Source organism: Cetorhinus maximus, chromosome 36 (assembly GCF_964194155.1).
Source record: "Cetorhinus maximus chromosome 36, sCetMax3.hap1.1, whole genome shotgun sequence".
Taxonomy (NCBI): Eukaryota; Metazoa; Chordata; class Chondrichthyes; order Lamniformes; family Cetorhinidae; genus Cetorhinus; species Cetorhinus maximus.
In genome coordinates this window covers 5,942,302-6,012,291 of record NC_135914.1, presented here as the reverse complement: position 1 = coordinate 6,012,291, position 69,990 = coordinate 5,942,302, and the positions used below count along the sequence as shown (strand labels likewise).

Sequence of the window (69,990 nt, the reverse complement as noted above, 5' to 3'; positions counted from 1 at the left end):
AACAGATACAAGAAGGAGACAGAAGAGCTGAAGAATCGGCTGAACGTAGCTAAAGAGGCTTCGAAAGCAAAAGCCGAAGAACTTTCCGAGACGCTGGTCGATAATGAAGTCACGGGGAGCTCAACGACTGAATTAAGACAAGTTGAGATTGCAGTTGAGAGAAGTCTGGCTCACAGTGAAGTCAAAAAAAAAGGCCAAGACTAAACTCTGTAGGTAGGAAGAAGACAGAAAGAAAGAAGGTTCGAAAAAGACAATAAAAGGTGGGAATGAAAAAGTTAACAACGTGACAATGCAAAAACAATAACAATACAACATGAAACAACGTATGAAGACAGAAATGGAGAAGCGACGTCTTCGTACAGTATTACATCTTAAATGTGTACTGGAGAACTTCAAACAGGGGCACGTTCAGAGATGTGGCACTAATGGTGCATTTATTATTTCTCAGAAGAAAATCAGCCTCCTCAAGGACTTCTGCAAACCTGTTTGCCCTGAAAGGGATGATAGAATGCCCCTTGAAGATCAAATAGAACTGGTGTCAAATTCACTGTGGGACCGGTTCGAAGGAGCTGCCCAAATGGTGGCCCACAGCACCTATAAACACTTGAAGGAGGCAATAAGCAAATAATTGAACTGTGCCTACTTTGATAGTGTTCCAGTCCCTCACAATGGGTTTGCTGGGTGATGATGCTGAAGATAACTTCAAATAGAGACAAGTTACTTCCAAGGCCTTCTCTGGAAAGGATTCTGTAGACAAATATGAAGAAGTAACTCATAATCTGGAATTTGCCAAGGAGCTTCAGAAAGCCTTTGTTGCACTCAGCCAAGAGCTGCTCAAAACAGAAAAGAAAACGCAACGACTGGAGGATGAGGCACGTCTTCGAGTAAGTCTAAGCCTGATACTTCCCAATTCGGAGGGAAAGGTGGAGATAAGTCAAGGGAACCAAAAAAGCGACTCATGATTTGCAAAGTCGTGGGCGACAATTTCCTTTTGGAGAAGCCGTGTATGTAAAGAATTTTGGTGGAGGACCGAAGTGGTTACCTGGTAAAGTCAGCTCTGTGAGCGGACCATTGTCATGCCACGTGGAAGTGGATGGTGGATCACCCATAAGCATGTGGATCATTTAAGAAGAAGGGAGATACCCCAACAAAATGATGTTCCACTTGTAACCGTTGCTGAACCTGTGGTTCCTGTTGAAGTTGCTCAACCAAAGATAGACATGCCCGATGTCTCTGTCCGAACGGAAGACGCTGAACTGCCTGTGCCTGCACTAGGGGCCATCAAGCTACGAATTAAACTGTAGGTCTTTCTCCCACAAATACTCAGGAGAATCGCTCTCCTCTTTTCCTCCACCCGTGATTTCGCTGGCTTGAAAGCAGAACACAAGATATTCTATACATTGAGACCAGTCATCTTGTGGCTGGCTTAAAGGGATTGATTCTGTCAAACTGTGGCATCTTGGATGAGTATATCTCCCTTTTTAATTATCTTAGATATTCACAATCGCTGGGCGAGGTACAGCACCGGAGCTGATTTATTGTCATCGCCAGTTTGTTATCAAACTGATTTTCCAGGCAACTTTTCTTGGTGGACACATTTAACTTTATTTACAAGGCAGCAACAGCAGCTACACTTGTGCATCAAACTCCATAACTAAAGAAGAATGCTGTCCTAGAGGTTCCCCATGCTCATTGGTTTACACAGATCATGTGATCTTACAGCACAGGATTATTCTTAAAGCTACAGTCCGAAGTTTATCAGAACTACAATGACTACAGCCTCCTTTCTTCCTCCCCTCCCTCCAGCTTGCTATCACATTATTCCAGTTTAAATGACCTTCTCTCTTTCTCCTTTCCCCAGGCTGAGGAACGGATTTTGAAGAAGGTGCGGAGAAAGATCCGGAATAAGCAGTCAGCACAAGAAAGTCGGAGGAGGAAGAAGGAATACATTGATGGGTTAGAGAGCAGGTGAGGGGTAAAGACAGGATCAGGCAAGGGAAGGGGTTCAGAGAGCGAGTGAGGGGACCTGGTCTCCACTGACTTTATTTTTATTCATTCATGGGATGTGGGTGTCGCTGGCTGGGCCCTGCATTTACTGTCCATCCCTGATTGTCCTTGAGAAGGTGGTGGGTGAGCTGCCTTCTTGAACCGCTGCAGTCCCTGTGGTGTAGGTACACCCACAGTGCTGTTAGGGAGGAAGTTCCAGGCTTTTGACCCAACGACAGAGCAGGGCACTGGAGGGTGAGATTGCCATTGTCGTTCCCGGTGCCAAGGTTGATTCCGGGTGGTCCGTCCGGTTTCATTCCCTCTTGACTTTCTAGTGGTTTGATACAATTGCTTGGCCATTTCAGAGGGGCAGTTAAGAGTTAACCACGTTGCTGTGGGTCTGGAGTCACGTGTAGGCCAGACTGGGTAAGGACGGCAGATTTCCTGCCCTAAAGGGGCACGAGTGAACCAGATGGGTTTTTACAACAGTTCACAATGTTCCATGGTCATCAACAGACATTTAGTTCCAGATTTTTTTTTATTGATTGAATTCAGATTCCACCACCTGCCTTGGTGGGACTCAAAGCCGTATCCGCGGAGCATTACGCTGGGTCCCTGGATGATTAGTGACAATACCACTTTGCTACTCCCTCCTCACTGTGTTCTAACACACTCTATCTCCCTCTCTTCCCTCAGGGTTGCTGCCTGTACAGCACAAAACCAGGAGCTTCAGAAACAAATGCTACAGCTCGAACATCACAATGTGTGAGTGTCCATCATGGCCACTTCCTCAAGTCAGCACTATCACTGGGGTCTTCGTCAGTACTGACCCTCCGACAGTGCGGCACTCCCTCAGTGCTGACCCTCCGACAGTGCGGCGCTCCCTCAGTACTGACCCTCCGACAGTGCGGCGCTCCCTCAGTACTGACCCTCCGACAGTGCAGCACTCCCTCAGTACTGACCCTCCGACAGTGCGGCGCTCCCTCAGTACTGACCCTCCGACAGTGCGGCGCTCCCTTAGTACTGACCCTCCGACAGTGCGGCACTCCCTCAGTGCTGACCCTCCGACACTGCGGCGCTCCCTCAGTGCTGACCCTCCGACAGTGCGGCGCTCCCTCAGTACTGACCCTCCGACAGTGCGGCGCTCCCTCAGTACTGACCCTCCGACAGTGCGGCGCTCCCTCAGTACTGACCCTCCGACAGTGCGGCGCTCCCTCAGTACTGACCCTCCGACAGTGCGGCGCTCCCTCAGCACTGACCCTCCGACAGTGCGGCGCTCCCTCAGTACTGACCCTCCGACAGTGCGGCGCTCCCTCAGTACTGACCCTCCGACAGTGCGGCACTCCCTCAGTACTGACCCTCCGACGGTGCGGCGCTCCCTCAGTACTGACCCTCCGACGGTGCGGCGCTCCCTCAGCACTGACCCTCCGACAGTGCGGCACTCCCTCAGTACTGACCCTCCCACAGTGCGGCGCTCCCTCAGTACTGACCCTCCGACAGTGCGGCGCTCCCTCAGTACTGACCCTCCGACAGTGCGGCGCTCCCTCAGTACTGACCCTCCGACAGTGCGGCGCTCCCTCAGTACTGACCCTCCGACAGTGCGGCACTCCCTCAGTACTGACCCTCCGACAGTGCGGCGCTCCCTCAGTACTGACCCTCCGACAGTGCGGCGCTCCCTCAGCACTGACCCTCCGACAGTGCGGCACTCCCTCAGTACTGACCCTCCCACAGTGCGGCGCTCCCTCAGTACTGACCCTCCGACAGTGCGGCGCTCCCTCAGTACTGACCCTCCGACAGTGCGGCGCTCCCTCAGTACTGACCCTCCGACAGTGCGGCGCTCCCTCAGTACTGACCCTCCGACAGTGCGGCACTCCCTCAGTACTGACCCTCCGACAGTGCGGCGCTCCCTCAGTACTGACCCTCCGACAGTGCGGCGCTCCCTCAGTACTGACCCTCCGACAGTGTGGCCCTCCCTCAGTACTGACCCTCTAGTTAATATCTGACATTTTGTATCTTTAGGTCTCTGCTAACTCAGCTACGTAGGTTACAGTCTCTGATTAAAGAGACTTCGAACAAGGCAGCACAGACCAGTACCTGCATCATGGTGAGTATCCGACAATGAAGGCAGTGCTGGGCGGTACACAGCAGGATCCCACAGGCTCAATGCTGCTGGATGAGCTCAGTGACCTCGGTCACCCTGGGACAATGATAGGTGCTGAACAAGGCAGGCTTCCTTTCACAGCTATCCAGAGTGCGGCAAACACCCCTTCCTGCTACAGAGTCTGAGGTGCCTGGCGAGGATCGGATTGCTCTGGGCACTGATTCCCCACACGGGCATCTGGCACCCACTATCAATGTTAACTGGTGAAGAATGAGTGTGCCCAGTCCTCACTCGCCCAGTGTTAATGCACAGGTTGCTGAGCAGTGTTTCTCTTCGATTTACCCCCACCCCCACCACCAACCAACCGGTGGCACTGAGGCAAATTTTACACTGAGCAGCATTCGGCAAATTGGCAGAGTGTTCGGGGATGACACCAGGGCCCCCCGCTCCTTCACCATCTGAACTATCGGGATTGAACCATAACCCTCACACAGAGAAGGGCGCGTCCCTGGGGTGTCAGCTCCCAGCCACGGGACGAGATATTATATCGGCTGACCACAAGCTCAGTCAAAGAGGTCGATTTTAGGGAGCAGAGAGAGAGGGAGGCAGAGAGGTTGAGGGAGGAAATTCCAGCACTCAGGGCCCCAGACAGCTGAAGGCACAGCCGCCAATGGCAGAGGGATTGGAATCGGGGTCTGGGCAAGAGGCCAGAATTGGAGGAGCACCGAGACCTCGGAGGGGTGTAGGGGCTGGAGGAGGTTACAGAGATAGGGAGGGGTGTAGGGGCTGGAGGAGGATACAGAGTTAGGGAGGGGTGTAGGGGCTGGAGGAGGTTACAGAGTTAGGGAGGGGTGTAGGGGCTGGAGGAGGTTACAGAGATAGCGGGGGCTGGAGGAGGTTACAGAGATAGGGAGGGGTGTAGGGGCTGCAGGAGGTTACAGAGATAGGGAGGGATGTAGGGGCTGGAGGAGGTTACAGTGATAGGGAGGGGTGTAGGGGCTGGAGGAGGTTACAGAGATAGGGAGCGGTGTAGGGGCTGGAGGAGGTTACAGAGATAGGGAGGGGTGTAGGGGCTGGAGGAGGTTACAGAGATAGGGAGGGATGTAGGGGCTGGAGGAGGTTACAGAGATAGGGAGGGGTGTAGGGGCTGGAGGAGGTTACAGAGATAGGGAGGGGTGTCGGGGCTGGAGGAGGTTACAGAGATAGGGAGGGGTGTAAGTGCTGGAGGAGGTTACAGAGATAGGGAGGGGTGTAGGGGCTGGAGGAGGTTACAGAGATAGGGAGGGGTGTAGGGTCTGGAGGAGGTTACAGAGATCGGAGGGTTATAGGCTGGAGAGGTGTGGCTGTGGAGGGATTTGAAATCAAGGATGAGAATGATTAGAATGACGAGGTTGGACTGAGAGTAAACGGTCAGTTTGCACAGGGTTAATGGGTAAAGGGAGTTTGGTTTGAGTTTGGATGAGCTGTTTTATGCAGAGAGGGTGAGAGATGGAACGAGCTGTTGTTGATGGGTCAGAAGCCCTGGTCAGACTGGAGACTGAGCTTGTGAATGATCTGCTTCAAGCTGATCCTGTGCAGTTCGAGGTATAAACCAAAGCTGTAATATTTCTGAGCTTCAATTCGAGTACTGTGTCTAAATGTGTGCGAATCTCAGTCAGACAGCACTTACTCTCTCTGTTTACAATCCCACTGCCACAGATTATGACTTTCTCCCTGATGCTGCTGATTATGCCCAGTTACAACCTGATCCGCTTGGAGACTCCAACCAATCAGCAGGGATACAAACCCACTGGAGGTACAGTATTTAGACATGGTGACATCCTGCTCTGTCTCACTGGATTAGCAACAGTGGATTGTGCTGGAGGCAGTCTGTACAGGCGCCCTCATTACTGACCCTCCGACAGTGCGGCACTCCCTCAGTACTGACCCTCCGACAGTGCGGCATTCCCTCAGCACTGACCCTCCGACAGTGCAGCACTCATTCAGTGCTGACCCTCCGACAGTGCGGCACTCATTCAGTGCTGACCCTCCGACAGTGCGGCACTCATTCAGTGCTGACCCTCCGACAGTGCGGCACTCATTCAGTGCTGACCCTCCGACAGTGCGGCGCTCCCTCAGTGCTGACCCTCCGACAGTGCAGCACTCATTCAGTGCTGACCCTCCGACAGTGCGGCGCTCCCTCAGTGCTGACCCTCCGACAGTGCGGCGCTCCCTCAGTACTGACCCTCCGACAGTGCGGCACTCCCTCAGTACTGACCCTCCGACAGTGCGGCATTCCCTCAGCACTGACCCTCCGACAGTGCGGCACTCATTCAGTGCTGACCCTCCGACAGTGCGGCGCTCCCTCAGTGCTGACCCTCCGACAGTGCGGCGCTCCCTCAGTACTGACCCTCCGACAGTGCGGCACTCCCTCAGTACTGACCCTCCGACAGTGCTGCTCTCCCTCAGTACTGACCCTCCGACAGTGCGGCACTCCCTCAGTACTGACCCTCCGACAGTGCGGCGCTCCCTCAGTACTGACCCTCCGACAGTGCGGCATTCCCTCAGTACTGACCCTCCGACAGTGCGGCACTCCCTCAGTACTGACCCTCCGACAGTGCGGCACTCCCTCAGTGCTGACCCTCCGACAGTGCGGCGCTCCCTCAGTGCTGACCCTCCGACAGTGCGGCGCTCCCTCAATGCTGACCCTCCGACAGTGCTGCACTCCCTCAGTACTGACCCTCCGACAGTGCGGCACTCCCTCAGTACTGACCCTCCGACAGTGCGGCGCTCCCTCAGTACTGACCCTCCGACAGTGCGGCACTCCCTCAGTACTGACCCTCCGACAGTGCGGCACTCCCTCAGTACTGACCCTCCGACAGTGCGGCGCTCCCTCAGTACTGACCCTCCGACAGTGCGGCACTCCCTCAGTACTGACCCTCCGACAGTGCGGCACTCCCTCAGTACTGACCCTCCGACAGTGCGGCGCTCCCTCAGTACTGACCCTCCGACAGTGCGGCGCTCCCTCAGTACTGCTGTATTTCGTGCTCAGGTCTTTGGGGAGCATCTCTGAAGAGCTGTTTGTGTCCGTGGTTCCAGTAGCTCAGCAACCGTCAGCCCCTTAGAAAGGAACAGGGGAAGGCCTTTTGGCCCCACTAACCTGTTCTGCCCCTTATGGAGACAGTGGTGGTACTCCACCTGCCGCTTTGGTTCTGTAACCCTCAATACTGTTCCCCAACAAAAGTTCAGCAGATGAAGTGAAGAACGGGAATAAGAGTAGCAAATTAAGGAACTGTTCTGTGAGGTTCGAGCTTTGTTATCCCTGCACAGTCACATTCCCGGTTTCTTCCCATTTTGTTCCTCTCAGTTATTTCCAGGACAATCCTAACAGAACAGGAATCGTCCCGGATATCGGAACTTGCTGAGAACTCTCTCTCTGATGTCCTGGGATCTGTAGAGGGGCAGGAAGAAGCTGCCCCATTGGCTGACAGCCTGAGGCCCAACTCCCAAGACGGGCCAGTTAGCAAAGGGAGCCAGTCAGGTCCCCTGCTCGGGGCCCGGGTTCCTCCAGTTAGCCACCTGGAAGCTTCAGACCTCCGGAAAACCAGCAAGAATTCGTCGTCTGGACGACAGGAGGATTCGTCCGGCTCTGGCACTCCCACCCCGAGCCCTGACCTGCCCCATGGTCACTCCCCGACCCCCAGCTCACCACAGGCGGACCAGCAATCTGAGACTGCGAAATCTGGCCGTGCGGATGAGATGTGAAACGGGCTTCTCCATCTTTCAGACCTAAAGTAGGGCAACTGCGCCCCTGCCTCAGGATCAGTTGCCTCTGTCCCTGTGTGAGGTACAGGCCACCGAGTGACCCCTTTGTGTGAGGGACAGAGGCACCGAGTGACCCTCTGTGTGAGGGACAGAGGCACCGAGTGGACCAGTCAGTGGGGTATCAGCCACTGATGACACCGAACTCTAACCCCCACCCCGACTCCCAGACACTTCATCTACACCTTGTCCCGTCTTGATGGGACAGGCTGCTGATTGGACACTGTACATTTCTTCTATTGGTCTGGTATTTCTCATTAATGAGGTTTGTAAATAGTCCTTCATAAAAATCCAAACATCCTCTCTCTCTCTCTCACTCCATGTGTGCGTGAGAGTGTGAGTGAGTGAGTGTTTGTGAGAGTGAGTGAGTGTGTGTGTGAGAGAGTGTGTTTTGTGTATGTGTGAGAGAGTGAGTGCGTGTGAGAGACTGAGTGAGTGTGTGTGCGATGGAATGAGTGTATGTGAGAGTGTGTGTGTATATGTGTGTTTGTGAGAGTGTGTGAGAGAGTATGTATAAGTGTGTGTATGTCTGAGAGTGTGCGTGTGTGTATGAGTGTGCGTGTCTGTGAGTATGAGAGTGTGTATGAGTGTGTGTGTGTGAGTGTGAGAGTGTGTGTGTCTGAGTGTGTGAGATTATGTATGACTGTGTGTCTGAGTGAGTGTGTGTGTCTGAGTGTGTGTGTCTGAGTGTGAGAGTGTGTGTATGAGTGTGTGTGTCTGTGAGTGTGAGAGTGTGTGTGTCAGAGTGAGTGTGTGTGTATATATGTGTGTCTATGAGAGTGTGTGAGAGAGTATGTATGAGTGTGTGTGAGTGAGTGTGTGTGTGTGACAGAATATCTCTCTCTGCATCTATATATATCTGTATCTGTTCTAGAATGCTGTTTACATGAAATAAATTGTTTTGACATGTATATAAAAGCAAGCTCTGCAGTTCCTGAAGGAAGTTGGCAGTATTTTTTTAATATAATGTCATGATTTATTTGGTTCCTGGTATCTGAAAGCTGCTTCCAGCCCTAGCTGTCTTCACCATCTGTGCAAGAGGCAGCACCAGTCCTAACTTCGAGAGCAAGGGGAGAGTGTGATCTGCTTCCTGAAGGAGCTCTGCTAGATTCTTCACAGTACAAGATACACAAAGTAAACCAAGAGTGGTAGAAAAATCAAGAGGTGAATGGGAGGGAGGAACGTACAACAATCACGATCACTGGAGGAAGAGTACTAGGGAAACTAACGGGACTAAATGCTGACAAGTCCCCTGGACCTGGTGGCCTGTATCCTTGGGTTTTAAAGGAAGGATCTGTCAAGAAGTGGTTGTAATCTTCCAAAATTCCCTAGATTCCAGAAAGGTCCCAGCAGGTTGGAAAACCTCAAATGCGACACCTCTATTCAAGAAGGGAGGGAGACAAAAAGCAGGAAGCTATAAGCCAGTTAGCCTACCTGGAAGGGAAAAACAGTATAAACTGGGAATTATGAGTACTGGTCCAAACCATAATTTCCTTCTGGGTAATGTCAGTCATCGGGAAAATGTAATAATCCATCATTAAGGAGGTAGTAGCAGGACATTCAAAGTCACAAGACAATTGGGCAGAGTCAACATGGTTTTGTGAAAGGGGAATAAATTTGTTATTTTGAGGATGTAACAAGCAGGGTGACCAAATGAACACGTGGCTGGAGAAATGGTGTAGCCGGGAGGGATTCAGATTCTTTAGGCACTGGGACCGGCTCTGGGGAAGGTGGGTCCTGTACAAACCGGACGGGCTGCACCCAGGCAGAGCTGGGACCAGTGTCCTTGCGGGGGCTTTTGCTAGTTCTGTTGGGGAGTATTTAAACTAGGCAGGGGGATGGGATCCCAGGAGTAGAATCAGATAGGTCAGATTCAGATCAGAAAAATGGAGGTAGAACATTAGCTAGGGATATTGTGATAGACATGGAGTTACAGGAGAAGCAAAGTTTACAAAGTGTCCAGCAAGGGAAATTAACGGGGTTAAACTGTTTATACTTCAATGCAAGGAGTATTACAAACAAGGTAGATGAGTTAAGGGCACAGGTAGACACATGGCAGCAGGATGTCATTGCTATAATGGAGAACTGGCTAAAGGAGGGGCAAAACTAGCGGCTAAATATCCCTGGTTAGAGTCTTCAGACATGATAGAGTAGGAGATAAAAAAGGAGGGTGGGGTTAGCACTAATGGTTAAAGAATCAATTCCAGTTGTGAGAAGGGATGATATACTAAATGGGTCAACAAACGAGGCTTTATGGATTGAGCTTAGAAATAAAAAAGGGGCAGTCACACTACTGGGAGTATACTACAGACCCCCAAATAGTGAAAGGGAGATAGAAGAACAAATATGTAGGCAAATTTCTGCTTGTAAGGACAAGGGGGCAATAATAGTAGGAGATTTCAACTATCCTAATATCAACTGGGTTTCAAACAATATAAGGGGCTCTGAGGGAGAAAAATTCATGCAGTGTGTCCAGGAGAATTGTTTCAACCAATTAATGACAAACCCGATGCGAGGAGATGCAATTCTAGACCTAGTCTTGGAGAATGAAGAAGGGCAAGTGGGTGAAGTGACAGTTGGCGACCATATCGGGGACAGTGATCACAATTCAGTTAGATTTAGCATTACCATGGAAAAGGACAGAGATAAGGCAGGAGTAAAAGTCTTGAACTGGGGGAAGGCAAATTTTGCAGAAATGAGAAGGGACTTGGCTGAGGTGAACTGGACAGCACTGCTGGAGGATAAAACAGTGGAAAACCAGTGGGAAGCACTAAAAAGCGAGATCCTAATTGTACAAAGTAGACATATCCCCTACAAAAATAAGAGTGGTACTGCCAAATCTAGACCCCCCGGTTGTCTAGAGGAATACAGGGGAAGATCAAACAGAAAAAGAAAGCGTACGATAGGCACAAAGAACTAAGCACTGCAGATAGCCAAGACGAATATAGGAAGTGCAGGGATGAAGTAAAAAAGGAAATAAGGAAATCAAAGAGAGGGCATGAAAAAAGATTAGCAAGTAAACTTAAAGATAACCCAAAGATGTTTTACCAATACATTAATGCTAAAAGGTTAGTTAAGGAAAAAGTGGGACCTATCAGAGATGAAGATGTGTGTAGATGCAGAGGCTGTGGGAAGGGTTTTGAATGAATATTTTGTCTCCGTGTTTACAAAGGAAAGGGAGGATGTAGATATAGTTGTCCAGGAGGAACACTGAGAGATATTGGACGGGATAGTCATAAAGGGAGAGGAAGTACTCGAAGGGTTGAAATCCTTGAAAGTTGATAAGTCACCAGGGCCAGATGTATTGTTTCTGAGGCTGCTGAAGGAAGTCAGGGAGGAGATAGCAGATGCTCTGAGGATGATTTTCCAATCTTCACTCGATACAGGGGAGGTACCGGAGGACTGGAGAAATGCAAACGTAGTTCCATTGTTTAAAAAGGGATCAAAGGAAATGCCAAACAATTATAGGCCAATTAGTCTTACATCGGTGGTGAGCAAATCAGTAGAATCAATCCTGAGAGATAGGATTAACTGTCATGTGGAAAGGCTAGTCAGGGATGGTCAGCATGGATTTGTTAAAGGAAGGTCTTGCCTCACAAATTTGATTGAATTCTTTGAGAAAGTGACAAGAAGGGTTGATGAAGGTAGTGCAGTGGATGTTGTGTACATGGATTTTAGCAAAACATTTGACAAGGTCCCACAAAGCAGATTGGTCAGGAAAGTAAAAGCTCATGGGATTCAGGGTAATGTGGCAAACTGGATAAAAGGTTGGCTTTGTAACAGGAAACAAGGGTAATGGTCGATGGATGCCCTTGCGAATGGAAAGTTGTCTGAAGTGGTGTTCCACAGGGCTCGGTGTTGGGACCCTTGCTGTTTGTGTTATATATTAACGATTTGGACGTGAACGTGGGGGGCACGATTGGGAAATTTGCAGATGACACAAAGATTGGCCGAGTAGTGGATAGTGTAGAGGATAGTCATAATCTCCAAAACAATATAGATGGGTTGGTGGAGAGGGCGGTAAAGTGGCAGATGGATTTTAACATAGAGAAGTGTGAGGTCATACATTTAGGGAGGTCAAACAGTTACAGGAATTACACAATAAATGGGAATATATTAAGAGGGGTAGATGAAGTGAGAGATCTTGACATACAAGTACACAGGTCCCTGAAGGCAGCAGTTCAAGTAGACAAGGTTGTAAAGAAGGCATATGCAATGGTCTCCAGAGGTATAGAATATAAAAGTAAGGATATAATGTTGGAATTGTATAAAACACTGGTAAGGCCACAACTGGAGTATTGTATGCAGTTCTGGTCACCACATTACAGGAAGGATGTAATAGCTCTGGAGAGGGTGCAGAGGAGGTTTATAAGAATGTTGCCAGGGTTAGAAAAGTGTAGCTACGAGGAGAGATTGGATAGGTTGGGGTTATTTTCCTTAGAACAAAGAAGGCTGAGAGGTGACTCGATTGAGGTGTACAAAATTATGAGGGGAATAGATAGAGTGGACAGGGTAAAATTGTTTCCCTTGGTGGAGAATTCTAGAACCAGGGGACATAGATTCAAGATAAGTGGCAGAAGGTGTAGGGGGGACATGAGGAAGAACTTTTTTTATGCAGAGGGTAGCGGGTGTCTGGAATTCGCTGCCCAAGTTGGTGGTAGAGGCAGAAACTCTAAAACTCTTTTAAAAAGTATCTGGATCTGCACCTTAAGTGCTGTAAGCTGCAGGGCTATGGGCCGGGTGCAGGAAGGTGGGATTAGAAAGGGCACCTGGGTGTCCTGGGGCTGGCATGGACAAGATGGGCCAAATGGCCTCCTTCTGTGCTGTAACCTTTCTATGGTTCTATGGGTGGATAAAGGGGAATCAGTAGATGTAGTATATTTGGATTTCCAAAAGGCATTCAATAAGATGCCACAGAAAAGGTTACTGCGCAAGATAAGAGCTCATGGTGTTAGGGGTGATATGTTAGCAGAGATAGAGGATTGGCGAACAAGCAGCTAATTCGGGCACAGTCAAGGTATATTCCCTGAAAAGGGAAAGGGAAAGGCAGGGCAAACAAATCCAGAGCTCCCTGGATAACAGAAGAGACGGAAATGAAGATAAAGAGAAAGTGACAGGTGTCAGGTAGAAACTACAATTGAGAACCAGGCTAAATACAGAAGGTTCAGAGGAGAGGGGACGAAACAAATAAGAGAAGCAAAGAGGGAGTATGAAAAGAGACTGGCAGGTAACATAAAAGGGAATCCCAAAGTCTTCTACAGGCATATAAATAGTAAAAGGGTGGTAAAGGAGGAGTTGGGTTGATTAGGGACCAAAAAGGGAGGCTGGGGGAATAGCTGAGGTATTAAATAAATACTTTGCATCTGTCTTTACAAAGGAAGATGTTACACAGGCCGTGGTGAAAGAGGAGGTAATACACTGGAAGGGTTTAAAATTGAAAATGAGGAGGTATTGGGTAGACCGACTGCACTTAAGGTTGATAATGTACCAGGACCAGATGAGATGCATCCAGGGATACTGAGGGAAGTGAGAGTGGAAATTGTGGAGGCACTGGCCATAATCTTTCAGTTTTCCTTAGACTCTGGGGTGGTCCCAGAGGACTGGAGAATTGCAAACGTTACACCATTGTTCAAAAAAATAGTGTAAAGGTAACAGGCCAGACAGTTCAACTTCAGTTGTGGGGAAACTTCTAGAAACAATAATTTGGGGCAAAGTAAATAATCCCATCGACAAATGTGGGTTATTAAGGAAAGCCAGTGTGGATTCCTTAAGGGAAAATCATGTTTAACTAACTTGCTGGAGTTTTTTTGAAGAGGTAACAGAGGGTTAATGAGGGCAATGCTGTTGATGTGGTGTACATGGATTTCCAAAAGGCATTTGATACAGTGCCACTCAACAGACTTGTGACCCAGACCTTGGTGTACAGGGCACAATTTCAAAGTTTGTGGATGATACAAAACTCATGAGCTTTGTGAACTGTGAGGAGGATAGTGTCAAACTTCAAGAGGACAGGGAAAAGTTGCTGGAATGGACGAACAGGTGGTAGATGAAGTTCAATGCAGAGAAATGTGTAATAATTCACTTTGGTAGGAAGAGGCAGTGTAAAATAAGGGGTGCAACTCTAAAGGAGGTGCAGGAGCAGAGGGACCTGGGTGTATATGTGCATAAGTCATTAACGGTGACAGGAATGTTGAGAGCGTGGTTAATAAAGCATACAGTATCCTGGGCTTTATTAATAGAGGCATAGAGTACAAGAGCAAGGAGGTTATGTTGGACTTGTATAGGACACTAGTTCTGGAGTATTGTGTCCAGTTCTGGGCGCCGCACTTTAGGAAAGATGTGAAGGCATTGGAGAAGGTGCAGAAAATATTCACAAGAATGGTTCCTGGGATGAGAAATTCAGTTATGAAATTTGTAAGGAACATATCTTTTTATTTTTTATTGGGCTGTACATTAGAATTACAATGGTTGCAGTTTGAAAGACATGTCCACGGGAACAGGGTGAGAGATATATATACAATGTTGCATATATACATGTCCACTGGAACAGAGTGTGCTATGAAAGACAGGATGGTGCTGAAAAGAGTCCTGGACCAAGAGAGCTCTGTCTAGCAACAATGTTTTAATTGGCTCCTGACCAGGTGACCAGGGTTTTGTGTGGTAGCAGCGCAGCAGAAAGCTCCTGGCCTGCAAAGAGGAAACATCTAAAATCTCGTTTCCTCATATCTTTATAACCTGCTCTCTCTATGAGGAAACCCCTGTAAAAAGGAAAAGGGGAAAACCACTGTTAGAGACATTGAAATGCAAGTTCTCAACCAGCGAACTAAATACTGAAAGTGCTGGAAGACCACCTCGTGTCATCAACAAGAACTGAAAGGAATTTGGAAGATATCGATCAAAATCAACCCATCAAATCCTGTACTCCGGAATTGGTGCTATTGAACTGTTTTATCCCACCCTTAAAATCCATGTTGTCTGTGTGTCTGTGTGCGTGTGTCTGTGTGTGTGTGTCTGTGTGTGTTTGTGTGTGTGTCTGTGTGTGTATAGGGATTTAAGAAGGGGTAGGGCTTAAGTTATTGAGTTAGAAGTCAGCAGTTCATATTTCTTTCTTCTGTCACTGGTTAAAGACAATTTATTCAATAAACAGTTATTTACTGATTAAGTTTACAAAGCTGGTGCTTGGATTCTGTTAAACTAATTTAAACAATTAGGTGGAATTGAGGCAACCTGGTGGTTTTGATGAAACTTTTTTCACATTTCTCGCTGCTTGGGGAGCAGTGGAGCTGGATATTACAGCTCACTATCCCCAGTGGGTCCTGACAAGATAGACTGGAAACGTTAGGACTATTTTCCTTAGAGAAGAGGAGGCTGGAGGGGAGATTTGAAAGAGGTGTTCAAAATCATGAGGGGCCTGGACAGAGTAAACAGGGAGAAACTAATTCCACTAGTGAAAGGATTAAGAATGAGAGGACACAGATTTAGGGGAGAATTTTCCCCCCCGTTTTGGGGGGAGGTTGTGTGGGGACGGGCGGGAGCGGGTGCAAACCCGATCAGCGCCCCCGATCAGGTCCGCGCTGCCATTTTACGTGTGACGTGCGCCCGGAAGCGCAGAGCGCTCCCTGTGCAGGCGGTGTGGGTGTTCCCTGAGTTGGGGCCTGCGCTTTTCCACTCATGCACGCAAAAGAGCACAGAAATTTCCCTGAGGAACCTCTGTGCCTCAGGGAGATTAGTTTAAGGTTTAAAAATTCAAATAAAGAAAAGAAAATATTTTAAGACATGTCCCCTCTTGTGACAGTGTCACATGAGCTGGGACGTGTCAAGGAACAATAATGAAAATATTTATTTAACTTATAAACCCTTCATGAAACCTCATCCCGCCCGTGGATGAGGTTCATGATAAATGCGAAGGCCGCCTGGGCTCTTCGCCTTCCCGACAACCTTAAGGTTGGACGTGCAGCTCAATTTATTACTTTAATTAAGAGCTCTGAAGAAAAGTCCTACAGACACAAAACGTTAACTCTGTCTTTCTCGCCACAGATGCTGTCAGACCCGCTGAGCTTTTCCAGCAATTTTTCTTCTGTTTCAGATTTCAGTATTTTGCCTTTATATTTATATTGATAGATCCTAACTTTAATTTTGTTTAGAAATGTGGAGAGTGGCTACTGAGCAGAGTCACAGGAGTCAGCTGATGAACTTTCAACAAACAAATAAAACATTTATTAAAGAAGCAAAGATGAACTATATTACAAAACTCCTTCACCCACAACTACACCTTACAGATATATACAGATTTGTAAGGATAACACAAGTTACAAAAGCTATCTTATACTCTAAAGGTCACAGTAAATACACAGCCTGTGTAAACCAATAGGTGACCTGTGGTCACACACACCACAGGTGCCACCCCAAACAGACACTATGGATCTCTCCTCCACTCCCCCCTCACTCTTGTCACACTGTGAGACAACTGGTCTCACAAAACTCCATTTTTCCCATCTCCACTCTCCAAGAACGCACTTTGGAATCTTCTCCCAAACCGATGCTTTCTCTCAGACACCTTCCACAAGGTTCCACCTCCAAGGTTTCGAACTCTCCTTCCAATGTTCCTCTCCCCTGGATCAGCACATGTATTCAAGCTTTCTTCCATGCACACTCTCTCGCTGACTCAGCCCTGCCTGCAGAACACCAGTGCTTCACATGCCCATCGTAAAGAGTTACAGACCTTCAGCTGTCACTTTGGATCTTCCTCTCTGCTCCTTACTTTCACTTCCACAGAATAGGACCTTATCCAGATTCCTGTCCTTGTCCTTTGGCTAGACTGTCCTTTTGGGACCTTTCCTGTTGCACTCCCCTGGATTTGGGGACTTTCTTCTTTAGTTTCTGGAACCTGCTTCACAGTTCCTTCCCCTGTCCTGCTTCTCCTGGCAACTGGCTTCAACTTCAGTTGAGGACTTGCTATCTGCCCCTCCTATGCTGCAACTGCTTCCAACTGAACTCAAACTACCCTTCTGTCACGGTGGGGCCTCCTGTTGCTCAGCAACAGCACAGTTTTTTTCCTAACCTTGTTTAAGCTTTCCTAAACCACCAACTCCGCCCCCCAGCCCCACCCTGAAAACACAGCTCTCCACTTCAAGGGTCATTAAACCCATTAGTAATGCAGGTATACAAAGAGAGCTATATACCTGCTGTCTCCACTCATAGATTAAACTAGATCCCAGATTTCACCTTTTAACCCACAAATAGGAAAACATATAAATTGAACTTAACCTTAAAGATATACCTTATTCCTAACACACCCAAATACACATATAGCTTACTTAAACTGTCTCTATTTCCCAACATCTGAAAGGGAAGAATGTGCATGGTTACGGGAGAATGGCACTAGGTGAGTTGCTCATTCGGAGAGCTGGTACAGACACGGTTGGCTGAATGGCCTCCTCCTGTGCTGTAACATTCTGTGAATACAGAGAGCCAGGATAAATGGATCATTTTCAGGTTGGCAAAGTGGAGATCCGCAGGGCTCAGTGCTGGGGCTTTGACTACTTACGATCTAGAAGATGATTTGGATGATGGGACAGCGAGCTGTAAGGAGCATATAAAGAGACTGCAAAGGGATATAGACAGGTTATGTGGATGGGCAGAAATTTGGCAGATGGTGCATAATGTGGGAAAATATGAACTTGTCCATTTTGACAGGAAGAATAGAAAAGCAAAAATACTATTTAAATAGAGAGAGATTGCCGAATTCTGCAGTGCAGAGGGATCTGGGCGTCCTGGCGCATGAATCACAAAACGTTACTATGCAGGTACGGCAAGTGATTAGGAAAGCAAGTGGAATGTTGGCTTTTATTGCAAGAGGGATGGAGTATAAAAGTCTTGCTCCAGCTGTACACAGTTTTAGTGAGACCACACCTGGATTAGTGCATACAGTTTTGGTTGCTGAATTTAAGGAGGCATATACTTACATGGGGGCAGTTCAGAGCAGGTTCACGAGACTGATTCCTGAGATGAAGGGATTTGTCTCATGGTGAAAGGGTGGGCAAGTTGGGCCTATACTCATTGGAGTTTAGAGGAATGAGAGGTGTCCTTATTTAAATGTATAAGGTCTTGAGGGGGCTTGACAGGGTAGATGTTGAGAGGATGTTTCCCCTTGTGGGAGAATCTAGAACCAGGGGACACAATTTTAAAATAAGGGGCCTCCCATTTTATGACGGCGATAAGGAGGAATTTCTTCTCTCAGAGAGTTGTTAGTCTTTGGAATTCTCTACCCCAGAGAACTGCAGAGGCTAGGCCATTGAATTTGTTCAAATCTGAGTTGCATAGATATTTGACTGGGAGGCAGCGTTTATGGAGGAGGCAGGAAGGTGGGGTTAAAGTCACAGTCAGATCAGCCATGAATTTATTGACTGGAAGAGCAGGCTCGAGGGGCTGAATGGCCTACTCCTGCTCCTATTTCTTATGATCTAATGGCACATTGGCTGAACCCTACGGGAGACCTGCTGGAGTGGATCATACCCAAACTGGACCATACAGGAGACCTGCTGGTGTCAGTGGTACCTGAATTGGACACTACAGGACAGTTGCTGGGGTCCGTGGTGCCTGAACTGGACCCTACTGGACACCTGCTGGGGTTGAGTGTACTGAACTGGACAGTACAGGGGACCTGTTGGGACTGAGGGTACCTGAACTGGACATTACAGGAGACCTGCAGGAGTCAAGGGTACCTGAACTGGACACTACAGACACCTGCTGGGGCCAAGGGTACCTGAACTGGACACTGCAGGAGAGCTGCAGGGGCTGAGGGTACCAGAATTGGACCCTACAGGAGACCTGCAGGGGTCGAAGGTACCTGAACAGGACCCGACAGGAGACCTGCTGGGGGAAATGTTGTCCACCTGGACCCTACAGGAGACCTGCTGGGGGCAGTGTTGTCCACCTGATCCCTACAGAAGACCTGCTGGGGGCAGTGTTGCCCAACTGGACCCTACAGGAGACCTGCTGGGGGCAGTGTTGTCCAACTGGACCCTACAGGAGACCTGCTGGGGGGCAGTGTTGCCCAACTGGACCCTACAGGAGACCTGCTGGGGGCAGTGTTGTCCAACTGGACCCTACAGGAGACCTGCTGGGGGGCAGTGTTGCCCAACTGGACCCTACAGGAGACCTGCTGGGGGACAATATTGTCCAACTGGACCCTACAGGAGACCTGCTGGGGGGAGTGTTGTCCAACTGGACCCTACAGGAGACCTGCTGGAGTCAGTGTTGTCCAACTGGACCCTACAGGAGTCCTGCTGGAGTCAGTGTTGTCCAACTGGACCCTACAGGAGACCTGCTGGAATCAGTGTTGTCCAAGCTGGGCTTCTGGAACCTGCTGGGAGAATTTCAGTTCTGAAGAGTCATATTTTGGGCCCTAAAGGTTAACTCTGTTTCTCTCTCCACAGATGAAGTTTGATCTGCTGACTATTTCCAGCATTTTCTGTTTGCTTTTCAGACTTTCAGCGCTAGCAGTATTTTGCTTTGATTTTGGTGACATGAGGAAACTATTCTTAAAATTAACACAGCCACTTCCATTGAAATGCATTAACTTCCGCAGGCGACTCCTCCTCCGCCCCGTGGGCGGCGCTGTTGCCGGAGGCTCCTCCTCCTCCGCACCGCGGGCGGCGCTGTACCCGGAGGCTCCCTGTCTCTACCCCTTGCACCCGTCAGGCGGCGCTGTTTTGGCGCCGGGACCCCGGGCCACCCTTTCACAATTTGTTACCTCGTCGTCGTGTAAGATTAAGATGGCGGCGGAGAAAAACTGCGGGGGGGTGAGAGACCTGGAAGGGGGGGGGGGGGGGGGGATCCGCGGGGTGGGGGATCCGCGGGGGAGGGGATCGGGGATCCGGGAGGGGGATCCGGGCCCCTGGCGGGGGCGGGGCCCGCTGAGGAAGAAGTGAGCTGTCGGAGGGTCAGTGCTGAGGGAGCGCCGCACTGTCGGAGGGTCAGTGCTGAGGGAGCGCCGCACTGTCGGAGAGTCAGTGCTGAGGGAGCGCCGCACTGTCGGAGGTTCAGTACTGAGGGAGTGCCGCACTGTCGGAGGGTCAGTACTGAGGGAGTGCCGCACTGTCGGAGGGTCAGTACTGAGGGAGTGCCGCACTGTCGGAGGGTCAGTACTGAGGGAGCGCCGCACTGTCGGAGAGTCAGTGCTGAGGGAGCGCCGCACTGTCGGAGGGTCAGTACTGAGGGAGTGCCGCACTGTCGGAGGGTCAGTGCTGAGGGAGAGCCGCACTGTCGGAGGGTCAGTACTGAGGGAGTGCTGCACTGTCGGAGGGTCAGTGCTGAGGGAGCGCCGCACTGTCGGAGGGTCAGTACTGAGGGAGCGCCGCACTGTCGGAGGGTCAGTGCTGAGGGAGTGCCGCACTGTGGGAGGGTCAGTGCTGAGGGAGCGCCGCACTGTCGGAGGGTCAGTGCTGAGGGAGTGCCGCACTGTCGGAGGGTCAGTATTGAGGGAGCACCGCACTGTCGGAGGGTCAGTGCTGAGGGAGCGCCGCACTGTCGGAGGGTCAGTACTGAGGGAGTGCCGCACTGTCGGAGGGTCAGTGCTGAGGGAGAGCCGCACTGTCGGAGGGTCAGTACTGAGGGAGCGCCACACTGTCGGAGGGTCAGTGCTGAGGGAGTGCCGCACTGTGGGAGGGTCAGTGCTGAGGGAGCGCCGCACTGTCGGAGGGTCAGTGCTGAGGGAGTGCCGCACTGTCGGAGGGTCAGTATTGAGGGAGCACCGCACTGTCGGAGGGTCAGTACTGAGGGAGCATTTCACTCAGAGGATCAGCACTGAGGAAGAAGTGAGCTGTCAGAGGGGAAGCATTGAGGGAGTGCTTATGTGTTCTTAATGAAAAGATTCCATGCTTGGAAGCTCTGGGTGACTATGAGATTGAGGGCAGTGTTAGGCTGCTATGTGACCAGTGACATGCTGGCTCTGAGCCTCCTATGCCTCCATGGATGTTGGCAGCCTATCCCCAGCAAGAGTCTGACCCATTGGGAGAGGCGGATAGAAAGGAGTGAAGAAGATATTGTTATCGGATTGGTGCATTTACACTGTCTGTAGTAAATGAATACGTTGGAGTTTAGTCATTATTACATTGGGTTTCTACAACTCTTTTGCAGAGGCTGTGAACCGGATTAAAGAGATATTTGCAGGTGGAGTTATAAAGGCTGTCAGTACTTCCACCTCGCAGTTCAGTGGTCCAATGGTTACTGTGTACCACCAGCCAGCCCCTGTAACACATCCGACAACCACCACGGCAAAATCACAAGCTGGGGTAAGTGTCGTTGCAGCATGTAGGATATTCATCTCTGAAATGGTCTCTAGGTTCATTCTCTTTGAGTGACTAAGAATTCAAAGCACCCAATAACATTTCATCACTCAAACTGTAAGGCAAAGGGGCTACAGTGCATCTGGTGTGAGATGTGAACAGTTTTGGATGCACTGCTAAGTGAAGGGAGCTTTACTCTGTATCTAACCCCGTGCTGTACCTGTCCTGGGAGTGTTTGATGGGGACAGTGTAGAGGGAGCTTTACTCTGTATCTAACCCCGTGCTGTACCTGTTCTGGGAGTGTTTGATGGGGACAGTGTAGAGGGAGCTTTACTCTGTATCTAACCCCGTGCTGTACCTGTCCTGGGAGTGTTTGATGGGGACAGTGTAGAGGGAGCTTTACTCTGTATCTAACCCCGTGCTGTACCTGTCCTGGGAGTGTTTGATAGGAACAGTGTAGAGGGAGCTTTACTCTGTATCTAACCCCGTGCTGTACCTGCCCTGGGAGTGTTTGATAGGAACAATGTAGAGGGAGGTGCATTTTGCATTGTGCTAATTGTACCTGAGGGGCAGGAGGAATGAGAAAGTGGAACCTGTTCAGTGCTTGTGGCTCTGCTGATTCTCTCCCCTTATAGAAACTGGGCTGAGAGAACAACCCCACTTCCAGTGAAAGCTGGGGGTTCACTGTGCGGCCCGACAGTAAATTTCACACTATAAGCTTACACTCTGCTTCCTGACTTTGAGTGTGTTAATAGTTAGCTGTCACAGGCATTCATCTCTTCTGTCTGGCTGGAGACCAGGGTGAATACTTGAGGTGAAAGGGTCCAGCAGGTACTGTGCGCATGTCCACCCTCATCAAGATATGCCCATCAACCTTCATGAAAATGGAATCGATGTCTGTTGTATCTTGGTAGAAGGATATTGAGAGTGTGGGACTGAGGACAGGGTTAGGCTGGGGTGTGTGATCTCCTCACTCCTGTGACTTGCTAATACGCTCTCAGCAGATTGAATGGGTGTAATAACATTACAAGGGGGTTGACAGGGTAGATACTGAGAGGCTGTTTCCCCTCGTGGGAGAGTCTAGGACCAGAGGGCATGATCTCAGAGAAAGGGGTCACCCATTTAAGACAGAGATGAGGAGGAATTTCTTCTCTGAGGGTGGTGAATCTGTGGAATTCTTTACAGCGGAGGGCTGTAGAGGCTGGGTCGTTAAATATATTCAAGGCTGAGATAAACAGATTTTTAATCAGTAAAGGGATCAAGGGCTGTGGGGAAAAGGCAGTAAAGTGGAATTGAGGATTATCAGATCAGCCACGATCTCATTGAATGGTGGAGGAGATTCGATGGGCCGAATGGCCTACTTCTGTTCCTATGTCTTATGGTGTTATGGATCAGGACCCGGGGGGGAGATCGGGGCCTGGGGCTGATGGGGATGTAACTGGGAGGTGAACGTTGAGCTCAGAGTTGATTTTTATCACCTGAATTCCTTTGTTATTTTCCAGAAACCTGCTCTCCAGCTCGAGATGGTTGGGAGGATTCGGAACTCAGGTGCCTGACAAGCTCGAGAGTCCTTAGGCTGCTGCCGGTTTTGTCGTTGAGCTGGGCCTGGATTCTCGCTCTGGAATCATGTCATTGAATTGTGAATCACAGGAGCCCCAGGATAAAACCAGCGGCTACAGTAACAGACTGTCCCTGAGCTGCAGTAACAGTGCGTGGAGTCGTCTCACTCTCATCTACCTTTTCGTGTTAAATATCCAGTGAGTTACACCATAGAAACCAGTTGGAATAATAGTCATTAGAGCCTTATTGTTGGTGCATCTCGTACCCTCACTCTTCCAGCATTTGCACAATCACCAGTGTGACTGCAGTTACTATCACACCCTGCAACATTTCCCTCTCCAAAACAAGGACTTTCCCAAAGGGCTACAGAGAGAGACACGATGTGGGACAGACTCTCAATGAGGGGTGTGAGGGAGAGATACGAACATACAAATTAGGAGCAGGAGGTGGCCACTCAGCCCCTCGAGTCTGCTCTGCCATTCAATAGGATGATGGCAGACCTAATTTCAACCTCAACTCCTGCCTACCCCTGATAACCTTCCGCCCCCTTATCAAGAATCTATCTACCTCTGCCTTAAAAATATTCAAAGATTCTGCCTTTTGAGGAAGAGAATTCCAAAGTCTTTTGTTTTATCCATTCACAGGATGCGGGTGTCGCTGGCCGGGCCAGCATTTATTGCCCATACCTAATTGCCTTTGAGAAGTTGGGGGCGACAGGGTCTCACAACCCTTTTCCTCGTCTCAGTTTTAAATGGGCGACCCCTTATTTTTAAACAGTGACCCCTGGTTCTAGACTCCCCCACAAGAGGAAACATCCTCTCCACATCCACCCTGTCAAGCCCCTCAGGATCTTATATGTTTCAATCGAGTCGCCTTACTCTAGCCTAGTCTGTCCATCCATTCCTCATAAGATAGCCCACCCATTCCAGGTATTAGTCTGGTAAACCGTCTCTGAACTGCTTCCAACGCATTTACATCCTTCCTTAAATAAGGAGACCAATACTGTACACAGGACTCCAGATGTGGTCTCGCCAATGCCCAATATAACTGAAGCATAACCTCCCTACTTTTGTATTCAATTCCCCTTGCAATAAACGCTAACATTCTATTAGCTTTGCTAATTACTTGCTGTATCTGCATACTAACCTTTTTTCATTCATGCGCTAGGACACCCAGATCCCTCTGAATCTCAGAGCTCTGCAATCTCTCACCATTTAGATAATATGCCTCTTATTTTATTTGTCCTGTCAAAATGGACAACCTCACATTTTCCTACATTATACTCCATTTGCCAAATCTTTGCCCACTCACTCAACCTATATATGTCCTTTTGTAGCCTCCTTATGTTCGTCTTCATAACTTATTTTCCTACCTATCCCCTTTGTGTCATCAGCAAATTTAGCAACCATATCATCATAACTTCATCCAAGTTATTTATGTAAATTGTAAACAGTTGAGACCCCAGCACTAGTCCCTGTGGCACACCACTCGTTACATCTTGCCAACCAGAAAATGAGCCATTTATGCCTACTCTCTGCTTCCTGTTAGCTAGCCAATCTTCAATCCACGCCCCTACACCATGAGCTTTTATTTTCCGCAATAACCTTTGATGTGGCACCTTATCAAATGCCTTTTGGAAATCTAAGTACAGTACATCCACTGGTTCCCCATTATTCACAGCACATGTCACTCCTTCAAAGAACTCCAATAAATTGGTTAAACATGATTTCCCTTTCACAAGACCATGTTGACTCTGCCTGATTGCTTTAAATTTTTCAAAGGGCCCTGCTATAACATCTTTAACAATAGCTTCTAACATTTTCCGTATGAAAGATGTTAGGCTAACTGGCCTGTAGCTTCCTGCTTTCTGTCTCCTTCCCTTTTTAAATAAAGGAGTTATATTCGCTATTTGCCAATCTAATGGAATCTTTTCCGAATCTAGGGAGTTTTGGAAAATTAAAACCAATGCATCAACTATCTCATTAGCCACTTCTTTTAAAACCCTAGAATGAAGTCCATCAGGACCCGGGCACTTGTCAGTCCACAGCTCCAACAATTTACTCAGTACCACTTCTCTCGTGATTGTAATTTTCCTGAGTTCCTCCCTCCCTTCCATTTCCTAATTTACAGCTATTTCTGGGATGTTACTTGTATCCTCCATAGTGAAGACCGATGCAAAATACCTGTTCAATTCATCTGCCAGCTCCTTATTTTCCATTATTAATTCCCCAGACTCACTTTGTTAACTCCTGTTTTTAAAATGTTTTTTTGGAAAAATATACTTTATTCATAAAATATCTGAAAGAACCATTACAAAACATTTCAAAATGTGGCCATCACAAAAAGTGCAATCATATTCCAGTTTTCCACATAGATCATGAGGTGCTTCAATACAATCAATGAACATTACAGACATTTGAACATGGTCATTACAGACAGACAGTGCAATGGTATTTAAGTTATCAACATAGATCATGTTGCACTCTGAGGTGTTTCACTACAATTGTGATACATATAATATTCACTGCATACATTCATTTTGAGCTGTACAGCCCGAGGGGCTTTAAACAGTTCCCAACCCCTCGGTGCACTGTGACAGAAAGGTCTTAGACAGCGACCTTTCCCCATTTCGCTCTGCTGCGGCTGCCCCAAGCTTTAGTGCGTCCCTCAGCACGTAGTCCTGGACGTTGGAATGTGCCAGTCTGCAACACTCGGTCGGGGACAACTCTTTGTGCTGGAAGACCAACAAGTTTCAGGCAGACCAAAGAGCGTCTTTCACCGAGTTGATGATCCTCCAGCAGCAGCTGATGTTTGTCTCGGTGTGTGTCCCTGGGAACAGCGCGTAGAGCACAGAGTCCTGTGTCACCGCGCTGCTCAGGATGAATCTCGACAGAAACCATTGCATCTCTCTCCAGATCTTCTTTGCAAAGGCACAATCCACAAGGAGGTGAACAACGGTCTCATCCCCACCACAGCCACCTCGAGGGCAACGTGCGGAGGGGGTGAGACTCCTGGCGTGTTGGAAGGATCTGACGGGGAGGTGTTTCTCTGCATAAATTTTTCAATGAGGGACAGGTGGTACTACTTGGTGCATTCCCCGGCAGCGTGGCCAGACCCAAAGTTGTTTGCTTTTTCCTTAAGTTTGATGCTTTCCTTAACATCTTTAGTTAACCACGGATGGTGGGTCCTCCCCTTAGAATTTTTATTTATAGTAGGAATACACTTACTCTGAGTATTCTGAAATATCCCGTGTATATGTGAATTTTCATCTGTGATTTACTCACCCAGAGACGGTGAACAAAAGGTTTTCCAGGGAGCCTCATTGATGAGGTAGTGAGGGCTGAGGTTGGTTGGGGAAGGGGATATACAGGAAAGCCAGGGGTCCTGCTCCTCATCGCCACCCAGTGACCTCAGCTAGAAAGTACAAGTGTGTGAGCGCACAGCAGATGAGGACATTAAAGTACTAGAAGTCCTAACACTTGTTTTTAATCTTTCAGGTTCAGCGAATCTCTAACACCACATGAAGTGAAAGATTCAGGTACATCATTACTGCTTTGTTAACAGCAGCAAGTGCTAGCATTTATATGGCAAATTTCACGGACTAAAATATCCTCAGATGCTTTACAGACTAAAGTTAACACAAGCCACATAAGGAGATATTGGGGTAGGCGACCAAGTGCTTGGTCAGGTAAGTTGGTTTTGAGCAAGTTTAGAGGAGGAGGGAGGCAGAGAGGTCTTGACAGGGAATTACAGAACCTCAACTCCACTTTCTGCCTGCCCGCTTAACCCACCAATGCTCAACATTGATTATATTCAAGACTATGGCACTGCTGTCTGGTGTAGAGAGTTCCAAAGACTAGCTCCATTGCTACCTGCAGGATCCCCAGACCTTCCTCACTCCTAGTTACACCCTCCTGTCCCTGACCACAGCCTGAAGCTGAAGCACCTGACCTAAATGGTGTGATTGCCTCCTGGAACAAAGTGTACAGGTAACCCTGCCCCTCCCTGACATGTCACATGACTCCAGCTCATCAACTCTGAGCCAAAGTTCCTCGAGCAGCAGATGTGGTTGTTGTCAATCTCATAGATGTCCACCACACGCACATACTACAGCTGTAACACACCACCTGGCCTGCCCGCCATCTTTATTTGTCGGTATATTTAGTTTTACTAATACTAGTTTAACTAGTTAAGCTATAAATTTAATATAATTACATCTTCCCAGTCTTAGCATAAACTACTGCCCCAGTTTAGAGGGGGTAAAACTCAGAACCTACCTGCTCACTGTCTCCCTCTGTCAAACTGTTCTCTGTCCTTGTGAAAGATGAGAACAGCACCTCTCCCCTCCCTCCCCGGATTGCTGAGCATCCTGTAGAAGCTGGTACTCCATATGCTAGCAAAATCCTCCTGTATTTCTAACAGCAAGAACTGAAAAGACCTGACACACTCACTGCTGACTGGGTAACTGCTTCCAGGTAGCCACTTCATTAGCTGTGCAGCCACTAACCGGCAGCTACTTTACCACTGACTAACACTGAAAAGGAACGACAAGTTAAAGTTAAGTTCAATGCAAACCATGACTAGATTTCAGAAAGAGATCCACCCTTAAAACACTGGGAATTCCCTCAGCAAATTCCCAAGTTGGGTCGTTGGTCCCTTAGGTTCCAGCCAGCTGAAGACACAGTGCCAATGTTGGAGTGATTAATCTCAGGCTACTCCAGACGCCGGAATTGGAGAAAGAGTGAGGACTGAGAGGTTGTGCAGCTAGAGGAGATGATAGAGATGGGAGTGGAAAAGCCAATGAGGGATTTCAAAACAAGACTGACAATTTTAAAATTGAACTGTTATTTAACGATAAGAGTCAGTATAGGCCAATGTGTCCAGGAGTGATGGGTGAAAGGGACTCGGTGTGAGTTAGAGTCTGGGCAGAGTGATGATGATGGGTGAAAGGGACTCGGTGTGAGTTAGGGTCTGGGCAGAGTGATGATGATGGGTGAAAGGGACTCGGTGTGAGTTAGGGTCTGGGCAGAGTGATGATGATAAGTGAAAGGGACTCGGTGTGAGTTAGGGTCTGGGCAGAGTGACAGTGATGGGTGAAAGGGACTCGGTGTGAGTTAGGGTCTGGGCAGAGTGATGGTGATGGGTGAAAGGGACTCGGTGTGAGTTAGGGTCTGGGCAGAGTGATGATGATGAGTGAAAGGGACTCGGTGTGAGTTAGGGTCTGGGCAGAGTGATGATGATGAGTGAAAGGGACTCGGTGTGAGTTAGGGTCTGGGCAGAGTGACAGTGATGGGTGAATGGAACTCAGTGTGAGTTAGGGTCCGGGCAGAGTGATGGTGATGGGTGAAAGGGACTCGGTGTGAGTTAGGGTCTGGGCAGAGTGATGATGATGAGTGAAAGGGACTCGGTGTGAGTTAGGGTCTGGGCAGAGTGATGATGTTGGGTGAAAGGGACTCGGTGTGAGTTAGGGTCTGGGCAGTGTGAGAATGTTGGGTGAATGGGACTTGGTGTGAGTTAGGGTCTGGGCAGAGTGAGAATGTTGGGTGAATGGGACTCAGTGTGAGTTAGGGTCTGGGCAGAGTGATGATGGGTGAAAGGGACTTGGTGTGAGTTAGGGTCTGGGCAGAGTGACAGTGTTGGGTGAAAGGGACTCGGTGTGAGTTATGGTCTGGGGATCAGAGTTTTGGATGAGCTGATGGAGGCTGGGAGTTCAGAGCGAGTTGATTTTGTGGCTGTGTGTGTGTGAGAGAGAAATGGTGTAAATAAGGCAATGTGAGAAATCTGGGATAGGCAGAGCAGACACTAGAGCACAGGATGCTGTGGGCATGGTTCTTTACAGTCTTTAAACTGTCCGCAGTTACAGGAGAGTGTTTGATGGGGACAGTGTAGAGGGAGCTTTACTCTGTATCTAACCCCGTGCTGTACCTGTCCTGGGAGTGTTTGATGGGGACAGTGTAGAGGGAGCTTTACTCTGTATCTAACCCCGTGCTGTACCTGTCCTGGGAGTGTTTGATGGGGACAGTGTAGAGGGAGCTTTACTCTGTATCTAACCCCGTGCTGTACCTGTCCTGGGAGTGTTTGATGGGGACAGTGTAGAGGGAGCTTTACTCTGTATCTAACCCCGTGCTGTACCTGTCCTGGGAGTGTTTGATGGGGACAGTGTAGAGGGAGCTTTACTCTGTATCTAACCCCGTGCTGTACCTATGGTTATATTTTCTTCTCTCTCTGTACAGTGAGGACAGTTCCAGCCACTCCATGCTGGCAGGTTGAGCAGTTCATGGTGGCAGAGGAATGTAAGAAATGCACATGGTTTGAGGTGGTGAGTATTAGTGGAAAAGGTACAGGATGGGAGTGTGGGGAGAGGTAGAGGTGTCGCCAGAGGGACAGGGAGCAGGTGTCCCTGTACGACACACGTCAAATACAGGTATCTGTGCATCAAATATTTACATACTGCACCCTGTGGGGGACTGTGTGCCTGGCGGGTCGGGGGCTGTGCGCCCGGTGGGTGGGGGGGGGTGCTGCGTGCCCGGCGGGTGGGGGGGGTGCTGCGTGCCCGGCGGGTGGGGGGCTGTGCCCGGCGGGTGGGGGGCTGTGTGCCCGGTGGGTGGGAGGTGCTGCGTGCCCGGCGGGTGGGGGGTTGTGTGCCCGGCGGGTGGGGGGGTTGTGCGCCCGGTGGGTGGGTGGTGAAATTGTTGGGAGTTGCCTCTTGTCTTGACTGTGGTGTTGTTTCTAGAAAACACATGAAGCCTGCAGCAGTACCGGGTTTGTGGAAAAGATTAACTGTTCCGAGTCGCAGAAAGAGGAATATAAAAGGTACTGACACCTTGGCTGGGTGTTTGTTGGGAGTGTGTGTGTCTGCTCTCTTTGTGTTCTCTGTCTGAGGGACTCAGAACGACACTGGGTGAGTTATTCACCCACTGACGGAGGATTTGGTCTTTAGCTTCTGTCTCGGTAACTCTGTTGTCTGCCTCTCCGCAGCTGCCGCTCCGCAGGTATGGAGGAGACTCTCTTCTGGAGGTTCGAAGGGACCATGATTTTCCTTTCTGTCATCTTCGCCGTGCTGGTCATTCTCCGTCAGAGAGCACTGGACAGACTCGCTTCTGAGAAGGTCCGGAAACAGATTGAATCAATTTAAGCGGCTTTACAGCCTCAGCACCAGAACCCGGTGCGCTGGATGTACAGACTGTGGAAACAGATTCACCCCATTGTGAAAGAACAGAACTGAGAAGGATAATCAGTATTATAGAGACTCCTGTGTAATGCTGCACCCATCAATGCAATCTCTCATAGGCTAAACCCAATCACTTGTTCAATACTGATGTGATAGACAATTTAAACGTTGCCTCAGTCTCCCTCACCTGGCTCCATTGGTATTTGTGCTGTGTTTAAGCTCTGCTGTGGGTTACATTCTAAGCAAGGTGAGCCATTCACATACAATACAGATTAGGAAGTAGTATTTCTCTGCTTTCTGTGGCTAAGAATTGGCTGAAGGTTTTGGGAGCAGTTCATACCTGTCCTGAACATGTCCCTTGGGATGCCAGCGAGTGGCCACCTCAAACCAGGTGACAGTGGGAATGGATACCTGCAGAACACCACAGGAAAATGGCTTCAAATCTCTCTCTCACACTGCAGGAAAGGTGGGGCAGAAACCGGACCACACTGACAATAGAACAGTGTTCAGAGCTGAGCTGCAGTGCAGGGAGCTTTACTCTGTATCTAACCCCGTGCTGTACCTGTCCTGGGAGTGTTTGATGGGGACAGTGTAGAGGGAGCTTTACTCTGTATCTAACCCCATGCTGGGAGTGTTTGATGGGGACAGTGCGGAGGGAGCTGTTGCACAGCCAGCTCTCTATGCATTTGTGCTTGTTCCCTGTTGCTAGAGTTATTATCTGGCCTCGGTGACGTTTGGAACTCTGTTTGTTGGCTGTTTTTGGAGACCGGATGATTACAAAGGCAGAGTAAACACTCTGCTTAAACAGTGATAGCACTCACTGGTTTACTGCTGGAAGCTGCCGGAACTTTGTAAAAAGATTCAATCCCCCACTCCTGCAGTAATTCTAGCAGCTTCGTATAGTTAGTGTGGGGCTGGCCACAAACCCAGGACTAAGTCTAATAGCATTTCCATAGTATTGCAGATTGTTACACACACACACGGCAAGAGGTGAGCTTAATGGGAGGGGGAACCCCCACGGACAAGAGGGAGCCAGGAGGGTCCAGAGTCAGAGCGATGGGTGAGCTGGATTCCAGCTCCCTGTTCAGGAAGAATGGGAGCCGGGAAGGGAAGGGGCCGGTGCTGAGGCAGCGCCGCACTGTCGTATGGGGGGGGGGGAGCGAGCGCCATACTATGGGTGGAGCCAGAGGACATCGCTAGAGTGTTGAATGAATTCTTCACCCAAGAGAATGAGGATAAAGATATCGAACTCGGGGAGAGAGACTGCGAGGTTCCTGAGCAAATTGATATAGGGAGTGACAAGGTATTGGAGGTGTTGGCAGGCTTAAAAGTGGACAAATCTCCAGCTCCGGATGATTTGTGTCCCAGACTGCTGAGGGAGGCAAGGGAGGAGATCGCAGGGGCTCTGACCCAAATTTTTAATTCCTCTCTAGCAATGGGAGAGGTGCCAGAGGACTGGAGAACAGCTAATGTGGTTCCGCTATTTAAGAAGGGTTGTAGAGATAAGCCAGGGAACTACAGTCCAGTGAGTCTCACATCAGTGGTAGGGAAACTATTGGAGAAAATTCTGAAGAAGAGTATCTATCTCCACTTGGAGAGGCAAGGTTTGATCAGGGACAGTCAGCATAGCTTTGTCAGTGGGAAGTCATGCCTAACAAATTTGATTGAATTTTTTGAGGTGACCACCAGGTGTGTAGATGAGGGTAGTGTAGTTGATGTTCTTTATATGGATTTCAGTAAAGCCTTTGACAAGGTCCCACATGGGAGACTTATAAAGAAGGCAAAGGCACATGGGATACAGGGTAATTTGATAAGGTGGATTCAAAATTGGCTTAGTTGTAGGAGGCAGAGAGTGATGACAGAAGGATGCTTTAGTGACTGGAAGCCAGTGTCCAGTGGCGTACCACAGGGATTTGTGCTGGATCCCCTATTATTTGTCATTTATATAAATGACATAGATGACTATGTGAGGGGTAGGCTTAGTAAGTTTGCGGATGACACAAAGATTGGCCGGGTGGTTAACAGTGAGGTTGAGTGTCTTGGGCTACAGGAAGATATAGATGGGATGGTCAAATGGTCAGATAAGTGGCAGATGGAATTTAACACTGAAAAGTCTGATGTGATGCACTTTGGAAGGAGTAATTTGACAAGGAAGTATTCAATGAACGGCATGACACTAGGAAGTTCTGAGGAACAAAGGGACCTTGGCATGTGTGTCCATAGATCTCTGAAGGCGGAGGGGCATGTTAGTGGGGTGGTAAAAAAGGCATATGGGACACTTGCCTTTATCAATCGAGGCATAGATTACAAAAGTAGGGAGATCATGTTGGAGTTGTATAGAACCTTGGTGAGGCCACAGCTGGAGTACTGTGTGCAGTGCTGGTCGCCACATTATAAGAAGGATGTCATTGCACTGGAGGAGATTCACCAGGATGTTGCCTGGGATGAAACATTTAAGTTACAAAGAGAGGTTGGATAGAGTGGGTTGTTTTCGTTGGAGCAGAGAAGACTGAGGGGCGACCTGATCGAGGGGTACAAGACTATGAGGGGCATGGACAGGGTGGATAGGGAGCAGCTGTTCCCCTTAGTTGAAGGGTCAGTCACGAGGGGACACAAGTTCAAGGTGAGGGGCAGGAGGTTTAGGGGGGATGTGAGGAAAAACTTTTTTACCCAGAGGGTGGTGACGGTCTGGAATGCGCTGCCTGGGAGGGTGGTGGAGGCGGGTTAGCCTCACATCCTTTAAAAAGTACCTGGATGAGCACTTGGCACGTCATAAACATTCAAAGCTATGGGCCAAGTGCTGGTCAATGGGATTAGATAGGTAGGTCAGGTGTTTCTCACGTGTCGGTGCAGACTCGATGGGCCGAAGGGCCTCTTCTGCACTGTGATTCTGGAGGGGAGGGGGGGGGCGGTGCTGAGGGAGTGCTGCACTGTCGGTGGGGGGGCGGTGTGCTGCACAGTAGGGGGGGTGCTGAGGGAGTGCTGCACTGTCGGTGTTGTCACTTTTCAGATAAGACATTAAACCGAGGCCCTTTCTGCCCTTCTTCACAGTAAAAGATCCCTCAGCCACTTCTCCCTGGTCCTGGGCAGTATTTACCTTTCAACTGACATCACTGATCAGGCAGTGTCCAGAACAAATTGCTGCAAACATCAGATAAGAGGAGATTGAGCTCTGATCACTGGGCCTGATGGGTATCCTTGTTACTCTGAGGTCTTGCTATTTAACAGCGCCGCTATCAACTGTGTCCCAATGAATCACTGGTAAATAAAAGACGATGGAGAACGTGCCTTATCACAGAGGCAGATGGTGAGAAGACGCAGGCACTGAGGACAGGAGTGATCGATGCTCATCTGACACTGTCAGAACTGGGAGGGATAGAGCAATGGAACAGTATAAAGGTGAGACAGGGACCAGCTCCAAGTTACTGGGAGATGAACGGGGCCAGACAGTGAAAAATACTGTGGCAGCGAAAAGGTAGAGACGGACCCAAGTCAGAGGAATATTAAAGGATAGTTTCAGAAAGACAAGCAGGCAGGGTTAGAGACAGTGGGGAGGGGGGGGTAGGCTGAAAGGTAAACAGGCCGGGTGAGAGGGGCTGTGGGGTGGACAGAGAGGGTGAGAGGGGCTGTGGGTGGACAAAGGGTGAGAGAGGCTGCCGGGTGGACAGAGAGGGTGAGAGGCTGTGGGGTGGACAGAGAGGGTGAAACAGGCTGCGGAGTGGACAGAGAGGGTGAAACAGGCTGCGGAGTGGATAGAGAGGGTGAGAGGGGCTGCGGAGCGGATAGAGAGGGGGAGAGAGGCTGTGGGGTGGATAGGGTGAGAGAGGCTGCGGAGTGGGCAGAGAGGGTGAGAGAGGCTGTAGGGTGGACAGAGGGTGAGACAGGCTGTGGAGTGGACAGAGAGGGTGAGACAGGCTGTGGAGTGGACAGAGAGGGTGAGACAGGCTGCAGGGTAGACAGAGAGGGTGAGAAAGACAAACGGATTTGGCCAGCTGGAGTGTGCAATGAGATTTCTGTGGCTGCTGTTGGTTCTGTCCCCACAGGCCAGTGCTGGAGAATGTTTCTTTAATGGAAAAGGTATGAATAATGACCAAAAACTAACAGACTTTGGGAAGGTGCGAGGTGAGGGGACCTGTCAACCTGGGTGGTGGGGGGAAGGGCTGTTCCCATGGGGAGGGGGAGACTGTGAAGAGGGGGTGACTCCTGAGGAAGGGGGTGGGCTGAAGAGATATGGATCCTGGTTGAGGGGGTTATGATGGGGGGAGGGTTGGTTTCTGAGGTTGTGGGGGGGGGGGGGGGGGTGAAGAGGTGGATCCTGTGGGGAGGGGTTTATGAGGGGGGGGGGGGGGGGTGAGATATGAGGAGCTACACCCTGTGGGGAGGGGGTTGGTTTCTGAGGGGGGTGTGAAGAGGTGGATCCTGTGGGGAGGGGGTTATGATGGGGGGGGGGGGGGTTGGTTTCTGAGGGGGGGTGTGAAGAGATGGATCCTGTGGGGAGGGGGTTATGATGGGGGGGGTTGGTTTCTGAGGTGGGGGGGTGTGAAGAGATGTGGATCCTGTTTGAGGGGTTTATGATGGGGGGGGGGGTTGGTTTCTGAGGCGGGGTGTGAAGAGATGGATCCTGTGGGGAGGGGGTTATGATGGGGGGGTGGGGTTGGTTTCTGAGGGGGGGGGTGAAGAGATGGATCCTGTGGGGAGGGGGTTATGATGGGGGGGGGGGGGGGGTTGGTTTCTGAGGTGGGGGGGTGTGAAGAGATATGGATCCTGTTTGAGGGGTTTATGATGGTGAGGGTTGGTTTCTAAGGGGGGGGCGTGATATGAGGAGCTGCACCCTGTGGGAGGGGGTTGGTTTCTGAGGGGGTGGTGTGAAGGGGTGGATCCTGTGGGGATGGGTTTATGATGGGGAGGGTTGGTTTCTGAGGGGGGATGTGAAGAGGTGGATCCTGTTTGAGGGGTTTATGATGGGGGGGGTTGGTTTCTGAGGGGGGGTGAGCTATGAGGAGCTGCACCCTGTGGGGAGGGGGTTGGTTTCTGAGGTGGGGGTGTGAAGAGATGGATCCTGTGGGGAGGGGGGTTTATGATGGGGGGGTTGGTTTCTGAGGGGGTGTGTGAAGAGGTGGATCATGTTTGAGGGGTTTATGATGTGGGGGGGGGGTAAGATGTGAGGAGCTGAACCCTGTGGGGAGGGGGTTTGATCAGGTGGTGGTTTCTGTGGACTTGTCAGGATTGTCATTATTTTGCGCTTATTCCTTTCCTCTCTGTAGCCTCCTGCGAACACAAAGGTGTCAGGCTGGAGATTGGAGACACTTGGGTCAATGAGGATTGTTACCAATGCGTCTGTCTGAATCCTTTGGGAGTGGGCTGCTGTGACAAGTGAGTATAACCCAAACCAGAGGACAGAACCATCAGCCTGCACTGTACCTGCCCTGGGAGTGTTTGATGGGGACGGTGTAGAGGGAGCTTTACTCTGTATCTAACCCCGTGCTGTACCTGTCCTGGGAGTGTTTGATGGGGACAGTGTAGAGGGAGCTTTACTCTGTATCTAACCCCGTGCTGTACCTGTCCTGAGAGTGTTTGATGGGGACAGTGTAGAGGGAGCTTTACTCTGTATCTAACCCCGTGCTGTACCTGTCCTGGGAGTGTTTGATGGGGACAGCGCAGAGTGAGCTTTGCTCGGTATTTAACTGTAACAGTGGGAGGCGAAGGGTTGCAGATTCTCACGGTGTTTATTCCCTCGCAGTGTGGCACAGCCAGTCGATTACCCAGAATGGTGTGAAGTCATTCAGCGGCCCAACTCCTGTCTTCTGGCAGTCGTTATGAGGGCCAATCAGAAGATCCCGTGCATCAGCAAAGCTGGCATGGGCCGCCTGCAGCTCCGGAACAGGAACAGGGAAAGCAAGAACCCATTCTTCTAGCAATGGAGATCCCAGGAAGTAGCCACCGCACCCCCACATCAATCACATTAAGCATGGTTTGATATTTAGATTCTGTTTGTATCTCTTCCGCAGAATAGTCTGATTTCCTATTTAGCCTAAGTAGTCCCTGTTATTAAAAAGGGAAAGGAGTTTGCCATCTGGGGCCCACGACACAAGTCAGATCCCAGAAAGGCTGCTTCAGGTTCCAGACGATGGTGCAGGTTTAATAGCGTGAGATGGTTAAGATGGTTATACTGATGGCCAGGGAGTAAAGTGTTCCTGTATGTGCAAGATGTTCAAGGAGGCTCGCTGTTTCAGCCATGGTCTGCTCTGTAATAAAGAAAAACCCTGCAGTAACACCTTGTTCTGTGTGCTGTTTGATGGGGACAGTGTAAAAGGAGCTTTACTCTGTACCTAGCGCGTTGATCCAGATCAATGTGGGTCCCGCTCGGGGATTTCACACTCTGAGCTGCCGCTTTCTCTTTCTGCACCTTCACCTGTCCATGTCCAATGTTTAAATATTCAGAGGAACAATGTTTATGCTGAAATCTGATCAAGCCCCCAAGTGCTGGAACATCAGCCACAGGCTGCAGCTGGTGTGTAACCTGTAACCCGATCCTGCCCTCCCCAGATAAAAACACACAGACACACAGCAGCTTCTCATCCAGCCACTGCTACAAAAGCCACTCCAGACTGCCAGCCACAAGCAAGAACAGAACAAATCCTACCAACTCTTTGGGATAAAGATACTCATGAGGTAAATGTGACTTTCAGTCAAACCTAAAAAAATATAAGCAACCGGATAGGAGGAGGCCAGTCAGTTCATCCCTCGACAACCCTTCCCAGCCTCCGTCCAAGTCCATTCTTCCGTAATCATGAGGGGGGAGGACTGAAGGTCAATGGGTGCAGAATGAAAGAACACCGATCAGATGGGCTCGAGAAGCAACGAGGTGTCTGTGGAGTGGGGGGTCAAGGAGCCAGAGAGGGGTGGGGGAGATGGCAGGTGGGGTTTTGGGGAGGTAATGGAGGGTGCAGGAGGTGGGTCCGAAGGGGAAGGTGGACAAGGCTCTGTCGTGGGGTGGGTTCCCGGGGTAAATGATCTTGGGAGGTTTAGGGCTGGGGAAACAATCCGGTTCGGGGGTGTGGAGGGTCCCAGGAGGCTCTCGTTAGGTGGGGCCAGGGGAAAGGGAACCCCAGGGCAGAGGGTACAGTCGGGTGGGAGGTGTGGAGATTTTGCTGGTGACCCCCGGGTTGAGGGTGCTGGGTCCCTGGGGGAGGGGGATTTTGCTGGGTCCCTGGGGGACGTGGGGGAGAGATTTTGCTGGGACCCTGGAGGAGGGGGTGGGGACCTCGGGGTTGATTTTGCTGGGTCCCCGGAGGGGGGTGGACGGCAACACGGGGACGGACACCTGGGGTGAGGGTGCTGGGTTTGCTGGGTCCCTGGTGGAGGGGGAGATGGGGTTGGGGACCCCGGGTAGGGGGGGATTTTGCTGGGTCCCCGGGGGGGGGGAGGGGGGAGAGAGGGGGTTTTGCTGGGTCCCCGGGGGGGGGAGGGGGTTTTGCTGGGTCCCCGGGGGGGGGGGAGGGGGAGAGAGGGGGTTTTGGCTGGGTCCCCGGGGGGGGGAGGGGGGTTTTGCTGGGTCCCCGGGGGGGGGGAGGGGGAGAGAGGGGGTTTTGCTGGGTCCCCGGGGGGGGGGAGGGGGGTTTTGCTGGGTCCCCGGGGGGGGGGAGGGGGGTTTTGCTGGGTCCCCGGGGGGGGGGGGAGGGGGGTTTTGCTGGGTCCCCGGGGGGGGGGAGGGGGAGAGAGGGGGTTTTGCTGGGTCCCCGGGGGGGGGGAGGGGGGTTTTGCTGGGTCCCCGGGGGGGGAGGGGGGTTTTGCTGGGTCCCCGGGGAGGGGGAGGGGGTTTTGCTGGGTCCCGGGGGGTGGCGGGGGGGGGGGTTTGCTGGATCCTGGGGAGAAGTGGGAGGGGGGGGGGGGGGGGGTGGTGGTCTGCTCGGGTCTCCCTCCCCCCCGCACTGACCCCCCTGCTTGTGTTTGTTTTGCAGGCCGGAGGGAGGATGTTGACTGGAGCCGGACCCCGGGCTGGATCGCGGCCTCTCCTCCTCCTCCTCCTCCTCCTCCTCCTGGCTCCGGGCCCGGGGCTGGGCTGCCCCTCCCAGTGCAGCTGTTGGCCCCTCAACTGGACGGTCAGCTGCTCGGGCCGGGGCCTGGAGGCGGCTCCGCGGGGGATCCCGGCCGGGACCCGGGCCCTGGACCTGAGCTGGAACCGGCTGCGGGGCCTGGAGTGGCCCCAGGCCCGGGCCCTGAGCCGGCGGCTGGAGGAGTTGGACCTGAGCCACAACCTGGTGTCGGAGCTGGAGGCCGCGGGCCTGGGTCTGGGCCTGGGCGGCCTGGAGAGACTGAGGCTCCTGCGGCTGGGGGGCAACCGGCTCCGGTACCTGGCGCCGGGGTCGCTGAGCGGCCTGGCTGCCCTCAGCCGCCTGGAGTTGGCGGGGAACCCGCTCCTCGTCCTCCTGGACGACACCTTCCGCGGCCTGGCCGCCCTCAGCCGCCTGGAGCTGGGCGGCCCCGAGCTGACCTACATCGGGCCCCGGGCCTGGGCCGGCCTGGGCGGCCTGCAGCACCTGACGCTGGAGGGGGCCGCGCTCCGCTCGCTGCCCGAGGCCGCCCTCGCCCCGCTGGCCAACCTCACCGCCCTCCGCCTCCGCCGCCTGCCTCACATCGCCGCGCTGCCCGGCCGCCCCTTCCAGCCCCTCGGCCGCCTCCGGCTGCTCGAGCTGGACGCCTGGGCCTCGCTGGCCGAGCTGGGCCCCGACAGCCTCCTGGGCCTCAATTTGCTCTGGCTCTCCGTCACCCGCTGCAACCTCAGCGCCGTCCCCTACGCCAGCCTCCGGTCCCAGGCCTACCTGCGCTTCCTCAACCTCTCCCACAATCCCATCGGCGACATCCGGGCGCCGCTGCTGCAGCACGTAACCCGCCTGGAGGAGCTGCGATTGGTCGGCGCCCGGCTGATCCGCGTCGAGCCCGGCGCCTTCCGCGGCCTGGTCTACTTCCGGCTGCTGGACGTCTCGGCCAATCAGCTGCCGAGCCTCCCGGCCTCGGCCTTCCGCTCGGTGGCCGCCCTCCAGAGCCTGGGCCTGGGCCGCAACCCGCTGGCCTGCGACTGCCGCCTGCTCTGGGTCGTCCGGCGGCGGCGGCGCCTCCGCTTCCTGGAGCCCGGGCCGGCCTGCGCCTCCCCCGAGGGGCTCCGGGGCCGCCGCCTGGCCGAGCTGGGCGACTCGCGGCCCAGCGGCTCCTTCACCTGCCGCAAGCCCAGGATCCGCGACAAGCGGCCGCAGCGGCTGCGGGCCCGGGAGGGGGAGAGCGTCACCCTCCGCTGCTCGGCCGACGGGCAGCCCGCCCCGGACATCCTGTGGCTCAACCCCCGGCGCCAGCGGCTGGGCGGCCCGGGCCTCCTCTCCGGCCCCGCCGTCGGCCGCAGCCGCCTCCTGGCCGACGGCGGCCTGGAGATCGCCTCGGTGCGGGTGCTGGACGCCGGCACCTACCGCTGCGTGGCCCGCAACGCCGGCGGCAACGACACGGCCTCGGCCTCGCTGCAGGTGCGGCCGCTCTCGCCGCAGGAGCTGGGCCTGCTCGGCTCGGCCGACCGGGCCCCGCGGGCCGGCGTCCGGCCCGGGTATCCCTTCGACACCCAGACGCTGCTGGTGGCCACTACCATGGGCTTCGCCTCCTTCTTCACCGTGGTGACCGTCTGCTTCACCCTCCTCTTCATCTGGAGCCGGGCCAGCGGGCCCATCAAACACAACAACGTCCAGGTGGACTTTGTACCGCACGGGGGCGGTGGCGGCGGCGGCGGAGGAGGGGACGGAGCAGAGGAAGCCCAGTTCAACATGAAGATGGTCTGAGGGGTGGTGCCACGCGCCTGGCCCCGCCCCCGAGAGATCTGGCCCCGCCCCCAGGGAGACACCGCCCAGCCCCCGGGGAGACCTGGCTCCGCCCCTACGGAGACCTGGCCCCGCCCCCACGGCGACCTGGCCCCACCCCCAGGGAGACACCGCCCCGCCCCCGGGAGACCTGGCCCCGCCTCCAGGGAGACGTGCCCTCGCCCCCCGGGGACTTGGCCCCGCCCTCACGGTGACGTGACCTCGCCCCGCTTCCCCCGGGAGACACCGCCCCGCCCCCAGGGAGACACCGCCCTTGCCCCGCCCCCAGGGAGACCTGGCCACGCCCCCACGGTGACCTGACCCCGACCCCAGGGAGACACCGCCCACGCCAGACTTCCTCTGGGAGACCTGGCCCCGCCCCCCACGGAGATATCGCCTCGCCCCGCCCCCAGGGAGACACCGCCCTCGTCCCGTCCCCAGGGAGACACCGCCCTCGTCCCGCCCCCAGGGAGACACCGCCTCGCCCCGCTCCCGGCAGACACAGCTGTCGCCCCGCCCCCAGGGAGACACCGCCCTCATCCCGCCCCCAGGGAGACACCGCTGTCGCCCCGCCCCCAGGGAGACACCGCTGTCGCCCCGCCCCCAGGGAGACACCGCTGTCGCCCCGCCCCCCGGGAGACACCGCCCTCGCCCCGCCCCCAGGGGGACACCGATCTCGTCGCGCCCCCAGGGAGACACCGCCCACGCCCCGCTTCCTCCGGGAGACCTGGTCCCGCCCCCACGCATACGTGTCCTCGCCCCGCCCCCCCAGGGACGCGTGCTCTCGCCCCCCGGGAGACCTGGCCCCGCCCCCAGAGAGACACCACACTCGCCCCGACCCCACTCCAGGGAGACGTGACCTCGCCCCGCTCCCAGGGAGACCTCGCCCCGCCCCCAGATAGACCTGGCCCCGTCTCCAGGGAGACGTGCATTCGTCCCGCCCCCAGGGAGACACCGCTCTCGCCCCGCCCCCAGGGAGACCTGGCCCCGCCCGCAGGGAGACTCCGACCCCAGGGAGACACCGCTCTCGCCCCGCCCACCCCAGGAGACGTGCCCTCGCCCCGCCCACAGGGAGACACCGCCCTCGCCCCGCCCCCAGGGAGACACCGCTCTCGTACCGCCCCCAGGGAGACACCGCCCTCGCCCCGCCCCCCCGGGGGGCCACCGCCCTCGCCCCGCCCCCCGGGAGACACCGCCCTCACCCCGCCCCCAGGGAGACACCGCCCTCACCCCGCCCCCCGGGAGACACCGCCCTCACCCCGCCCCCCGGGAGACACCGCCCTCACCCCGCCCCCCGGGAGACACCGCCCTCACCCCGCCCCCGGGAGACACCGCCCTCACCCCGCCCCCCGGGAGACACCGCCCTCGACCCGCCCCCAGGGAGACTCGCCCCGCCCCCGGGTGACACCACCTTTGACCCACCACCAGGGAGACGTCGCCACCGCCCCGCTCAAGTCATCCCCTCCCGGCACTGGGCGTCGCAACCCTGCTCCGCCCACCCACGTCTGTCACCAGGTCCCGCCCCTTTGCTCAATGTTGTTGACATCGGATGGGGATCCGCCCCTTGTGTACGTCACGCGGTTCCCGCCCCCTCTGTATCACTTCCGCATTAAATATTTATTGAACCAAATCCGAGTCTCAGTCTGTCCTTCAGCGCGGTGGGGGGGGGGGGATCAGAGACAGACGGGGGGCGATTATAGACAGACAGGGGGGGGGATCAGAGACAGATGGGGGGCGATTATAGACAGACAGGCGGGGGGATCAGAGACAGATGGGGATTAGAGACAGACGGGGGGGATTAGTAATAGACGGGGGGGGGGGAATCAGAGACAGACAGAGGGGGGATCAGTGACAGACGGGGATTAGAGACAGACGGGGGTGGATTAGAGACGGGGGGGATTAGTAATAGACGGGGGGGGAACAGAGACAGACGGGGGGCGATTATAGACAGATGGGGGGGGATCAGAGACAGACGGGGGGATTAGTGATAGACGGGGGAGGGGGGAATCAGTGACAGACAGGGGGGTGGGAATCACTGACAGACTGGGGGGGGGGCAGAGGCAGACAGGCGGGGTGATCAGAGACTGACGAGGGGGGGGGATCAGAGACTGAAGCAGGGGTCAATCAGAGACAGACAGGGGTGGGGATTAGAGACAGACGGGGGGATTAGAGACAGACGGGGGGACTAGAGACAGACGGGGGGGATCAGAGACAGACAGGGGGGTGATCAGAGACAGACAGGGGGGTCAGAGACAGACAGGGGGGTGATCAGAGATAGACAGACGGGGGTGATCAGAGACAGACGGGGTGGGGGGGGATCAGTGACAGACAGAGGGGGGGATAAGAGACGGGGGGGGGGGTATCAGAGACAGACGGGGGGGGGGATCAGTGACAGAAAGGGGGGGATCAGAGCCAGACCGGGTGGGGGGGGGGGGGGTGGAATCAGAGACATACAGGGGGGATCAGTGACAGACAGGGGGGGAATCAGAGACAGACGGGGGGGGATCAGTGACAGACGGAGGGTGCGGAGATCAGTGACAGACGGGGGGGGGGGGGATCAGTGACAGACGGGGGGGTGATCAGTGACAGACGGGGGGGATCAGTGACAGATGGTGGGGGGTGATCAGTGACAGATGGTGGGGGATCAGTGACAGACAGGGGGGGATCTTTGACAGATGGGGGGTGCGGAGATCAGTGACAGGCGGGGGGGGGGTGATCAGTGACAGACGGGGTGATCAGTGACAGACGGGGGGATCAGTGACACACGGGGGGGTGATTAGTGACAGACAGGGGGGGATCAGTGACAGACGGTGGGGGGTGATCAGTGACAGAGGGGGGGATGATCAGTGACAGACAGGGGGGGATCAGTGACAGACAGGGGGGGATCAGTGACAGACGGGGGGGGATCAGTGACAGACGGTGGGGGGTGATCAGTGACAGAGGAGGGATGATCAGTGACAGACAGTGGGGGATCAGTGACAGACAGGGGGGGATCAGTGACAGACAGGGGGGGATCAGTGACAGACGGGGGGGGATCAGTGACAGACGGTGGGGGGTGATCAGTGACAGAGGGGGGGATGATCAGTGACAGACAGTGGGGAATCAGTGACAGACAGGGGGGGGATCAGTGACAGACAGGGGGGTGATCAGTGACAGACAGGGGGGGATCAGTGACAGACGGGGGGAAATCAGTGACAGACGGGGGGGGATCAGTGACTGACGGTGGGGGGATCAGAGGCAGACAGGGGGGGGGATCAGAGACAGATGGGGGGGTATCAGTGACTGACGGGGGGGGGATCAGTGACTGACGGGGGGGGATCAGTGACTGACGGGGGGGGATCAGCGACTGACGGTGGGGGGATCAGAGGCAGACGGGGGGGGGGATCAGAGACAGATGGGGGGGTATCAGTGACAGACAGGGGGGGATCAGTGACAGACGGGGGGGGTGATCAGTGACAGACGGGGGGGTATCAGTGACAGACCGGGGGGGGATCAGTGACAGATGGGGGGGGGGATCAGAGACAGACAGTGGGGGGGATCAGAGACAGATGGGGGGTATCAGTGACAGACGGGGGGGGGATCAGTGCCAGATGGGGGGGGATCAGTGACAGATGGTGGGGGATCAGTGACAGATGGGGGGGGATCAGTGACAGACGGGGGGGTATCAGTGACAGACTGGGGGGGGATCAGTGACAGACGGGGGGGGAATCAGTGACAGATGGGGAGGTATCAGTGACAGATGGGGGGGGATCAGTGACAGACGGGGGGGGATCAGTGTCAGATGGGGGGGGATCAGTGACAGATGGTGGGGGATCAGTGACAGATGGGGGGGGATCAGTGACTGACGGGGGGGGGATCAGTGACTGACGGGGGGGGATCAGTGACAGATGGGGGGGGATCAGAGGCAGATGGTGGGGGATCAGTGACAGACAGGGCGGGGATCAGAGACAGACAGGGCGGAGATCAGAGACAGATGGGGGTGGGGATCAGTGACTGGCGGCTGCCTGTTGCAGGTAAATGAGAGTTTGGTGCCTCACACTTTACCAGGCACAGAGCTGACGCTGTGTAAGGTGAGACAAGGCAGGTTTCAAATAACACTCACCTGCCATCCTGATCCAACAATAACTTGTATTCATAGGAAATAAAAATACCTGGAAAAACTCAACAGGTCTGGCAGCATCTGCGGAGAGGAACACAGTTAACGTTTCGAGTCCGTATGACCCTTCAACAGAACTAAGTAAAAATAGAAAAGAGGTGAAATATAAGCTGGTTTAAGGGGGGTGGGACAGGTAGAGCTGGATAGAGGGCCAGTGATAGGTGAAGATAACCAAAAGATGTCACAGACAAAAGGACAAAGAGGTGTTGAAGGTGGTGATATTATATAAGGAATGTGCTAATTAAGGGTAGAAAGCAGGACGAGCAAGGTACAGATAGCCCTAGTGGGGGTGGGATGGGGGGAGGGGATCGAAATAGGCTAAAAGGTAGAGATAAAACAATGGATGGAAATACATTTAAAAATAATAGAAATAGGTGGGAAAAGAAAAATATATATAAATTATTGGGAAAAAAAGGTGGGGGATCGGAAAGGGGGTGGGGATGGAGGAGAGAGTCAATGATCTAAAATTGCTGAGCTCAATATTCAGTCCGGAAGGCTGTAAAGTGCCTAGTCGGAAGATGAGGTGCTGTTCCTCCAGTTTGTGTTGGGCTTCACTGGAACAATGCAGCAAGCCAAGGACGGACATGTGGGCATGAGAGCAGGGTGGAGTGTTGAAATGGCAAGCGACAGGGAGGTCTGGGCCATGCTTGCGGACAGACCGAAGGTGTTCTGCAAAGCGGTCAAGTATTCATAGGATGCTGTTTACATAGTGAAACATTCCACTCTGTGCTCAGCAGAGATGATCAAATAACGTTTAGCTGCAAACCACCTACGGAGATATTGGGGCAGTGACTGAAAGTTGAGTTCAGGAGCAAGGGTTTAAGGGACCTTCAAAGAGTGGCAGAGAAGTTTAGGGAGGGAATTAAAATTGGGAATGTTCAAGAGGCCAGAACTGGAGGAGTAGAGAGGTCTGAGAGATGTCAGCAAGCACAGGGATGACAGATGAATGTTAGGATACAGGCAGTAGAGCTGGAAGGTGAGAGAGGGAAGATGAGAAACCATCAACATTGCTGAAGTTGAGAGAGAGATGGTCCTGTGTTGGAAATGTACATATGCGGCCTGACATGTTTTGGATGATGTTGCTGAGGGGCAGCATTGTAGATCCTGGGACTCATTCACCTTTCTGCTCAGGTCCGTGTCCGGAGAACTCTCGCAGGAGATGGTGAACTGTAGAGGATGAGAAATGGACAATGTATCTGAGGACAATGACCTGCCCTATGGTGCTGGGGACTGAGCAGCTCTCAGTATGAACAGTATAAATGTAAGGTACAGGGGAGCTATATTCTCCAAGCTCTTCCCTCTTCACAACCACTTCCAATTCTTTCCATTTCCTGTTACCTATGTGAATGAAAAGAATTCTCCCAACTTCCCTCTTTACCTCCTAACTTCTTCATTTTTATATGACGCTCTCCCCAAACTCATCTCAGCCATTTGACCCCCTTCCTGCTCTGTTGACCCTATTCCTACCCAGTGACCCTTCCTGGCCCCTAGGACTTTGTAAACATTTTCTTCTCCTCTGGTACTGTCCTCCTTCCTTTCAAAACTTCCGTCAGCGCCCCATCCTCAAAAAAAACCTTTGCAAATTAACGCACCAGCCCTTACCCCACCCCACCCACCTTGCTGCGGAACATTGCCCATCTCCAACCTCCCCCAATCTCCAAACTTGCTGGATGCATTGGTGGAGGGTGAGATTCCGGGAGGGAGTGAATTGGAATAAGGGACAAGTACATTGGTGGAGGGTGAGATTCCAGGAGAGAGTGAGTTGGAATAAGGGACAAGTGCATTGGTGGAGGGTGAGATTCCAGGAGAGAGTGAGTTGGAATAAGGGACAAGTGCATTGGTGGAGGGTGAGATTCTGGGAGAGAGTGAGTTGGAATAAGGGACAAGTGCATTGGTGGAGGATGAGATTCCAGGAGGGAGTGAGTTGGAATAAGGTACAAGTGCATTGGTGGAGGGTGAGATTCCAGGAGAGAGTGAGTTGGAATAAGTGAATAAGTGCATTGGTGGAGGGTGAGATTCCAGGAGAGAGTGAGTTGGAATAAGGGACAAGTGCATTGGCTTTGGAGTTCACAAAGCAAGGAGCAGAGCAGGGTGCAGGATGGGGGATTGGGAGGACATTCTCTGGCTCGTCCTTGTACATTTACCAAGTACTTTGCAACGCATGGAGGAATCCTTGTTCTGTTCCTTACTCTACCCTAGCCAGAAACATTTTGATGAATAAGGCCCACTGGAGAGGTTGAATTGAGAGATCCATTCTTTCATGAAAACACAAACTCCAACAGACACATCCTGATTCTCGGACATCGGCTGGGAGCATAATCCTCATCTTCAGCATCACTGAATGTGGCTTATCCAAGGGATTAACTTGATTCGGTCCATCCCTAAATCCCCTTTCTCCTCCAGCTCCCATTGGAGTCTGCACTGACCACCAAGCATGGATTCCAATGATCTTTCTGCAGTGTGAACCAGTCATATTCACAAGACCTTCAACCCTGTCCTCAAATAGTCTAGAGACCTTAGACCATTACTCCCTGGATGTGGGCTCTGAGTAGCCAGAGGTCTCTCCGCCTCCCCATCTGCCTCACCTCCATCTCTCCCCATTCCCATTTTCTCTCCCTCTCATCTTTCTTCCCCTTTCTTTCACCCTATCCCTCTTTCTCTCTCCTAATTTCCATCACCTTCTTTCTCCTTTATCTTTCTCTCTATCTCTTGCCTCTATTTCCCTCTCTCTCCCTTGTATCTCTCTTTCTTTCCCTCCCTCTCCCTCCCAATCTACAGGAGGCTCTCATGGCCTTTAGTTCTGCCCCATTGCCGCGTGTGTTACCAGCCAGAATGAAAGTCAGGACGAGTCATCGTCAATCGATCTGATCACAGGTCAGTGCTGGCCAGATTATTCAGCTAATGTAATATTATCGTTGAGAAGTGATTTACGGAGGACAGTTTGAATAAAGAGCAGCAGTAACGGACTGAGGCCGTAACTAATCTCACTGCCGATATAAATCTACAGGAATTGAACAGCAGCTTCAGGTTGTGATGCTGTAAATCCAACAGTGGAAAGGCAGAGGGTGTTAGCCTTCTGACACCCTGAGCGCAGCCAGCCTCAGTGCCCTGTGAAGCTGCCCTGACCACGATCCCAGGGAGGACTGGGCGATACGCCAAGGGCAAGGTCTACACCTTGGGCAGCCCCAGCCAGGAATCAAACTCGGCCACTCGCCTGGACTTCCTGTGCTGGCGGTGGGCTCTGTTACCCCCACCCCCACCCCCACCAAACCTGGGCCACGTGGAGTGCAGTAGGTGGCATCATCTTTAAAACGAAAAAGGAAGATTCACATTTTGACTTCCAGCCATTCGTGCGTCTCTCGAAAGGGCTGAGAAATGTTGCGCAGGTGACTGAGGCAGCCAATGGTGCACAGCAAGATCCCACAGACAGCAGTGAGGTGAATGGCCAGTTAATTTGCGTCTTTTCTCTTGGCTGAAGGACACTGGGGAGAACCCCCCACCCACCCCCACCCCCAATCTTCTTCATGGAACCTTCGACACCTTGTTTAATGTCTCATTCAGAAAGGCACCTCAGACAGTGCACCCTCCGGAACAGCAGCGAGTACTGGATCCTGGATCATTGGCTCGAGTTTGGGAATGGGGCTTGAACTCACAATACAAATGCTGACCATTGTCTTCCTCCCTCCAGCATGTTATCCCCCATTCTGAGGCACTTAGCCTGTTTAATGTGTGAGGTCAGCCACAAGCAAGGAGCTGAAAGTGAGTGTGTCGAGTTATATGTGGGGAAGCACAACCCATCTATTATTCACTAAGTGAGCCATTAAAGCATTAGGAAAGCTTGGTAGGAGCTGAACCTATCAGACTTAATAGGTCTCACCCTGATTCCTATTGACAGAACACAACAGATATTGGGGACACAGACTGTCACTACTCAAACAGATCGCTCTACTCTCGGGACAGAGACAACATTCACTGTCCCTCCCCCAGTCAACCACAAAGCGTGGGACTGCAGTCACACAGACTGGGGTCAGGGTGAAGGAGTTCGTCGACCCAGATGGGCTTTGTAATGAAAAATCTGGGGAAATTCCAGGTTTCCAGTGGTGCCAAACTAGAAATTCCTAGACATTTTAACAAACAGATTCTGAATCCTCCACTAAGATAAAAGCAAAAAGCTGCGGATGCTGGAAATCCAAAACAAAAATAAAAATAAAAATACCTGGAAAAACTCAGCAGATCTTAGTTCTGTTGAAGAGTTATACGGACTCGAAACGTTAACTGTCTTCCTCTCCGCAGATGCTGCCAGACCTGCTGAGTTTTTCCAGGTGTGTTTATTTTTGTTCTGAATCCTCCACCTCTGAGTTACTGGTCCTGTACCATAACCAGATCACCATATTGCTGATTAACCCACAGGGATTCTGTGTAATGGGAATCAATGGGAAGAGGCTTGATCACTGGGAGCAGGACTGCCTTTACCGAGACCGGGTCTATGTTTATACCAGGGCTGTGCTTACTGAGAGCAAGTCTGTGTTTACCAGGGCTGTGTTTACCAAGAGCGAGTCTTTGTTTCCCAGGGCTGTGTTTATCGAGGCCAGGGCTGTGTTTACTGACAGTGAGTCTGTATTTACCAGGGCTATGTTTACCGAGACTGGGTCTGTGTTTACCAGGTCTGTGTTTACCGAGAGCGAGGCTGTGTTTACAGGGAGCAGGTCTGTGTTTAACAGGCACTGAGCTGTGTTAACTGAGAGCGAGACTGTGTTTACTGGGAATGATTCTGTGTCTACTAGACTCCGTTTATTGAGAGCAAGTCTGTGTTTACCATGTACTGGGCTATGTTAACTGAGATTGAGTCTGTGTTTACCTGGGCTGTGTTTACGAGAGCAAGTCTGTGTTTCCCAGGGCTGTGTTAAGCAAGAGCGAGTCTGTGTTTACCAGGCACTGGACTGTGTTTACCAAGAGTGAGACTGTGTTTACCAAGGCTGTGTTTATTGGGAGTGAGTACGTGTTTAACAGGAACTGGGCTGTGTTAACTGAGAGGAGTCTGCGTTTACCAGGAGCGAGTCTGTGTTTCCCGAGTCTGTGTTTACCAAGGCTGTGCTTATTGGGAGCGAGTCCGTGTTTAACAGGAACTGGGCTGTGTTAACTGAGAGGGGTCTGCGTTTACCAGGGCTGTGTTTACTGAGAGCAGGTATGCATTTACCAGGCACTGGGCTGCGTTTGCCAGGGAACACAGCACATTTAGCAGGAGCGAGCTGGTATTTGACCTACTGTAAATAACCAGAAAGACTACAAATGCAACGAGCTGAAGTTTCCATCCGCTTTCAATGAATTAAAGCAATCGGAATTGTGTATTTTTTAATATTCTGTGTGACCTGGTTTGCAAGACCAGGACTTTCCAGGCAAGGCCTAAAGCCTTGTAATCTACATTTCACGCACGACTGACAGAATTAGCCCTTTTTCAGCTCGGTCGACTTGCATTAAGGTCAGCCTGTTTTCTGGTAACAGCTCAGTCAACAACACATCTCCTAGCAACCATTGAGCACTTAGCTTTCCTATCTTCTCATGCAGGACATTGTGTATCATGGTCGTGTGACTCCCTTCATGACTCACTGCCCTTCAACCTGACACAAGGGCACGTTTCCCTGAACCCAATAAACTGATGGGGGTGACAGACATGACCTTCCTCTTAATGGATTATGTTTAACCTCGGCCAACCTTGACACAGCTCAGGATGTCAGGAGTTCCAGTCCCACACCGACAGCTCCAGTATCACACCGACAGCTCCAGTATCACACCGACAGCTCCAGTATCACACCGACAGCTCCAGTATCACACCGACAGCTCCAGTATCACACCGACAGCTCCAGTATCACACCGACAGCTCCAGTATCACACCGACAGCTCCAGTATCACACCGACAGCTCCAGTATCACACCGACAGCTCCAGTATCACACCGACAGCTCCAGTATCACACCGACAGCTTCAGTATCACACCGAAAGCTCCAGTATCACACCGACAGCTCCAGTATCACACCGACAGCTCCAGTATCACACCGACAGCTCCAGTATCACACCCACAGCTCCAGTATCACACCCACAGCTCCAGTATCACACCGACACTTCCAGTATCACACCGACAGCTCCAGTATCACACAGACAGCTCCAGTATCACACCAACAGCTCCAGTATCACACCGACAGCTCAAGTATCACACCGACAGCTCCAGTATCACACCGACAGCTCCAGTATCACACCGACAGCTCCAGTATCACACCGACAGCTCAAGTATCACACCGACAGCTCCAGTATCACACCGACAGCTCCAGTTTCACACCGACAGCTCCAGTCCCACACCGACAGCTCCAGTATCACACCGGGACCTCCAGTATCACACCGGGAGCTCCAGTATCACACCGACAGCACCAGTATAACACCGACAGCTTCAGTATCACACCGACAGCTCCAGTATCACACCGACAACTCCAGTATCACACCGACAACTCCAGTATCACACCGACACCTCCAGTATCACACCGACAGCTCCAGTATCACACCGACAGCTCCAGTATCACACCGACAGCTCCAGTATCACACCGACAGCTCCAGTATCACACCGGCAGCTCCAGTATCACACCGACAGCTTCAGTATCACACAGACAGCTCCAGTATCACACCGACAGCTGCAGTATCACACCGACAGCTGCAGTATCACACCGACAGCTCCAGTATCACACCGACAGCTCCAGTATCACACCGACAGCTCCAGTATCACACCGACAGCTCCAGTATCACACCGACAGCTCCAGTATCACACCGACAGCTCCAGTATCACACCGACAGCTCCAGTATCACACCGACAGCTACAGTATCACACCGACAGCTGCAGTATCACACCGACAGCTGCAGTATCACACCGACAGCTCCAGTATCACACCGACAGCTCCAGTATCACACCGACAGCTCCAGTATCACACCGACAGCTCCAGTATCACACCGACAGGTCCAGTATCACACCGACAGGTCCAGTATCACACCGACAGGTCCACTATCACACCGACAGCTCCAGTATCACACCGACAGCTCCAGTATCACACCGACAGCTCCAGTATCACACCGACAGCTCCAGTATCACACCGACAGCTCCAGTATCACACCGACAGCTCCAGTATCACACCGACAGCTCCAGTATCACACCGACAGCTCCAGTATCACACCGACAGCTCCAGTATCACACCGACAGCTCCAGTATCACACCGACAGCTCCAGTATCACACCGACAGCTCCAGTATCACACCGACAGCTCCAGTATCACACCGACAGCTCCAGTATCACACCGACAGCTCCAGTATCACACCGACAGCTCCAGCATCACACCTAAAGCTCCAGTCCCACACAGACAGCTCCAGTCCTACACCAACAGCTCCAGTTTCACACCGTCAGGTCCAGTCCCACACCAACAGCTCCAGTATCAAAAACACAGCTCCAGTGTCACATTGACAGCTCCAGTATCACACCGACAGCTCCAGTATCACACCGACGGCTCCAGTATCACACCGACGGCTCCAGTATCACACCGACGACTCCAGTATCACACCGACGGCTCCAGTATCACACCGACAGCTCCAGTATCACACCGACAGCTCCAGTATCACACCGACAGGTCCAGTATCTCACCGACAGCTCCAGTATCACACCGACAGCACCTGTATCACACCGACAGCTCCAGTATCACACCGACAGCTCCAGTATCACACCAACAGCTCCAGTATCACACCGGCAGCTCCAGTATCACGCCGACAGCTCCAGTATCACACCGACAGCTCCAGTATCACACCGACAGCTCCAGTATCACACTGACAGCTCCAGTATCACACCGACAGCTCCAGTATCACACCGGCAGCTCCAGTATCACACCGGCAGCTCCAGTATCACACCAAGAGCTCCAGTATCACATTGACAGCTCCAGTATCACACCGGCAGCTCCAGTATCACACCGACAGCTCCTGTATCACACTGAGAGCTCCAGTATCACACCAACAGCTCCAGTATCACACCGACAGCTCCTGTATCACACCCACAGCTCCAGTATCACACCGACAGCTCCAGTGTCACACCGACAGCTCCTGTATCACACCCACAGCTCCAGTATCACACCGACAGCTCCAGTGTCACACCGACAGCTCCAGTATCACACCGACAGCTCCAGTACCACAACGACAGATCCAGTATCACACCGACAGCTCCAGTATCACACCGACAGCTCCAGTATCACACCGACAGCTCCAGTATCACACCGACAGCTCCAGTATCACACCGACAGCTCCAGTATCACACCGACAGCTCCAGTCCCACACCGACAGCTCCAGTATCACACCGACAGCTCCAGTATCACACCGACAGCTCCAGTATCACACCGACAGCTACAGTATCACAACGACAGATCCAGTATCACACCGACAGCTCCAGTATCACACCGACAGCTCCAGTATCACACCGACAGCTCCAGTATCACACCGACAGCTCCAGTCCCACACAGACAGCTCCAGTATCACACCGAGAGGTCCAGTATCACATGGACAGCTCAAGTATCACACGGACAGCTCCAGTATCACACCGACAGCTCCAGTATCACACTGACAGCTCCAGTATCACATTGACAGCTCCAGTATCACACCGACAGCTCCAGTATCACACCGACAGCTCCAGTATCACACCGACAGATCCAGTATCACACTGACAGCTCCAGTATCACATTGACAGCTCCAGTATCACACCGACAGCTCCAGTATCACACCGACAGCTCCAGTATCACACCGACAGCTCCAGTATCACACCGACAGATCCAGTATCACATTGACAGCTCCAGTATCACACCGACAGCTCCAGTCCCACACCGAAAGCTCCGGTATCACATTGACAGCTCCAGTATCACAATGACAACTCCATTATAACACGGACAGCTCCAGTATCATACCGACAGCTCCAGTATCACACCGACAGCTCCAGTATCACACCGACAGCTCCAGTATCACACCGACAGCACCAGTATCACACCAAGAGCTCCAGAATCACACCGACAGCTCCAGTATCACACCGACAATCCCAGTCCAACACCAACAGCTCCAGTATTACACCGACAGCTCCAGTATCATACCGAGAGTTCCAGTTTCACACCCACAGCTCCAGTCCCACACCGACAGCTTCAGTATCACATCGACAGCTCCAGTATCTCACCGACAGCTCCAGTTTCACACCGATAGCTCCAGTCCCACGCCGACAGCTCCAGTATCACACCACAGCTCCAGTATCACACCGACAACTCCATTACCCCCCCAACAGCCCCAGTACCAGCCATACACCTACAGTACCACATCAACAGCTCCAAAACCACACTAACAGCATGAATAACAGACCATGTTCCTTCTTAATTTAAGGATTTTCCCTAAAATTCTTGGGCAATCTGCAGTAGCCCTGCAATGTTTGAGGAACAGTGCTGAGGGGGAGCCACATGTTTGGAGGGTCAGTACTGAGGGAGCACTACACATCAGAGGGTACTTACTGAGGGAGCACCGTGCTGTTGCAGGGTCAGTACTGAGGGAGTGCCGGACTGTCAGAGGGTCAGTACTGAGGGCGTGCTGCACTGTCAGCGGGTCAGGACTGAGGGAGTGCCGCACTGTCAGCGGGTCAGGACTGAGGGAGTGCCGCACTGTCAGAGGGTCAGTACTGAGGGAGTGCTGCACTCTCAGAGGCTCAGTACTGAGGGAGTGCCGCACTATTGGGAGGGTCAGTACTGAGGGAGCACTGTGCTGTCGGAGGGTCAGTGCTGAGGGAGTGCTACACTGTTGGAGGGTCAGTGGTGAGGAAGCACCGCACTGTTGGAGTGTCAGTACTGAGGGAGTGCCGCACTGTCGGAGGGTCAGTACTCAGGGAGTGCTGCACTGTCGGAGGGTCAGTACTGAGGGAGTGCTGCACTGTCGGAGAGTCAGTACTGAGGGAGTGCCGCACTGTCGGAGGGTCGGTACTGAGGGAGTGCTTTGCTGCTGGTGGTGCTGCGTTTTGGATGAGACATTAAATTGAGGCCCCGTTCGCCATCTCACATGGAATGGAATATATCCCAATAACGCCACCGGACGTAGGGCAGCGGAGTTTCTTCCTGGTCCTCAGTATCACCAAAAGAAACAAATCTGCTTCACTGTTGTTTGTGGGATCTTGCTGTGTACATATTGGCTGCTGCATTGACTACATTACAACAGTGACCGTAGTTCAAAAAGTGCTTCATTAGCTGTAAACTCATTTTGGACGTCCAGAGGCTGTGAAAGGTTCTGTAGAAATGCAAATCTTTCCTATTTCTGAAAACAAGTTCAAAGTTTCCCCAATATATTGACAACATCACTTCAAAGGGCACCCTTGTTCATTTCCATTTATTTGAGTTGATACAGCCCCTGTCTTCACAGCCCTGGTTCCTGTACTGTGGCTTATTGGAAGTTCTGACGTCAGCAGCAGTTCCAACACACAGAAAAGTGTGTTCCTCTCCTTGTAAAGATCAAAGCAACTTCTCTCGCCTAAGCATCGAGAGTTATCGAATCCCTGGGCCACAGGAACAGCTCCGACCTGCTTTGAAACCCACACGTTCATTCCTATCCCATCTCTTGGATAAAATCGTCAGTCAGTATGTGCATAAAAAGTCTGCTTCCTGCTCCCTCTCCGCTACCCGCCTGTCATTGCACAGGCAGATAAGGCCAGCTGAAGCTGCTGCCAGACAGCAGCATGTCCCGGATGAGAGTTTCGATCGGGGTCTTACCCACCAAACGCACAAAGAACAGTTGCTCGATGATGGGCGAGGAGACCACTCGCAGGGAGGGTAGCCGCAGCAGCAGCTTGCCGAATCGGTTGGGCTGATTGGGATACTGGTTGCGGCTGTAATCCTCCAGAGCACACTGGCATTTCTCCTGAAGACTCTCCACGTGGGAGGGATCTGAGAGACCGCAGGCATCTACAGGAAAACACACAACAAGGACAGGCTTTAGGTTACAGTGACGTGTGCGCAGGTCCTCACGGGAACAGGTTTGGACCACACTAAAACCCCCCGTTCTTTCTAGCAAGAAACATTTCAGCTCCAACATTACCAAAGTCTGTATTTTAATCATTCTTGGGAAGTGGGTATTGCTGGCAAGACTGGCCTTTATCACCCATCCCAGCTACCCTGAGAATGTATCTCAACAGAAGCATTGCCAGCCCAATTCATCCTGCGGCATTCCTGAAACAGCTCAGGAATATCACCTTGATGTCCCCAGTTCACCGGGAGCAGTTTGCAAAGATCCCAGTCCCAGGGAGCAGCTTCCAATATTCCAAGTGCCCTGGTAGCACCTTCTTATATTCCCAGTTCCAGGATGTAGCTTTGATATTCCAGGTCACTGGGGAGTAGTTCCCAGTATTCCTGGTCTCTGGGGACTATCTGATATTCCCAATTCGCAGGGTGCAGCTCCAAGTATTTCCAGTTTACAGGGAGTAGTTCCTGATATTTCTGCACCTGGGAAACAGTTCCCGATATTCCCAGTCCCCTGGGAGTGCCTTCTGACATTCCCAGTCAGCAGGGAGGAGCTCTCAATATTCCACTTCTAGCATTCATTAAAATGCCTTCCAATATTCCTGGGGCCCAGGGTGCATCTCCTGGAATTCCTGGATTACGGGGAATAGCTTCCAATATTCCTGAGGCCCAGGGTGCATCTCCTGGAATTACTGGATTACAGGGAACAGCTTTCAACATTCCTGATCCCTGGGAGCAACTCCCAATATTCCCAAATGATGAGGTTGAAGTTTCATTCACCCTGGATACCAGAATTTGGAAACATGACATGTCGTGAGTGCCCCATGTCTGGGAGGGATCCCTGATTCCCAAGTCTCTCCATCACTGGGAATTGTCCTCAGATAATTTCTGGGTCTGTTGTAGACTCACTGATAGAAGCTGATTTTATGATTGGTCAATAAGTCCGTATCACTGGATCTTGCCACTCAGGATGGTCAACGACAAACTAGGTGGGTCTTGCTCATTATCATCATAAATCCCTTTGCTCCTATATCTCAAGAGTAAAAGGATCTATTTAACCCTGTTGTGACTTTGCCCATCTCAACTCATCTGCCACCCAAACTCTCATTCATGCCTTGGGTACATCCAGTCTCAAGTATTCCAACGCACTCTCACAGTCTACCCTCTGTAAACCTGTGCTCATCCAAAACTCAGATGCCAGTGCCTTAACTCACAGCAAGTTCTGTTCCACAACCACCCCTGTGCTTGGTGATTTACATCGGCTATCAGTCAAGCAACATCTCAATTTTAAAATCCTCACACCCTTGCTTTCAAATCTCTTCATGGAATTGCCTCTCCCTGTCTCTGTAATCTCCGCCAGACCCACAAACCTCCAAGATATGTGAGCTCCCCTAATTCTGCCCTCTCATCTATTCCCAGTATAATTACTCCACCATTGACAGCCACACCTTCAGTTCCCTGGAATACCCTCCCTACACCTCTCCGCCTCTCTACTTGGCTTTTCTTCTGAAAGATACTTTTTAAGACCCACCTCTTTGACCAATGGTCAAATTACCTAATATCTTCCCAAGTGGCTCAAATTTTGTTCTGTAATTCTCTTGCAGGGTGACCAACTCTGGTCAAAAAACATAAGGGGCACTTGGCAATTGGGGGGTTACTGCTGAACTTGTGAGAGTGGGAGGTGTTTCAACCTTACTCTAGTCTGAAAAATAACCATTAACAAAGACTCTGTTTCTGTCAGTAGCCAATTCCAAATCCATGTTGCTACTGTTCCTTTTATCCCATGTCAGTGTTTTTGTTATTATAGTCCAGTGAATGTGCAGAATCTGAGTGAGGTTCATTTCTAATCCTGATGATAATACAGGAGGTTTTTATGTTAATGAAAAAGCCATTTGGTTTGAAATGTCATAGATTTCACATTCTCTGAGTGACCGCTGACCCAGTGTGGGGAGGGTGAGGAAGGGGGAAATGTTTTTTTGGAACCACTGTCCATATCCAGGGACCCAGGGACTGAAGTTCGACCCCACGCTTTTAGTCTGACTAATACTTCACCATTCTCACAAATTCACCAAAACATCACAAGCTGGATCAGTGCAGCAGGAACTGGGTCACTGGATAAATGAAATGCACCATTACATTGAGTGCTGACCTTCAACAGCTCTGTCTTCCTAGAGGAATCCTTAACAAGTCTCCAGTAAAATTCAGTAGGTAAACAGTGCAGTTCATCGAACCCGCTCCCTGGGAACCGGATATATATACTGAACCACTCCTGGGGACACCCCCTATAAATACTGACCCACTCCTGGGGACACCCCCTATAAATACTGACCCACTCCCAGGGACCCCTCTATAAATACTGACCCACTCCCTGGGACCCCCCCCTATAAACACTGACCCACTCATGGGGACACCCCCTATAAACACTGACCCACTCCTGGGGACACCCCCTATAAATACTGACCCGCTCCCTGGGACCCCCCCCTATAAATACTGACTCACTCCCAGGGACCCCCTCTATAAATACTGACCCACTCCCTCGGACCCCCCCCCCCCCCCCCCCCCCATAAATACTGACCCACTCCTGGGGACCCCCATATAAATACTGACCCACTCCTGGGGACCCCCCTATAAATACTGACCCACTCCCAGGAACCCCATATAAATACTGACCCACTCCTGGGGACCCCCATATAAATACTGACCCACTCCTGGGGACCCCCCCATAAATACTGACCCACTCCTGGGGACCCCCATATAAATACTGACCCACTCCTGGGGACCCCCCCATAAATACTGACCCACTCCTGGGGACCCCCATATAAATACTGACCCACTCCTGGGGACCCCCATATAAATACTGACCCACTCCTGGGGACCCCCCTATAAATACTGACCCACTCCTGGGGACCCCCCTATAAGTACTGACCCACTCCTGGGGACACCCCCTATTATTACTGACCCACTCCTGGGGACCCTCCCTATTATTACTGACCCACTCCTGGGGACCCCCCTACAAATACACCCACTCCTGGGGACCCCCTATTATTACTGACCCACTCCTGGGGACACCCCCTATAAATACTGACCCACTCCCTCGGACCCCGCCCCCCCCACTCCCTATAAATACTGACCCACTCCTGGGGACGCCCCCCTATAAATACTGACCCACTTCCAGGGACCCCCCCCCTATAAATACTCACCCACTCCCAGGAAACCCCTATAAATACTGACCCACTCCTGGGGACACCCCCCCTATAAATACTGACCCACTCCCAGGGACCCCCCCTATAAATACTCACCCACTCCCAGGAAACCCCTATAAATACTGACCCACTCCCAGGAAACCTCTATAAATACTGACCCACTCCCAGGAAACCTCTATAAATACTGACCCACTCCCAGGGACCCACTGTAAATACTGACCCCCTCCCCGCTCTCCCCAAATACTGACCCACTCCTGGGGACCCACTGTAAATGCTCACCCAGTCCCGGGGACCCCCGTAAATGCTGACCCACTCCCAGGGCAACCCCACGTAAATACTGACCCACTCCCAGGGCAACCCCACGTAAATACTGACCCACTCCCAGGGCAACCCCACGTAAGTACTGACCCACTCCCAGGGCAACCCCACGTAAATACTGACCCACTCCCAGGAACCCCCTGTAAATATGACCCACTGCCGGAGAGCTCCCTCTAAATACTGACCCACTGCCGGGGACCCCCTGTAAATACTGACCCACTCCTGGGGACCCTGTAAGTACTGACCCACTCATGCGGGCCCCCTGTAAATACTGACGTGCTCCTGGGGAGCCTCCTGTGAATACTGACCCACTCCCGGGGAGCTTCCTGTAAATACTGATCCACAGCTGTGGACACCCTTAAATATTGACCCACTCCCTAGGATCCCTGTACTATTCTCTGTAAAATAGCATGGAGGAAAAGCCAGGCGGCTATTTAGATTTTGTTAGTGTGCAAGGCAGAACTGGAGAAAACTATTTTAAATAAAGACTGCCCTGACTGACCTTACTGTCCGCAGTTTTACTGTCGCAGTCTCCTACTGACACCTGGCCTGGAGTTTTAACACAACTGGGTTGATTTGACTTATTTCTATTTAAACCAGTTTTTAAGTTAGTCTTGTATTCACCCAAATTAAATCTCAATCATCTATCACATAATTTTAATAAAACACTTAACGATGCTAATCCTCTCACTCCTGACGTAATTTCCCAATCCGACTGAATAAATTCTATAAATACAACAGTGGTTCATCAACATTAAAATAAATCCCCTGCTAAATAAGTCAGTGTGTGATATCAAGAGCTAACTGGTAGGTTGAAAGTCTGTAATTGGGATTATGAATCCCTTTTCTCATCCCTTGCTCTTAAAACAGTCTTCCTGTGATACTGATTAAGATTGGGGAGTGTCAATGAATTCATGCTCTGGGATTTGAGTTTGAATCCCAGATTTGGCTGTAGTTGAGATGGCTGTAGCTGTGCATGTGAGATGGGCAAAGTCTCACACACACACACAAGCACTCTCTCACACATATGCACTCTCTGCCTCTGTCTCTCTCTCTCTCTCACACACACACACACACACACACGCTCCCTCATACACACACACAAACACTCTCTCTCACACATACGCACTCTCTGTCTCTCTCTCTCTCTCTCACACACACACACACACACCCTCATACACACACACACAAACACTCTCTCTCACACATACGCACTCTCTGTCTCTCTCTCTCTCACACACAGATACTCTCTCTCACACACTCTCTGATACGCACACTCATTCTCTCTCTCACACTAACACACTCTCACACACTCTCTCTCACACACTCTCTCTCACACACTCTCTCACACACTCTCTCACACACTCTCCCTCACACACTCTCCCTCACACACTCTCCCTCACACACTCTCCCTCACACACTCTCTCTCTCACACACACACTCTCTCAGACATACACACACACTCTCTCTCTCACATACACACACACTCTCACATACACACACACTCTCTCACACACACACACACTCTCTCACATACACACACACTCTCACATACACACACACTCTCTCACATACACACACACACTCTCTCACACACACCCTCTCAGACATGCACACACACTCTCTCACATACACACACACTCTCTCAGACATACACACACACCCTCTCAGACATACACACACACTGTCACATACACACACACTCTCTCAGACATACATACACACGGTCTCTCACACACACATGCTCTCTCAGACATACACACACACTTTCTCACACACACACACTCTCTCACACACACACTCTCAGACATAGACACACAAATTCACACACACACACACAAACTCACTCTCTCTCACACACACACTCTCTCAGACATACACACACACTCTCACACACACACACACACACTCTCACATACACACACACTCTCTCTCACATACACACACTCTCTCAGACATACACACACACTCTCTCTCACATACACACACACACACTCTCTCACACACACCCTCTCAGACATGCACACACACTCACACACACACACACCCTCTCAGACATACACACACACTCTCACATACACACACACTCTCTCAGACATACATACACACGCTCTCTCACACACACATGGCCTCTCGGACATACACACACACTCTCTCTCACATACACACACACTCTCTCACACATACACACACGCTTACACACACGCACACACTCTCTCAGACATACACACACACTTTCACACACACACACACACTCTCAGACATAGACACACAAATTCACACACACACAAACTCACTCTCTCTCACATACATACACACACACACTCTCTCTCTCACACTCTCACATACACACAGACTCTTTCACACACACGTACACACACACGCGCACACACACACACAATTACTCTCTTTCACACACACATTCTCTCTGACATAAATACACAAACTCACAAACACACAATCACTCTCTCTCTCACATGCACACTCACTCTCTCTCACATGCACACTCACTCTCTCTCACATGCACACTCACTCTCTCTCACATGCACAATTACTCTCTCTCACATGCACACACACACACACTCACTCTCTCTTGCACACACACACTTTCTCTCACATACACACACAAACTCTCTCTCACACACAATCACTCTCTCTCACACACGCACAATCACTCTCTCTCACACTCTCTCACACACGCACATTCGCTCTCACACACACACAATCACTCTCTCTCAGACACGTACAATCACTCTCTCTCACACACACAAGCACACACACACACTCTCTCTCACACACACATAATCACTCTCTCACACACACTCTCTCACACACACACACTTTCTCTCACATACACACAATGATCACTCTCTCTCTCACACACGCACAATCGCTTTCTCACACATGCACAATCACTCTCTTTCACACACATGCTCTCTCTCACACATACACAATCGCTCTCTCTCTCACACACACACACTCTCTCACACACACATACACACGCACTCTCTGTCATGAAGCTATTAATGTATATAATGTTGGAAATTATGTTTTTAAAATAGAGGGTTAGTCTGTGGGTGTGTCTTAATTTGATTAAAACCAGTTAGTCTGGGTGCTTTGATGTGTACTAGTTTTGAGATGTAACAGGTGGAGTGCATTTGCATTTTGTTGAATAGAGCATTCAAGAAGGGGAGTGAAATCTGGCACCTAGCTAGCAGAGACCAAGCAATGTTTATATTACAGATTGGTACTATGAAAGGGGTTTTATTGTTGGAAGAGGTGGAGTTCAAAGAGGCTGGTGATACAATGAGAATTTACATTCAATGAGCTGTGCTACGTATAAGGACAGCAGTTATGTGTGTGCAGGGCAGAGGCCATGAAAGATCAAAGCCTGTAAGCTACCACTGTGTCTGCAAAGGAACCAAAGTGAAAGGAACCTCATTTTGAATTTGTACGGTGAAAATGCTTTGCCTGGTGTCTGGATAAATCTGTGGGTTGCTGTCGCCTTAGTGGAGATTAGTTTAGGAATTTGTTAAAAGTTATGATATTTAGTAATTTGCAGCCACATGTATATATTTAACTTGTGTAAATTAATAAATGTTATTAAAGTTTCCCTCTGGGATTTTTAAACAACTCAGCTTTACCAACTACTGTGTCATAACACTCACACACACACGCATACAAACTGACTCTCTCTCACACACACACACATACAAACTGACTCTCACACACACATACAAACTGACTCTCACACACACACACAAACTGACTCACACACACACACACTGACTCACACACGCACTCATTCTTTCTCACACACTGACTCACACACACACACTCTTTCTCACACACACTGACTCACACACACACTCACTCACTCTCTCTCACACACACACATTGATTCACACACACACTCACTCTTTCTCACACACACACACTCTCTGACTCACACACACACTCACTCTTTCTCACACACACACACATTGATTCACACACACACTCACTCTTTCTCACACACACACACACACACACACACTCTCTGACTCACACACACACATTGATTCACACACAGACTCACTCTTTCTCACACACACACTCTGACTCACACACACATGCACAGGTTTGGCAGGGGGAATAAACGGGGCTGAGTTTGTATAATTGCACACCCTCCCACCAGTGAAGACACTGCAGACATACTGTCAGAAGGAGGCAGTGCTCATTCTTGGTCACTTTATTCTACTCCAAGTTCCGGTGTTTACACCTATAATGGAAGTGTAAATTTGTCCCGTTGTAATCACCCTCTCCCTACAGTGCCATTGCTGGCCAGAGGGTGTCATTACAGTGTGACAAGTTTACATAGGAAATTTCCATTATAAGTGGGAAAATTATAAGCAAATATCTAAGTAGTATGACTTTAAAATGGAGCTGAATAACATCTGAATTTCCAGGTCCAATTAGCCCTGCTACCTAATCTCACTTCACCTGAATATGACACTTCACTCCTCATGTGCAATGTGACAGGAGATTGAGAAGTTGCCTGTTAAAGCCGATGTCTAACTCATGTTCCGTAAGCACCTGTGAGAATGGATTCTGGACTGTGTGAAAGTCTCTCCTAGCCTCCTACCTGATGCTCTGGTGCTGACTGATTCACGCCTAGGAATGGTCTTTTGCTGGTCACCCTTACGTGATGCTGATTATACAGTTACTGCACACAGACCCGACACAAACTCACCAGAGGTAAAAAGGACGATGGCTTTCAGGCAGGAGAACTCTGCCGCGTCCACGTGCAGCAGCTTCAGCTTCTCCACCTGCTCCTGGAAGACCCGGATGTGATCCATGAATGCCACGACTCGCTCCGCCGACAATGGGGAGGCTTGGAGGCCGGCGGCCGCCAGCAGGGGTGCCACATGCAGCGGCATGGAGCACTGAGCCGCGTTGAGCACAAACAGCTCACTCCACGTCAGCCGCAGGAGACCCGCCTGGTCGGAGATCTGCAGGTCGGAGAAGAAGGGGATGTTCCTGGCCCACTCCACGGCACTGAAGAGGAGGCGAGCCGCCAGTTCGCAGATGCTCTCGATGCCCATCACGCTGCTGGGCTGCATACACGGGCTGCCGTAGCGAGACATTGAGTACGGTTCTGCTCGTAGCAGCAGGGAGATAAAGCTGGACAGATAAGAGGGGCTGACAAAGCCGTCGCCATTGCTCAGGCTGTACTGTCCTGGGTTGGACTGAGTGTGAGACAGTCTTCCCCTCTGAACAGCTGTAATGGAAATAACACAAATAAGTACACACTATCCAGTCAGTCACAACGTAATGATCCAGCCATCAGCTGTCATATCAGAAATAGAGAGCAGCCTAGGTGCTAAAAAGAGTGAGGAAATTAATATCAGCAGAGATGAACTATTGGCGAAACTTAAGGGACTAAAATCTGACAAATCCCTGGGACCTGAGGCCTACACTCTCGGGTTCTAAAAGAGGAAGCTGCAGAGATAGTGGGTGTGCTAGCTACAATTTTCCAAACTTCCTTAAATTCCACTAGATTGGAAGTTGGTATATGTTAGACCGCTTTTCAAGAAACGAGGGAGAGAGAAAACAGTGAACTACAGGCCAGTTAGACAAACATCAGGTGTTGAGAAAATGCTGGAATCTATCATTAAGAAAGTCTTAACAATGACCTTAGAAAAGTATAGTATGATTAGTCAACATGTTTTTACTCAAGGGAAGTCCTGTTTGATTTATTAGAGTTTTTTGAAGATGTAACTAGTAGGGTAGATAAAGGGGAACCAGTAGATGTATAGCTGGATTTCCAAAGGGCATTTGATAAGGTGCTCCACAAAAGGTTATTAAGCAAAATAAAGGCTTATGGAGTTGGGGCAATATTTTTGCATGGATAGGGGATTGGTTAAGTAATAGAAAACAGAGAGTGGGCATAAATGGGGCTTTTTCAAGTTGTCAGGCAGTGAATAGTGGGGTGCTGCAAGGATCAGTGCTGAGGCCTCAGCTATTTACAATCTATATTAATGACTTAGATGAGACAGAGATTAATGTTTGCTGATGATATCAAGCTAGGTGGGAAGGTAAGCTATGGGGATGACACAGAAAGGCTCCAAAGAGATATAGTCGTGTTAAGTGAATGGACAAGAAGATGGCAGATGGCGAATAATGTAGGGAAGTGTGGAGTTATGCACTTTGATTGTAAGAATAGAAAAGCAGAATATTTTTTAAAAGCTGTGAAACTTGTAAGCATTGACGTCTGTGGAGGCTTGGGTGTGTCTGTGCAAGAAACGCAAAAAGTTAACATGTGGATACGGCAAGCAATGAGGAAAGCAAATGGATGTTGGCCTTTATTGCAAGGGGATTGGAGTACAGGAATAAAGAAGCCTTGCTCCAGTTGTGCAGGGTTTTGGTGAGACCGCATCTGGAGTACTGTGTGCAGTTTTGGTCACCACATTTAAGAAAGGATAGACTTGTATTGGAAGCAATACAATGAAGGTTCACTAGATTGATTCCTGGGATGAGGGGATTGTCTTATGATGAGAGGCTGAGTAAATTGGGGTTATACTCTCTGGAGTTTAGAATAATAAGAGGTGATCTCATTGAAACGTACAAGATTCTGAAGGGGCTTGATAAGGTACATGCTGAGAGATTGTTTCCATTGGTCAGGGAATCTAAAACACGGGCACAGTCTCAGGGTAAGGGGCCGATCATTTAAGATAGAGATGGGGAAATTACTTCACTCAAAGGGTTGTGAATCTTTGCAATTCTCTATCCCAGAGGGTCGTGGACGTTCCACCATTGAATACACTTAAGGCTGATCTAGACAGATTTTTGGTCTCTCAGGGAATTAAGGGATATGGGGAGCAGGCAGATAAACCAAGTTCAAGCCCAAGATCAGCTATGATCATATTGACTGGCAGATCGGGCTCGATGGACCATGTGGCCTATTCCTGCTCCTATCTCTAGTGTTCTTGTGATCTATGGCACACTCTCAGGCCTCTGAGTCAAAACAGTAAGCTCCACAACAGAGACTTGAGCATAAAGACCCAGAGTTACACTACAGTGCAGTACAGAGTGCTGCACCATCACAGGGGCAGTACTGAGGGAGCGCCGCACTGTGGGAGGGTCAGTACTGAGGGAGCGCCGTCTAGTTAGAGGGTCAGTACTGAGGGAGCGCCGCACTGTGGGAGGGTCAGTACTGAGGGAGCGCCGCACTGTCGGAGGGTCAGTACTGACGGAGTGCCGCACTGTCAGAGGGTCAGTACTGAGGGAGTGATGCACTGTTGGAAGGTCAGTACTGAGGGAGTGCCGCACTGTTGGAGGGTCAGTACTGAGGGAGTGCTGCACTGTTGGAGGGTCAGTACTGAGGGAGAGCCGCACTGTTAGAGGGTCAGTACTGAGGGAGTGCCGCACTGTTGGAGCGTCAGTACTGAGGGAGTGCCGCACTGTTGGAGGGTCAGTACTGAGGGAGTGCCGCACTGTTGGAGGGTCAGTTCTGAGCGAGTGCCACACTGTCAGAGGGTCATTACAGAGGGAGTGCCGCACTGTCGGAGAGTCAGTACTGAGGGAGCACTGCACTGTCGAAGGATCAGTACTGAGGGATGCTGTATTGTCGGAGGGTCAGTACGGAGGGAGTGCCACACTGTTGGATGGACAGTCTTTCAGATGAGATATTAATCCAAGATCCTGTCTGTTTTCTGAAAGATCCCATGACACGGTTTTGAAGAAGACAGGAGAGTTTTCTTTGGTCTCCTGGGCCAATATTTATCTGGTCTTTGTGTCATTTGGGGAAGTTACAACAGTGACGACACTTCCAATGTATGGCATTGGCTTGAAAGCAGTTTGGGATGTCCTGGCATTGTGAAAGGCACTAAATAAATGCAAGTCAGTCTTTCTTTTATTTAATGGTGTGCAGCCGGTGCATGGCAGTATGGTAGTCCAGAAGAGTAGACAAGGAGGAGGTAATACAAGAAGCCGTGATTCAGAGATACCTGCCTGGGTTTAGAAAGGATGTAGAATGCAGGAGGATGGGAGGGGGGGTGACGAGTTTGCATTTGTGACAGACTGACAAAGGATACATTTCAGTAGGAGTCTCTTCAGTCCTTTTATATCCAGTCTCATTCATAGCAGTGTCCAATCTCTCCTAGTTTAAATGTTGAAAATGATCCAAACCTTCAGGGACCAGAGGAAAATCTTTTCCTTAAATGCATTGTTATTTTCACTTCACGTGATGACATAAGGGGGTTACAAAGCAAACATATCTACAGAAAATGGCCCATCTTTCTCAGTGAGGCAGCCAAGGCAGTACATTCAAACACAAACTCCTTGTGAGTTTAGGTTTTAGTGTCTATTTTTCATTGGTTGTTGTTTTTGGAAGTAAGAGATGCCTTTCTAAATTTTCTTCCTCCAAATCTTGCTTTTTTGTAAAGAAGTATTTGTCATCTTGTCTTAGTTGGGTGGTTTATCATAGGCATTAGGCAGAACAGGCCAGAGAGGGACTGTGGTCAGCAACAAACCACTGCCTAGAGATTAGTGCTCAGGGACCCTGTGTCTAGTTGAGTTTACATTGCAAGTCAGCACAGGAGAAATAATCCTATCCTGAGGAAGGGTAGTTAAAGCCTGTAAATCCAGCATGCATAATTGCCACTTAGCCAACCGCTGATTAATAAATCTTGGCAGTTTATAGACTAACACGCAACTTAATGAGGTATTTATTCTACTTTCTTCGAAAGAGATGGGAGATCATTTGATGGCTTGTGACAACCAGAAGCACATGTGCAAGTCTCAGTCCAAACCAGCCGGACTTTCGGTGGGTAGGCAAATGCAGGAGTCACACAAATCAAGCTCTCGCCCAGGACAGTGCAAGATACCCAGGCCCATAAAATATTCACAGAAAATGTCACAGCAGGTTCCTGACCTAAGGGCATCAAATATATTTCGATTCCCAGTCACCGGAATGCAATTGAAGTGAATTGTTTGTTACATAAATCATAATCCAGTGCTCAATCCCCTTGATCTGCTGTTTGCACCTGGTCCGGGATCAATTTGAAATCCCAAGGCCCAAAAATGGAACAAAATGGGGACTCAGGAAAATGAGAAGAAAACAGCAAGACTCAGGAGGCGACAAACACAAAACGCAAAATCAGATATTTTAAAACTCAGCAAGATCAGAGACAAAACAACTGACAACATTTTCAAAGTGAGAGTGCAGGCAGGTGGTCATAAATATCATTAGATTGTTGAGTTTTACATATAGTGGCATGCAAGAGTAAAGAAGGAATAATCGACTTTTACAAAACACTGGTTTAGGTCACATTTAAAGTTGAGTTCCAGGTTATTAAAGCCACAGATTCAGTGTAGATTCACCAGAGTTGGAATACTGAGAGGAGACACTGGGACTATTCACACTGGAGCAGAGAAGGTTAAAACAATTAAGAGGACATTTTTAAAATGAATGAATTTATAGAGTGAATAGAGAGAACCCATTTCCTCTGGTTGGGGAGTCTATAAAGAGGGGGACCGTCAATTCAAAATTGCCCCTGAGAGAATAAGGAGAGAGATCTGGAAAAAAGATATTTACACAGGGTTGTTGGGGATTGGAATGTTTTACCACAGGGAGTGACCATTGCTGTTTTTAAGGGATAATTGATTAAACGTTTGACAGAGGAACGTTCTGAGCTCTGCAGAAATAGCAGGGCAGTTGGATTCAGTTTCAGTTCCTCCAGCATTGACTTGATGGGTCGAATAGCCTCCTTCTGTGTTGTAAACTTCCATAGTTATACAAAAGCAGTAAAATCAGAGACAAACTCAGAAGATCAAAAACATTATTGACAAAACACAGGGTGAAATAATCTTTATGAATTCCCCACAACAGATTCACTGACACAGAATCTGTGTCACTGTTTAGTTTATATTAACATTGAAAGGTTTCCTGCAGTTCTGGCTGTTTCTGTCCAATGATTGGTGATTGATAAAATGAAAGATAGAGAGAGAGAAATTAGGGAAGAGAGGAATATCAGGGAAGAGTGAGAATGGAGACGAAGGAATGGGAACAGAATGAGAGCAAAACGAGATGGAGAAGAGGAATGAGGACACAGAAAAGGGATGGAGAAAAAACAAAGTGACAAGAGAGATAGAGGATGAGAATAAATGAGAGAGAATGAGAGATGAAGTTCAGGACTGTAGAGCAGAATGCTGGAATCAGGTCAGTCATAAAACACAAAGAGCCAGAAGTGCAGTGAGTGGAGCTGATTAAAAACGGGCTATATTGTTACCAGTCCCCTAACCCCATCCAGCCAATGCCTCTCCTGCCCTCCCCAGCACAGGAGAGATCTACCTTCTCGTCTCATGCCGACCTTGAGACACTTTTGGAAGCGGCAGTGCTGACACTCGTTCCGGTGATGCTGGTCAATGGGACAGTTCCTGCTGCCCCTGCAACTGTAGCTCAGGTTCCTACGAACACACCGCTTGAAGAAACTCTTGCAGCCCTCACAGGTGAGCTGTCCGTAATGTTTGCCGCTGGATTTGTCACCACAGACCATGCATTCCACCGCTGGCTGCTGCTGCTGCAGCTTTTCCAACTGGGGCAATTCCTGACCCAATGGACAGGGCAACAGGTCTCCAGGAGAGGTATCCTTCAGCTCCTCTGCACTGCGATGGGGCCTGGGGGTGAGTGATGCCTCCTGCATGGAGTCTTTCCAGGAGTTCCTGATCATCCTGTACCCAGACCTCCAAACCCACCAAACAATCCGATAGGAGCCTGAAACCTCCCAGTCCCAATTCCAGTTCTTCTACTGGTCTCAGTCCTGCCCTATCTCAGTCCCTGTCGTACCCTCAGTCCTGCCCTATCCCTGTCCTGCCCTATCCGTGTCCTGCCCTATCCCTGTCCTGCCCTATCCCAGTCCCTGTCCTGCCCTATCCCAGCCCTACTCCCAGTCCTAGTCTCAGTCCTGCCCTATCCCAGTCCCTGTCCTGCCCCCAGTCCCACCCTATCCCAGTCCTGCCCTATCCTAGTCCCAGTCCTGCCCTATCCCAGTCCCAGCCCTACTCCCAGTCCCAGTCCTGCCCTATCCCAGTCCCTGTCCTGCCCTATCCCAGTCCCAGTCCTGCCCTATCCCAGTCCCTGTCCTGCCTTATCCCAGTCCCAGTCCTGCCCTATCCCAGTCCCAGTCCTGCCTTATCCCAGTCTCTGTCCTGCCCTATCCCAGTCTCAGTCCTGCCCTATCCCAGTCCCAGTCCTGCCCTATCCCAGTCCCTGTCCTGCCCTATCCCAGTCCCTGTCCTGCCCTATCCCAGTCCCTGTCCTGCCCTATCCCAGTCCCTGTCCTGCCCTATCCCAGTCTCAGTCCTGCCCTATCCCAGTCCCTGTCCTGCCCTATCCCAGTCCCAGTCCTGCCCTATCCCAGTCTCAGTCCTGCCCTATCCCAGTCTCAGTCCTGCCCTATCCCAGTCTCAGTCCTGCCTTATCCCAGTCCCTGTCCTGCCCTATCCCAGTCCCTGTCCTGCCCTATCCCAGTCTCAGTCC

General features: G+C 51.2%; 5 protein-coding genes across 8 annotated transcripts in view; 4 read left to right on the top strand and 1 right to left on the bottom strand.

Moving 5' to 3' along the window:
• creb3l4 (cAMP responsive element binding protein 3-like 4) overlaps positions 1–8,806 on the top strand; it is a 14,714-nt gene extending 5,908 nt beyond the window's left edge. For both annotated transcript variants that reach the window (XM_078533996.1, XM_078533994.1), the window contains exons 4-8: positions 1,862–1,968; positions 2,683–2,751; positions 4,006–4,090; positions 5,786–5,882; positions 7,434–8,806. In XM_078533996.1, the coding sequence (XP_078390122.1) occupies positions 1,862–1,968; positions 2,683–2,751; positions 4,006–4,090; positions 5,786–5,882; positions 7,434–7,831 (756 nt within the window). In that variant the 3' untranslated portion in view covers positions 7,832–8,806. The remainder of the gene's footprint in view (positions 1–1,861; positions 1,969–2,682; positions 2,752–4,005; positions 4,091–5,785; positions 5,883–7,433) is intronic.
• A 10,800-nt stretch (positions 8,807–19,606) lies between these two features.
• jtb (jumping translocation breakpoint) lies at positions 19,607–30,094 on the top strand. Its single transcript, XM_078534132.1, has 7 exons — positions 19,607–19,692; positions 21,029–21,183; positions 22,680–22,934; positions 26,235–26,275; positions 28,971–29,056; positions 29,471–29,550; positions 29,716–30,094. Exons 3-7 carry the CDS (start codon positions 22,804–22,806, stop codon positions 29,870–29,872), a joined length of 495 nt encoding a protein of 164 aa, XP_078390258.1. The 5' UTR covers positions 19,607–19,692; positions 21,029–21,183; positions 22,680–22,803; the 3' UTR covers positions 29,873–30,094.
• Positions 30,048–36,178, top strand: LOC144672287 (prostate-associated microseminoprotein-like). Of its 3 annotated transcripts, XM_078534134.1 has the most exons (4): positions 30,048–30,155; positions 32,960–33,307; positions 35,173–35,281; positions 35,649–36,178. In XM_078534134.1, exons 2-4 carry the CDS (start codon positions 33,292–33,294, stop codon positions 35,821–35,823), a joined length of 300 nt encoding a protein of 99 aa, XP_078390260.1. In that variant the 5' UTR covers positions 30,048–30,155; positions 32,960–33,291; the 3' UTR covers positions 35,824–36,178. The 3 variants fall into 3 exon arrangements, with proteins under 3 accessions (XP_078390260.1, XP_078390261.1, XP_078390259.1); XM_078534135.1 differs by lacking the exon at positions 30,048–30,155 and having other exon boundaries at positions 32,053–33,307; XM_078534133.1 differs by lacking the exons at positions 30,048–30,155; positions 32,960–33,307 and adding an exon at positions 33,453–33,985.
• A 1,703-nt stretch (positions 36,179–37,881) lies between these two features.
• LOC144672205 (leucine-rich repeat and immunoglobulin-like domain-containing nogo receptor-interacting protein 1) lies at positions 37,882–39,737 on the top strand. The gene has a single exon (XM_078534023.1). The coding sequence runs from the start codon at positions 37,882–37,884 to the stop codon at positions 39,727–39,729; it is 1,848 nt and encodes a 615-aa protein (XP_078390149.1). The 3' UTR covers positions 39,730–39,737.
• Positions 39,738–54,303: 14,566 nt separating this feature from the next.
• Positions 54,304–69,441, bottom strand: LOC144672279 (COUP transcription factor 1-like). Its single transcript, XM_078534123.1, has 3 exons — positions 68,803–69,441; positions 63,202–63,729; positions 54,304–54,894 (listed from the first exon to the last, which is right to left on the bottom strand). Exons 1-3 carry the CDS (start codon positions 69,179–69,181, stop codon positions 54,620–54,622), a joined length of 1,182 nt encoding a protein of 393 aa, XP_078390249.1. The 5' UTR covers positions 69,182–69,441; the 3' UTR covers positions 54,304–54,619.
• Positions 69,442–69,990: the final 549 nt, after the last annotated feature.

Bases quoted from the DNA above. Each gene is read 5' to 3' on its own strand.
- jtb (XM_078534132.1), top strand. From the start codon at position 22,804: ATGTCATTGAATTGTGAATCACAGGAGCCCCAGGATAAAACCAGCGGC. The intron at 22,935-26,234 runs GTGAGTTACACC...TTAATCTTTCAG, and splicing joins CTTTTCGTGTTAAATATCCA to GTTCAGCGAATCTCTAACAC. The intron at 29,551-29,715 runs GTACTGACACCT...GCCTCTCCGCAG, and splicing joins CAGAAAGAGGAATATAAAAG to CTGCCGCTCCGCAGGTATGG.
- LOC144672287 (XM_078534133.1), top strand. From the start codon at position 33,913: ATGAGATTTCTGTGGCTGCTGTTGGTTCTGTCCCCACAGGCCAGTGCT. The intron at 33,986-35,172 runs GTATGAATAATG...TCCTCTCTGTAG, and splicing joins ATGTTTCTTTAATGGAAAAG to CCTCCTGCGAACACAAAGGT. The intron at 35,282-35,648 runs GTGAGTATAACC...ATTCCCTCGCAG, and splicing joins GGAGTGGGCTGCTGTGACAA to TGTGGCACAGCCAGTCGATT.
- LOC144672205 (XM_078534023.1), top strand. From the start codon at position 37,882: ATGTTGACTGGAGCCGGACCCCGGGCTGGATCGCGGCCTCTCCTCCTC.
- LOC144672279 (XM_078534123.1), bottom strand. From the start codon at position 69,181: ATGATCAGGAACTCCTGGAAAGACTCCATGCAGGAGGCATCACTCACC. The intron at 63,730-68,802 runs GTAGATCTCTCC...TTTCCATTACAG, and splicing joins GGTCGGCATGAGACGAGAAG to CTGTTCAGAGGGGAAGACTG. The intron at 54,895-63,201 runs GTGAGTTTGTGT...GTTTTCCTGTAG, and splicing joins CATCGTCCTTTTTACCTCTG to ATGCCTGCGGTCTCTCAGAT.